The 72,089-nt window shown below is 33.0% G+C and overlaps 1 protein-coding gene across 1 annotated transcript; it reads left to right on the top strand.

Annotated features, from left to right (window-relative positions):
• The first annotated feature begins 16,959 nt into the window (after window positions 1-16,959).
• Window positions 16,960-62,775, top strand: LOC134700081 (ankyrin repeat domain-containing protein 6-like). The gene is made up of 10 exons (XM_063561452.1): window positions 16,960-17,122; window positions 35,494-35,539; window positions 43,466-43,552; window positions 47,391-47,489; window positions 48,001-48,093; window positions 50,564-50,662; window positions 57,422-57,523; window positions 58,097-58,195; window positions 59,601-59,702; window positions 62,764-62,775. The coding sequence occupies exons 2-10, from the start codon at window positions 35,510-35,512 to the stop codon at window positions 62,773-62,775; spliced, it is 723 nt and encodes a 240-aa protein (XP_063417522.1). The 5' UTR covers window positions 16,960-17,122; window positions 35,494-35,509.
• The last annotated feature ends 9,314 nt before the right edge of the window (window positions 62,776-72,089 follow it).

Below are 72,089 nucleotides of genomic sequence, written 5' to 3'. Positions count from 1 at the left end.
TGGATAAAATTACATTAAAACGGCAAATTCGAGGTAGGTGTTGTTTTATTTTCGATTTTATAGTAGTAATCGAACATTTGTGGTTTCATCAATTCAAAATGGCTGGTCTCTCCTTAGATACGCCTGGTCAACTGTGGATTTGACGGCAACTTTTAGCCAATGAAAAAAATGGTTACATCCAAATTGCATTAGAAGCTAAAAATTGACGTTGTTGAAACTTAGTTTTTGGCGATTTTCATTCTTAGAACTGTAGATGTTCAAGGGAACAATGGTCATGGATAAAGATATTCTTAACTTCGCAATGCCGTTGTCGAAAAACAACAAGTTGATAAATCCTTGACCTTAGTGTAGCCAAAAAATCATTACTCCATAGCAAATTCTCCCAACGTCTGATTTAGCCAATCAGCATTAGTGTAGTTTTGAAGATGACGTAATAGATGAGATTCCGATACAATCACCAACAATCGATTTGATACTGCATTAACCTACCCACGAATCAAATTGTACAATACTAACATTAACAGTACCAATTATCTGCACCAGATACGCATTTCGTCAATACATGTCACTTCAGTGATGCTCGTGGCAAAAATATTCGAAATCCAAAGCTTATATAAAAGATGAAGAGCTTGTGATATACATATACTGTAAATTATCTTTGTTGTCAGTATGATTGTGCAGTGCAACAATCGACAAGATTAACCAAACATGCATATTTAATTGTTTTAAGATATCAGTTAGTTAAAAAAGAGAATAATCACAAACGTAGCGAGGAAAATTAAAAAAAAAAGTCCCTTCTCAAATTGCAAAAAACAAATACAGGCATGATCGTATGTGGAAAATGGTCGATTAAACCTGGTTTAAAGCTCGCGAAACCTATCACTTGTATGTACTAATTCAGAAATCGCAGATCAAGTTTGTTCGTTCATAGTGTGTTGATTTAATTTTGTTTTTAGTTAAGCCTTCCAATTGATATTTATCGTGTGTTTTTCTATGTTATGATGTTATACTACTGTTTCAGAAAAAGGGAGAAGGTTTGATTGAACCTGTCCTAAGTCAGGAATATGATGTACAGTAGTTGTCGCTTGTACATGTAGTTTATACATGTTTCTCGTTTCTCGTTTTTTATATAGATTAGACCGTTGTTTTTTCCGGTTGAATGGTTTTACACTAGTAATTGTTGGGCTCTTTATAGCTTATTGTTCGGTGTGAGCCAAGACTCCGTGTTGAAGGCCGTACATTGACCTATAATGGTTATCTTTTATAAATTGTTATTTGAATGGAGAGTTGTCTCATTGGCACTCACATCACATCTTCCTATATCTACTTGTAGAAGTGCACATACAGCGATGTATGTAGAAAGCATAATTATAAAAGAATACATTAATATTAACAACTTGATAATTAGTTAACTGATAAAAACATATTTTAAAAAAGGCAAGGTAAGTCACCATAGCAACACCGACATTAATAGGTTATATATAAATATCAGTACTTCAATAGACACCAGGTTAAAAGACTTACATATAAGTATAGACTTAATGACACTTAATTGGTGTAAAACTTGTTAGATATGTGTAAACACTTGATGTCGTGTACTAATAAACTCTCTTCTGACCAATTTAATTTGACAATCTGGAAGATTGATCTACGTTCCAAAAAAAACCAACAACAGATCAAATATACTTCAAACTGTAGAATCTAACAAAACCGTACTTCGACCTATAAGGAGTGTTCCTTTACAAATAGTGACTTGGATAGATATATGTCTCATTGACACTCATACTTCATCTTCTTATATAAATTTAAACATTTGATAATAAAGAGATTTTTTAAAATGCACATATACTTCGAACATTTTCACTCTGTAAATTTGAGCATATGATGACAACAATGCCATGTACCTGTAACGACGTAATTTATTTAGATTGGTCATTGTTTTACAAAACTAAATTTAAATATAGATTTATTAAATACAACAAAACAACATTAAGTAATTTCAACATACATGAAATAAAGAAATGAATCAATACAAATATGACTAGATACACACACTTACACACAGTGCATAGTATCGTATACACAGGATACATCATACCGGAATTACCTCTTTATCGTATACAAACAATACATCATACTGGAATTACCTCTGTATCGTTTAAAATGATACATCATACTGGAATTACCTCTGTATCGTATATACATGATACATTATACTGGAATTACCTCTGTATCGTTTCAAATGATACAGCATACTGGAATTACCTCTGTATCGTATAAACATGATACATCATACTGGAAATACCTCTGTATCGTATACACATGATACATTGATACATCATACTGGAATCACCTCTGTATCGTTTACACATGATACATCATACTGAAATTACCTCTGTATCATATACAAATGATACATCATACTGGAATAACTTCTGTATCGTATACCTATGATATATCATACTGGAATTGCTTCTGTGTCGTATACAAATGATACATCATACTGGAATTACCTCCATATCGTATTCAAATGATACATCATACTGGAAATACCTCTGTATCGTATACACATGATACATTGATACATCATACTGGAATCACCTCTGTATCGTTTACACATGATACATCATACTGAAATTACCTCTGTAGCATATACAAATGATACATCATACTGGAATAACTTCTGTATCGTATACCTATGATATATCATACTGGAACAACCTCTGTATCGTATACAAATGATACATCATACTGGAATTACCTCCATATCGTATTCAAATGATACATCATACTGAAATTGCCTCTGTGTCGTATACAAATGATACATAATACGACATCTATATCGTTTTATGATACATCATACTGGAATTACCTCTGTATCGTATACAAATGATACGTCATAATGGAATTACCTCTGTATCGGATACAAATGATACATCATTCTGGAATTACCTCCATATCGTATTCAAATGATACATCATACTGGAATTGCCTCTGTATCGTATAAAAATGATACATCATACTGTAATTACCTCTGTATCGTATACAAACAATACATCATACTGGAAATACCTCTGTATCGGATACAAATGACACGTCATAATGGAATTACCTCTATATCGTATACAAATGATACATCATACTGGAATTGCTTCTGTGTCGTATACAAATGATACATAATACGACCTCTATATCGTTTTTATGATACATCATACTGGAATTACCTCTGTATCGTATACAAATGATACGTCAAAATGGAATTACCTCTGTATCGTATACAAATGATACATCAAACTGGAATTACCTCTGTATCGTATGCAAATGATACATCATACTGGAATTACCTCTGTATCGTATACCAATGATACATCATACTGGAATTACCTCTGTATCGTATAAAAATGATACATCATACTGGAATTACCTATATATCGTATACAAACAATACATCATACTGGAATTACCTCTGTATCGGATACAAATGATACGTCATAATGGAATTACCTCTGTATCGGATACAAATGATACGTCATAATGGAATTACCTCTGTATCGGATACAAATGATACGTCATAATAGAATTACCTCTGTATCGGATACAAATGATACGTCATAGTGGAATTACCTCTGTATCGTATACAAACAATACATCATACTGGAATTATCTCTGTATCGGATACAAATGATACATCATACTGGAATTATCTCTGTATCGTATACAAATGATACATCATACTGGAATTACCTCTGTATCTGATACAAATGATTCATCAAATTGGAATTACCTCTGTATCGTATACAAAGGATACATCATACTGGAAATACCTCTGTATCGTATACAAATGATACATCATACTGGAATTACCTCCATATCGTATACAAATGATACATCATCCTGGAATTACCTCCATATCGTATTCAAATGATACATCATACTGGAATGTCCTCTGTATCGTATAAAAATGATACATCATACTGGAATTACCTCTGTATCGTATAAAAATGATACATCATACTGGAATTACCTCTGTATCGGAAACAAATGATACATCATACTGGAATTACCTCTGTATCGTATACAAACAATACATCATACTGGAATTACCTCTGTATCGGATACAAATGATACGTCATAATGGAATTACCTCTGTATCGGATACAAATGATACGTCATAATGGAATTACCTCTGTATCGTATACAAACAATACATCATACTGGAATTATCTCTGTATCGTATACAAATGATACATCATACTGGAATTACCTCTGTATCGTATACAAATGTTACGTCATACTGGAATTACCTCTGTATCTGATACAAATGATACATCATACTGGAATTATCTCTGTATCGTATACAAATGATACATCATACTGGAATTACCTCTGTATCGTATACAAATGATACGTCATACTGGATTTATCTCTGTATCGTATACAAATGATATATCATACTGGAATTACAGCTGTATCGTATACAAATGATACATCATACTGGAATCACATCTGTATCGTATACAAATGATACGTCATACTGGATTGATCTCTGTATCGTATACAAATGATACATCATACTGGAATTACCTCTGTATCGTATACAAATGATACATCATAATGGAATTACATCTGTATCGTTTCAAATGATACACCATACTGGAATTACCTCTGTATCGTTTCAAATGATACATCATACTGGAATTACCTCTGTATCGTATACAAATGATACATCATACTGGAATTACATCTGTATCATATACAAATGATACATCATACTGGAATAACTCTGTATCGGTTGTGTAATGTAACTGTTTAACAATATAATGACATTTCTAACGACCAACTACAATCGGCAATGTGCTCAATTCAGTGTATTTTATTTATACAATGATATTAATTCATCGAAATCATTACATAGATGTACCAATAAAATTGAAATGACAACTCTGACTCTCCCTTTGATGGTGTGTATGTCAATACATATTATATTTAAACATTGTTGCTTTATAAATATAGTTATAAAATAACTGAAACTTTTACAATAACTATTTCCTTGTTTATCTTATATCCGCTCTAACATTTAATTAACTCTAATCTTATAAAAAATGTACAAACATCAAACCCTGTTTGAATGAGTTTTTCTTTCCGTACTTGTATATAGGTTTTAGATTATGAATGTTTGTATTTTTTGGGGGGCAAATTCATAAATTTAAACAAGCATGCAAAACTATGAAAACATATTAAATATTGTATAGTATAGAATTGTGTTATCATTAATCATTAGAATTCATCATCATGAACTAATTCCTCGAATCAAGCCTGGTAATTATGATAAGGATAATGATGATAAGGTGGGGGAGGAGTAGGGGAAAGAGGAGGAGGAGGATTGGGCGAAGGAGAAGGAGGAGGAGGAGGAGGATAAAAGGAGATGGAGGTAAAGGAGGAGGAAGAGGAGAATGTGGAGGAAAAGGAGAGGAGGGGAGGAGGAAGAGGAACAGGAGGAAAAGGCGGTGGAGGATGTTGAGGAGGAGGAAAAGGAGGAGAATGTGGAGGAAAATAATAGGAGGAGGAGGAGAAGCAGGAAAAGGACGAGGAGAAGGACAAAGAGGAGGAGGAAGAGGAGGAGAAGGAGAATGTGGAGGAAAAGGAGAGGAGGAGGGGAAGGATAACCTTAAAAATTAAATTGATTTTGAATATTCATCCTGATCATAGAAACAGATTTTTTCCCCTTTAACGAGCGAACTTTTGACCTTTCATCCAGCATTTTTTTAAGATTTAAAAAGGTTTAAGTTCGATAGACATACCGCTTCCAATAAATAATATAACAATGTCCATCTGTTTTAATAGTCGTACAATTCTGCACAATATCACTAAAGTCGTTTTAGAGTTGGTTTGTAGTTTGCTTTAGTTTCATAGATAAAAAGTCAAAAGCTGCATTTTACCCCTACATACTATTTTAGCCATGGCAGTCATCTTGTTTGAAAGGCGTGGTCATAGGTAACAATGCTTCCACTAGATACCCTAATGATGATTGTGGATAAGTTTGGTCGAATTTGTCATTGTAACGGTAGCTATTTATTAGAGTACAGTTATGTACTAGTACTAAACTATATTTACTACCTTCATTAAAACATTCATTCATTAATTAATTCATTCATTTATTGACGTACTGTTAGAAAAAGCATTATATATACGATAAACTCGAACAATTGCGAGTGACACACTTTAGCAGGCACGCTGCATGAGGGACAAATAACCTTTTTCCTACTGTCAGGTATTCACATTTACTTTTAGGCCTTATTATGCATGTGCTTCCATCCAATTCATACTTCAACTTAAAAGGAAACTTCAAGTTAACATTTAAAATAAATGTTTATTATAATTATGCACTTTCAGTGTGAAATAAATGATTTGCCACATTATATTTCGTTTCATATTCAACGCCCTATTAACAAAGACCAAGTGGCCATTTACCCTGTGACATCTGTTTCAGAGAAGAAGAGTACAAAATAAGTTAAAAACTCACATTAAAGGACACAAATTCTATACAGGGAAAATTGAAAATTGATAGCATTATAATTAGAATTCCACATATTTCATTATGTCTGCATTGCAACTTGGAATATGTTTAATGCAATTTGTTTCTGTATTCTACATAGGCTAGAGGTACACAAAATGTATAGGAGGAGGGTTGAGATATCACAAAAAAATGTTGAACTCTGTCACATGTTTGCGCCTGTCCCAAGTCAGGAGCCTCTGGCCTTTATCAAACGTGTACAGTTTTTTAATCTTTATTCATTTATATGTTTTGGATTTTATATACTTTGGATTTAAGTGTGACGTCCATTTTCACTGAACTAGTACGAAATTTTAGTAAGGGGCAAGCTGCAGCCAACCTCTGTTGTGAGATGTTCTCGCTTCGTTTACGATCCATTGGTTGTATTCGACTTATACATGTATATGAATTGTGGTCGGGTTGTTGTCTCTTTGAAATTTTCCCCATTTGTTTTCTTAATTTCATTGAAGCGTTTTTGTTTAGATAAAAAAAAAATTAAGTGGTAAGTTTAATTTTACCCTATAGGTTTCGTCGAGTTACTATTGAAATTTGGTTGCTGTTGTATGTGTGTACGCCATATATTCAATTTACCATATTTGAAATAACCAGTTGTTCAGGATAAAGATTACTAAACACAATATGTATGTTCTTGGAACTATGATCTTAATGTTTCAAATATGTCGGCATTTACATTCACATGCAGCTGTAATGACATGAATGACTTGCAAACCTTTTACAATTACAACTTTTAGACGAGAAGGGGTTGTGCAAGCTAGTACCGTATAGCAAATTATTTTAGCGGAATATTATTTCAGCTGAATGTACATTTTCGCCTAATTTCGCAGATAGATACCCTCGGGGACGAAACGTTCACCAGCAGTGGTATCGACCCAATGTTGTTAATATTTATCAAAGGTACCAGGATTATAATTAAGTTCGCCAGACGCGCGCTGATATCAAAATATCAAAAAAGCCAAACAAGTACAAAGTGCAAAAGCATTGATGATTTAAGATTTGTGAATTTCTGAAGGAATCTACATGAAGTTTTGCTATTTTATATTTTTATGTTTTAACCGAAAGAATTGGTACAGTGACCCTATCTTTTCTATAAAATAATGTACTAAAAGCTATCTTCTCCTACTTATTTTACAATTCTATTATTTAGTTTAGCATCTAATCATATTATCATATTTTGTCCTTGTTTAATCCATACAAAATGTATCATGTTGTCACAACCTATCATATTTGTTTTTATATTATACAAATATAGCCTTTGTATGAGATTGATACAATGATATATTGACCTTAAAGAAGTATATTGACTGAGGAAGAAGTCCGAGGTCGATATACTTCTTTGGGTCGATATACTTCTTAGGTCCTGTATTGACCTCATACAAAGACTGCATTTGTTATATTGTTAATTTCCGACCATATTTGTTTCAAAATCGTCATTTGATTTGGAATTTGAAAGATATCATATGTTCTCCTTGACAATAACAACATATTAGTTGTTACCTAATTTACGTTTTTTTTGCTTGATTGACATCTTATGACATAATACTGTACATTTTGTATTTGAAGATTTTTTCGTTAAAAAATCGATCACAGATATCCTTTGTTGCAAAACGTTTTAACAATATCCTGAAAATCATTACTTGACGTCACAAAGTATATCGGTTTTCAGTTATTCTAAAAATAACCGTGCAATATGCTTTTTGATATCCGCCGTGTTCTCTCTACCTTCGAAAATATAGTTTAACATGTGACTATGCCTTAAAAAATCAAAGTTTGGGAAATAATATACGAATTAATAATATAATACAAATATAGTCTTTGTATGAGGTCGATACAAACGGTATATTGACATAAAAAAAGTATATTGACTTAGTGCGAAGTTCGAGGTCGATATACTTCTTTTGGTCGATATATCCTGTATTGACCTCATACATAGGCTATATTTTAACTAATCTTTTACTAATATACTGTGTATTCATTTCAGGTATCAGTCATCCTTATTATTAAAGCTATAAACCTAGGAAGATGTTGACTCTCATTTATGATTGATACTACTCGCTAACAGCTTAACCACAGTGAATTTCCAATGCCAGTTCTACAGTGCCCTATAGACGGCTGTAATTTGAAATCCCCTTCTCATGACCTCAATGAAGCATTTGCTGCTGCTCTAACCACTGCTCTACAGATTCATGCCAAAACCGTCCACCCATCTTTGGCTCAACCGTCAACGCACAAGTTAAATATAGACCCACCTTCTATAGCCACAGGATGTGATCCAGATCAATGGTCTGCATTCACCAGGCAGTGTAAGATGTATAAAACAGGGATGGCGATCACAGACAATGTCTTGCCTACAGCCCTTTTCTACTGCTGTGACACTAATCTGCGTATAGATATTATGCGTGACCTTCAAGGTGATGTTGCTAGTATGCTAGAGACAGATATTTTAAAGGCTGGCTGTCAAAGAAGAAAGCACACTATTCCAACTCATAAAATTGAACAGGATGACTCAATCACCTTGTTCAAATATCAGAACCTTTTTGGCCAGTCTCAGAGGCCAAACATCACTGTGCCAGTATGAAGCAACGTGTAAAGAATTAGGTTGCAACCATTTATTTGACTATAGTGATGAGATAATAAAAGACAATTTAGTAAGAGGTATTGCAGACCCAGAAATTATGTCTGACCTGCTAGATGACTCCAAGACAGATAGAACATTAGAAGAGACTGTGTCATTTATTCCTCAGAAAGAGCAGGGTAAAGTCACAAGGAGTGCAGTAGGAAATTCAGCTAGTGCTTTGAGTGCCACATGTAATACTCAGACCGCAAGCAGCTGGAGCCAAAAGTTGGGCTTGTGGTGGTCCTGCTCATGGACAGAGGAATGATCGCAAGGCCAGGTCTAGATACTGTGAAGCTTGGACATTCACATGTTCTAAATGTACAGTCAAAGGTCATTACACCAAATCATGCAGCAAGTGCACTACCTGTGGCGTATGGGGCCACCGTGATGCATCTTCTAGAAACTGCACTCAAGGTAAGGGCCACAGGAACCCGCCCAATCAAGGGAAATCAACCAAAAATCAAGAACTAGAACAAGTTGGTTATATCTTTGAGCAGCTATGCACTACATCTGAACAGACAAACCAAGTATCACGTCTTGAACATCACATATTTGAAGGACACTGGGTGGCTAGACCCTCAAAACCAACAGAAAAGGATCTCCTTCCAGTAAAACTTGTGATGCGTGGAGCTATAAAGGAAGACCTGGGTGTAATTGGAGCACTCGCAGTAAGTGTTACGACAAATGACACTACTAGCAGTGCCATGTCAACACGTTTATTGTGTTATGTCTCTGATACCATGGAAAAAGCTTTCATTTGCAGAGAAGCACTCATATCTCTGGGAATTATTCACACTTACTTTCCTAATGTATCAACAGTCACATCTCCAAACATTGCTGCATCTATGGAAAACTCTGAAGATGAAACCTGCTCTTGTCCAAGACGTTGACCTTCACCACCACCTGTTCCCACATCTTTACCACCCGGTCTGAAGGCCACAGAGAAACATGTAGGGTCACTAAAAGAGTGGCTTCTTGATTACTGTGGTGCTACAACATTTAATGTATGTGAACATCAACCTCTACCACTTATGAATTGTGAGCCTCTTCAACTCCATGTTGATCCCAATGCCACACCGGTAGCCGTCCACAAACCAGCACTTGTTTCTATCCATTGGCAGGATAAAGTTTATGCTGATCTTGAGAGGGATGTTCGCATTGGTGTACTGAAACAAGTAAGTCAAAACACACCTACAACTTGGTGCTCAATAATGGTTGTAACCAGCAAGGCTGATGGCACTTCAAGGCGGACAGTAGACCTACAACCACAAAATCGACATTCTGTTCGGCAAACACATCATGTCCCAAGTCATTTTCATTTAGATGACCGTGTCACTCAAGGTATGAAAAAAAAAACAACAGTGACAGACGCTTGGAATGTGTACCACTGAGTGCCTATTCGTGAAGAAGATCGCCATTTCACAACATTCATCACACCATGGAGGCGCGACAGGTACAAGGTTGCTCCACAAGGATTTATGGCCAGCGATGACGCTTACAATCAACGATTTGATGCTATAATATCAAACTTCAAAGACAAGGTTAAATGTGTGGATGACACATGTATGTGGGCGAACTCCATTGAAGCTTTTGTTTGCCGCCATGTGAATGGCTCGACCTGTGTGCTCATAACGGCATTACATTAAACCCAAAGAAGTTTCAATTTGCTCAAGACACTGTCAATTTTGCAGGACTTACAATCACCCCAACAAACATACGACCAAGTACTAAGTTCCCAGATGCCATTAGCAACTTCCCAACACCAACTGACATAACTGGTGCAAGAGCTTGGTTTAGGCTAATAAACCAAGGAGCATATGCATTTGTCATGGCAAGACAAATGAAACCTTTTTGTGCTCTATTGAAACCATCCCCCACATTCTGCTGGACAAATGAATTAAATGAAGTATTTCACAAGTCAAAAGAGATCATTATCCAGGAGATGAAGGAAGGTGTTCGTCTTTTTGACCCTGCTCGTATAACATGCCTAGCTACCGACTGTTCTGTTGACGGAATTGGATTCTTTTTGATGCAGAAGTATTGTCAGTGCTCAAGTAAAACACCGACCTGCTGTAATGACGGTTGGAAACTATGTCTATTTGGCAGCAGATTCATACATCCAGCAGAAAGTAGATATGCTCCTATTGAAGGTGAGGCCTTGGCTGTTGTGTATGCACTTCACCAAACACGCTACTATGTTCTTGGTTGCAAAGACCTTCTTGTTGCAACTGACCACAAGCTACTACTACAGATTCTGAACGATCGATCACTAATAGACATCGACAACAGACGACTTCTCAACCTCAAAGAGAAAACTTTAGGGTACAGATTCAAAATTATTCATGTACCAGGCAGAAGGAACCTTGGGCCAGATGCAGTGTCACAGTATCCTGTTGGACCTCCAGATCGTCTGAACTTACCTGGTGAAGCACCTGAACTTGATTCCCTAGTTAACATGACTGCTCATTATCATGATACACTTACCAGTCTATGTCTGCATACAGAGGATAATGATACAGGTAATGACGCCTCCACGGTCGCTGCTGCCACTTGTGCCTTAAATACTGTTATCACAGTTGTTACTTGGAACATGGTTCGTGAGGCCACTGCATCAGACGAACAATTTTGGATTATGAATTACTATATACGTTGAACCACAAACGTCAAAATCAATCAATGGCGTAGTGGAATTAACAATTTTTGGATTATGAATACTATATACGTTGAACCAAAAACGTCAAAATCAATCAATGACGTAGTGGAATTAACAATTTTTGGATTATGAATTACTATATACGTTGAACCACAAACGTCAAAATCAATCAATGGCGTAGTGGAATTAACATTTTTTGGATTATGAATTACTATATACGTTGAACCACAAACGTCAAAATCAATCAATGGCGTAGTGGAATTAACAATTTTTGGATTATGAATTACTATATACGTTGAACCACAAACGTCAAAATCAATCAAGGGCGTAGTGGAATTAACAATTTTTGGATTATGAATTACTACATACGTTGAACCACAAACGTCAAAATCAATCAATGGCGTAGTGGAATTAACAATTTTTGGATTATGAATTACTATATACGTTGAACCACAAACGTCAAAATCAAGCAATGGCGTAGTGGAATTAACAATTTTTGGATTATGAATTACTATATACGTTGAACCACAAACGTCAAAATCAAGCAATGGCGTAGTGGAATTAACAAATTTTGGATTATGAATTACTATATACGTTGAACCACAAACGTCAAAATCAATCAGTGGGGTAGTGGAATTAACAATTTTTGGATTATGAATTACTATATACGTTGAACTACACATGTCAAAATCAATCAATGGCGTAGTGGAATTAACAATTTTTAGATTATGAATTATTATATACGTTGAACCACAAACGTCAAAATCAATCAATGGCGTAGTGGAATTAACAGTTTTTGGATTATGAATAACTATATACGTTGACCCACACACGTCAAAATCAATCAATGGCGTAGTGGAATCAACAATTTTTGGATTATGAATTACTATATACGTTGAACCACAAACGTCAAAATCAAGCAATGGCGTAGTGGAATTAACAATTTTTGGATTATGAATTACTCTATACGTTGAACCACAAACGTCAAAATAAATCAATGGCGTAGTGGAATTAACAAATTTTGGATTATGAATTACTATATACGTTGACCCACATACGTCAAAATCAATCAATGGCGTAGTGGAATCAACAATTTTTTGATTATGAATTACTATATACGTTGAACCACAAACGTCAAAATCAATCAATGGCGTAGTGGAATTAACAGTTTTTGGATTATGAATAACTATATACGTTGACCCACACACGTCAAAATCAATCAATGGCGTAGTGGAATCAACAATTTTTTGATTATGAATTACTATATACGTTGAACTACACATGTCAAAATCAATCAATGGCGTAGTAGAATTAACAATTTTTAGATTATGAATTATTATATACTTTGAACCACAAACGTCAAAATCAATCAATGGCGTAGTGGAATTAACAATTTTTGGATTATGAATAACTATATACGTTGACCCACATACGTCAAAATCAATCAATGGCGTAGTGGAATCAACAATTTTTTGATTATGAATTACTATATACGTTGAACCACAAACGTCAAAATCAATCAATGGCGTAGTGGAATTAACTATTTTTGGATTATGAATTACTATATACGTTGAACCACAAACGTCAAAATCAATCAATGACGTAGTGGAATTAACAATTTTTGGATTATGAATTACTATATACGTTGAACCACAAACGTCAAAATCAATCATTGGCGTAGTGGAATTAACAATTTTTGGATTATGAATTACTATATACGTTGAACCACAAACGTCAAAATCAATCGATGGCGTAGTGGAATTAACAATTTTTGGATTATGAATTACTATATACGTTGAACCACAAACGTCAAAATCAATCAATGGCGTAGTGGAATTAACAATTTTTGGATTCTCATAAATTCTATGTATAACTTTTGGACTAGTTTGAATCTCGGTCTATTTCTGTAATTTATTCTTACATACTTTTGATGTTTTAACCCTGTATGCGTACATTGCCTATGTAAATTTTAAAATTGTTTGTATGCACATTGAACGACAGATTTATGTTACGTTTATATTTTTTCTGACGTCAGACACTCAAATCAATCCATGTCTTCGTAGATAGTAGATGTTTTTGTGTCCTGTTAAATTGTTCCTTTAAAAGTTTTGGATTCTCATAAATTCTATGTATAACTTTTGGACTAGTTTGAATCTCGGTCTATTTCTGTAATTTATTCTTACATACTTTTGATTTTTTAACCCTGTATGCGTACATTGCCTATGTAAATTTTAAAAATGTTTGTATGCACATTGAACGACACATTTATGTGACGTATATATTTTTTCTGACGTCCGACACTCAAATCAATCCATGTGTTCGCATGCTGGTTGACAACATTACTGCTGTTGGATCTCTAGATGTTGACAAATTCCAGAGAGCTTTACTAATGTACAGAAATTCCATTGACCCAGAGACAAAAGCATCACCAGCATTGATTCTGTTTGGACGACCAATTCGTGATGCCATTCTCATACTGATAGGTAGATATTCTCCACATGAAACATGGACTGAGTTAATGTCTCATCGAGAGATGGCTCTTGCCAAACGTCATTCAAGGGAACATGAACGGTGGAAGGAACATGCATCACCTGCCAACACTACAGGTTTAGAGATTATGTATACATACAAAACCTGGTAGGCAACCATCCAAGGATATGGGAACGTACAGGAACAGTTGTTGAAGTACGCCAATACCACTAGTATGTTATACGTGTAGATGGCACAGGCCGAGTAACTATCCGCAACCGCCAACACCTTCGAAAGTTCACTCCTTTTCAAACCAACCAATCACAAGGTAATTTGTTGGCACCTACTGCAGTTCAACATCAAGAAGTGATCTTGAGCTCTCCATCTACAACCAAGACGACACAGCCACAAGTGCCCAAGATGCCAGTGTCTTTATCACCAACAAGAATCTTAAGTCAACCAGCTGAATTGAATGAGACACCAATTATAGTCCCCACTCAAAAACAGGCGACTCAGACTCCAACAATTCAACAGCCTTCACAAATCGATTTGGACCAGTCATTTCACCAGACCCCTGAACCAGATGTACCTTCAATGTCTAGAATACCACGTGCTCTATATCGTCTTCAGCCACATAATAAAGCTGGAGAAAAGGAACTATTGACACCACGAAGACCGAGCCGCCGCAACACAACAGAACATAACATTGATGAATCAGGAACTGATTAATGAAATATGCAAAGACATTGATAAGTGAATCTAGAGATTTTGCGTTTAAAATTGTGAAAGGACACCATACATTTAAAATTGTGAAAGGTCACCATATGTTTCAAATTGTGAAAGGACACCATACGTTTAAAATTGTGAAAGGACACCATACATTTAAAATTGTGAAAGGACACACTATGTTTAAAATTGTGAAAGGACACCATACGTGTAAAATTGTGAAAGGACACCATACGTTTAACGATAACTTTAATCTTGTTCGCTTCCGGATGACTTTAACAGAACATTCCTTAAGATCTATTTTCTAATAGACTTGACTTTAATTGTTAAAGGTTTTTTTTCATATACAAAAAAAACTTGTCTCCGGGGGAGGAGATAACTAATCATTTACTAATTTACTGTGTGTTCATTTCAGGTATCAGTCATTCGTATTATTAAAGCTTTAAACCTAGGAAGATGTTGACTCTCATTTATATTTGTTATATTATTAATTTCAGACCATTATGCATATTTGTATCAAAAACGTCATTTGATTTTGTTTGAATGTTATAGATATCAAATTGTCTCCTTTACAATAATAACATATTAGTAATTATTTAATTTACTTTTTTTGTTTGTTAGACATCTTATGTATTTGAAGATTTTTCGCCAAATAATCGATCAGAGATATCATTTGTTTTAAAACGTTTAACGATATCCTGAAATTCATAACATGACGTTTCAAAGTAAATCGGGACGGGGTTTTAGATATATTATTAAAAAATAACCGTGCAATATGCTCTATGCAATATGCTTTTTGCTATCAGCCGTTTTTACTCTAAAGTTGAATATATAGTCTAACATGTGTAATTCCTAAACGAATCAAACATGTAAAAATATACGAATTAATGACATATTTTTATATCATGTTACAATATATAATACTACATTTTGTGAAAGTATCATTTTTAATTTAGACTTCAATACCACCTTAAGGTATTAAGTAATTATAAAAAAACTATGTATCTGGTCTTTAACTGTATCAAACAAAAATTGTATATTAAGTTAAAACCATTTTTAAGCAATATTTTGTACAGGTTATAACATGTACAAGGTACTTTTGTACATGTTATAACTTGTATTTGAGCATTGTACACATTATAACATGTACAATATTTTTGTACATATTATAACCTGTACAAAATCGCAACATGTACACGACATATATATATTCAATCGAAATCGCGAAAATATTTATAGATGTTTTGACATCGTGCTATTACCGAAGAAGGATATCTGTTATCCGAAATATCTATTTAATAGTTATTTTATGGCGATGTTGTACCTTTTTATAATTGTTGTATATTATATTTTGTAGTGCACTGAATTATATGACATGATCCATCGCCCTATAAGTTTTCATATTGTATGTGACGTCATATTTTTTTGGCACACTAAATGGATCTATAAAAATTACAAAACACACAAATAAATACAATTAACAAAATATTTTCAAAACAACAGCATGCAAATTGTAAGGTTAACCAGGTGTTTCGGATAAGTAATTGGGCAGTTCTTTTAATGCCTTTGAATCAAGACAAAAGTAGAACTGAAGGTAACCCAGTGCTATGGATCAGAACATGCTATAGAACATGTAATATTCTTCTGTTGAAATATATGATAAAGCGTATAATACATGGCAAAATCCATATCACATGCCATATCACCCTCGACCAATATCATCCATCGTGCCTAAAGGCCCTTGGGCTGATATTGATGTCTCGGGATGATACGACATATGATACGAATTTTGCCATGTATTATTCTCTATATATTACAATGACATTTTTGCTGATACTTATATATGACAAAAATATTTTCCGGTTTGTTCTCATCACATTTATATCAAGTATCAATAGAAACATATGACCTGAAGTCGGATGTAGTTAATTACTTTGTGTTTGTATAACATGGACAGATGTGTCGTGTCAAACAATTGAGATACACATATTTTTGTTTCTAAATTATCTGATTACTTACATACATAGGACTTTAGTATCCAAAAACATGGCTAGTGGACTATTCTTGGTTTGACGTCATAGCTACGGTTAGTACTTTGCTTTAATTGTATGTATAGTATACATTTGTATATGACACAATTATACTATGAACCGTATAATATTTCCTTATATTACACACTTAAACATTTCATTTAAGGGTACCATGGTGTTATACACATACAATGTAGATCTAACCATTTATCTCCAGTATCACATCCAGCTGTAATGATTTGCAAACCGTTTACAGTTATATTTTTTTAGCCGAGTAGGGGTTGTACATGTTAGTACCGTGTAGAGAATTTTTGAGTGATATATACATTTTCGCTTTTGATAAATCATAATCGACAAAATATAAGTGTACGTGAAAAGGTATATTTGAGTTTTGCATCTGTTACAATAATAACCGCCAGCATATTGTGTATACCTTAACCAATGAAAATTGCGACATTTTACACCCTCGAAAATATTCCGCTATACGGTATATTGAAACACGCAAATTAAACGTGTCAACTTTAATATTTGTATTTGTATTTTCTTTATAATGTCAAAATGGTTTATATGCAATGTTGGTTTTGTGCATATATATAAATATACATATTACAATGATTTTAACTTGTACTTTTAAAGAATGAGAAAATATATTCCAGTTTGTTCTCATGACATTTATATCAAGTATCAATAGAAACATATGACCTCAAGACGGATGTAGTTAAGTGCTTTGTTTTGTGTATAACACTGATGGATGTGGTTTGTGTGTAATTTGAGATACACATATTTATTTCTAAATTAACTGATTACTTAAATACATTGTTCTTTAGTATCCAATGATGGACTATTCTTGCTTTAAAATCAAAGCTTAGGTTAGAAATTTGCTCAACTTAAATGAAGATTATATGTGACGATTCTACAATAAGCCGTGCAATATTTCCTTACATTGCACACTTAAAACACTTGAGGTACGGGGAAATAAAGGTTATACATTTGTATCTAATTCATTTTCATCATACACAATGTGATGTGTAAATCTGAATAATTAAGTGATCAATTCAGTTCCAATGATTATTTGTATACACTTTATATCATTTTTTTTTTTTTTATATATTTTACTTTAATGCTAGAATGGTACATGGTTGGACAACCCTAACACATGTTTATTTTTAAATGTCTGTAGTGTGTTTGGTTGCTTGCTGTTTATCATATTTGTTTGTTTGTAGCTTTTGCATATAAATCAAAATGTCATCACTGTTTCTCATCTGATTTGTTTACGTTGATGATGTTTCATGAAGCATGGCTGAACCCTTTATAGTGTGCTCATTGTGAAGTAGTAGTTTTGGTCATCGTTGAAGGGTGTGCAGTAACTTATTATATAGTTACTTACTCACTTGGTCTACATGGTCTGTGGTTGTTGGTTGTCTCATCGTTATTCATACCATATCTCCGTGTTTAAGTTAATTTACATTATATAAGTATACAGTCATGACAGTACAATATTAGCAAATGCGTGTTGTCTAATTGTTGATAGTTGTCAGACTTTTGTTAAAAATAAGCAGCCATGACGGTGATGTGAATACAATTGCCAATGCTGAAATGTTACGTCTGCTCTTCCTACATGTACATGATGTATAATTTAATTGTTATTGAACTGAGTTAAACTAAAGTAAAATCAGGAAATCCTTACAATTTGAGATGTTTATGGCACCAAAAAAGTCTCTTTAAAAATGTCTCAATAAGTTGCATGCCATAAGTTTCATTGCACATTGCTATTATACTTTCGATAATGATTTTTCTATACATCTAACATCTTTCATGATAACAGACAGCTTTAATAATGGGTATTCTAATATGAAGTGCTTCTTTCGCTTCGTACACACCACTGTGATAAAATGCTCTATATATCTATACTTAGCGCAGACTCCGTGGTGTACATAATAATGGCTGTTACAATATACTTCCCACGTGAATCCACGTATTGAAACCTATTTGCAAACCATTGCCGATCTGATTGTTTTAAAAATTGCAATTAAAAAAAAAACATTTTTCGGATGCGTAATAAAAAGAATTAATGCACAAGACGTCGGAGAAACCAACAAAATAAAAAAATAAAATAAAATTTCGCAAAAGTCTATAAATGTTTTTGGCGCATTTAATCATTTCAAAACATGACGTCATATAAATGAAAACGCTGAAGTTGAAGGTTTTCTGTTACGTGAACCATTGAAATGTTGTCTTACCATTGTATTAAAATTGATTATCAAAGTAGGTTTTGTTTGATTTTCTATTCTATTGTATTATTCGCATATTTACTGATTTCTGCAAGCCAATATTGCGGCTCCTCAGTTACAAAATGTCAACTTTGGATTTGGCAGTAGCTATAAAACCAGGTTCAATCCACCATTTTCTACATTAGAAAATGTCTGTACCAAGTCAGGAATATGACAGTTGTTATCCATTCGTTTGATGTGTTTGGTCTTTTAATTTTGCCTTTTGATTTTGGACTTTCCTTTTTGAATTTTCCTCGGAGTTCAGTATTTTTGTGTTTTTACTTTTTAAGGTGGCTCGTGGGTACAAAAATTTTAGCAAAAAAGTAACCCTTTATTTTTTCATTACAAATTTTATTTATTACACTTCTAGTTATTACTTTATGATATTGTACAAAAATCATTCAAAAAAATCAATTCGGTTTGGATCCAGATGACTTTTAAAATGTGTATATCATTGAAAAAGCTCCAAATTATCTCCCTTTGGAGCAACAATGCCATTTTTTGGCATCGAATTTGAAATTTCTTTTTTTAACTCATCGGTGACCTATATTTTTTATTATTGTTTTCAAATAAGCTGTACATAAACTAAAATTCATGGAAGCCATATATTATTTGAAATTTACACATGACCTGGGCCGTGATATTCGAATTTTATCCTGAGCGTTAGCGAGGGATAAAATAAATTATTTCTTAATTATCCATGAATTATTTCTTAATTATTCATGAATTATTTCTTAATTATTCATGAATTATTTCTAAATTATTCATGAATTATTTCTTAATTATCCATGAATTATTTCTTAATTATCCATGAATTATTTCTTAATTAGAACGTGAAGGTCAATACAGGAAACAAAATATAAAGATATGAAAGACGAAACAAATGCATGCATTTTTCCAGAATATAATGCAAACTTAGAGCATAAATATTGCGATTAGTTTGTGCAATTTGCATAAGTCATCCGGTTGTAGAAATTGGGATTTGCAAAGGTTTATCATTGGGGAATAGTGTACATTACCAAATACTATACAATAGTCCAGCTTTAAAATGAATATTCAAATAAAAGATGAAGATATACACTTTTAACCAACTTCTAATCACAGTCAAATATTTGTATCCAAAGCAAACACAAATGCAGCAACAATCTTATGGTGACCTGGCAGTCAGCGTTCTTAGGTTCACGTATTGCTTTTCTTTTCAATAAAAAGATACTTGTACATGTATTGTTTAATATGTTTGACTAGTATAAAATGCCAGATTCAGAATGAACAGTGATTCAGAAGATTATTAATAAATACATGTACATGTTTTGTTTTGTACATGTAAACTGTATATATATTTAGACTCTTATAAGTACAACAAGCAGTCATCATTTGACACTAACCAACGACAAGGCCAGGGCTATAGAGCCAATTAAGGTTGTTAAACTTCAATATGACATCATGCCAATAGTGACGGACTGCGACAAATACTCATAATGTCGTTTAAAGCCTCCTGGTGGTACATGACATGTAGCTAACTCTAAACAATAGCAGTGCCAGCATAGACATTCTCGTTAAATTCGAATTCTTGTTTTAAATGAATAATAATCCAAGATATTCATGAATTCAGATAGGATGCACTTAGTATTAATATTGACTGAAACTATGAATTTTCCTTAATCCAATTTACTATTCTAAATGAATTATAACTATCCAAGGTATTTCATGGAATTCAGATACATGTATGATGCACTATTAATATTTCCAGAAGATTATGAATTCTTTATTTCAAATGAATCATTATCAAATGTATTGCTATTCCATTGTATTCACTGTCATCAAATAGGGTAGTCTTTCTTACACATGTAACAAATTGCAAGTTTACTGTTTCTTTAACGCACAATTCTCTTCTTTTCCAATCCAATCTGAACATCCCATCAGCTGACATCATGAAAAAATGTTGTTCACAAGCCCTTAGTATGCCATTTCCAAACGGGAAAGCAAATATTTAGTAACACCAAGTTATGACTTAATCCACTGTTTCACAATTTGCAGCTATGATAGTTCCTTAGTAACATCCTATATCATGTATCTATACTTCCTTTAGTCTATGCTGGCTTCATAATCTGTTACAATTCTACAAAAAAAAATAAACATTAAGAATAAATTTACTGAAACTAGTTTAATATCAAGAATATTCTATATGACAACATATTTTATATTAATTTGATTTCAGTTATTTACCCATGTTAATGTTGATTAATCAATACTTAGATAAATTGTAAAATCGAGATTTTATACAAATATTCAAAATACATGAACCAGAATACAACTTTGTCCTGTTGTTTCATTTTTTCATGATTTTCAATCACAACTTTTAATTATGAAATTATCAATAATTTGAAGAGAACATTTAAAATTTGTGAACATCATTATAACATCATCTTCAATACCCTTGATAGTTTAATATACATCCCTCAAGGCAAAAAAACTGTTGTGTCTAAATCTGTTTATTACATATTAAATGTATGATATATGAAGTACTGAGTATTACCTTTTCAGTGTTAACGTTCTGATTATTACCTATTCTTAACCAATATCACATTAACACATGCAGTTCATTGCAGTTATGGTCATGAATTCATGTTCAGTAAATATATTATTATAATTGTTTATTTTAAAGCATTTTTTTTTTAACTGAAATTAATTATGAGACATACCTTGGAGTTATCTAAGTCAATTTTGTGACATGTCTACATATATATTCTTTGTATTGATTTTCTCCACATGCTGAATGTTAAACATAAAATGATATCTGATTATATAAATAAAATATCTATCATTTGGGAAAGGAAAAAAAAACTGAAGTCAGATGTGAATGAGCATGATGAAAGGAGATGTGGGATATATATCAATGAACCAGCAACCCAACAATAGAATAACCAAAACACAATTTAAAACAATTTAAAACATGTAGAAAATATTCCTGATGAATAGAAGTCCTTTAATGGTGGAATAAAATTTAAAAAACACACTTACATGTTAAAACTAAACAATGCTTGATAACATTTATGAACATGTAACATATGTGTTGATGTGGATGGCCATTCATGCCAATTCCACAACATGATTTAAAGGAGATGTTGGGTATTTACCAAGAGACATCATCCGAAAAACCAAAACTAGTAAAAAGGCAGTAAATGAATTCTGACTAACCATGCTAAAAGGCACACTTTATAAAAAAATATATGAGTTCACATGAAAATATATAGTTTTATAGGCCATTTCAAATGGATTGATAATATATGAGACATCTCAGTGTGTGCCATGTGCAGACTCCTCCCTCTACTTTATAAGTATAACATGATGAATTATTTATAGATCTTTAATTTAGTCATGGTTATACATTATTTTGAGAAAAGATGCAACCTCCACAACACTTATTAAATATGAATTGATGAGTGACATGCAACAATTAACTAATTCTGTTTAAATAACTGATCTAAAATGGCAACTGTTATGACTCTGTGCATTGTTTCAAGAACATTAATTTAAAAATATTGTTTTATATTGATGATTTATATTGATTTGAACCATCTCATAATTATAAATATTCGCTTTCATTGCTTAATCTTATAAAATATATTCATGTTTTGTTGTCCAGGACTTAATTTTTTGAAAAATATTTAAAAAATGCATTCTTGATTAATAAATCAATAAATCTTTTATAACATTTTTTATATGAGTATTTGTCCAAATAACTATGAAGTTTCTTGAAAGGCTATGTTTTCCTATGACGCCGTCGATGTAAGGCGTCAATGAAAAAAATATAAAAGCCTTTCAAGACATCATATTTATTTGGTCTATATAAATATTTGCTTTGTAGTAAAATCATAGTTCAAATAGTTATGACACTTGCAATGCTATTTTTTTTACTGGGACGCCTTCCTACGACAAAGGACAGATTAAAATGCAGAGGCAGGCGTCACAGAATTATTTCTTTTTAAATAGCCTTGCAAAACGTCATAATTATTTGGACTAGTAAAGATCCCCCCCCTGAAAAGTCATGAAAGTATAACTTCAATTTTATAATATAATATATAATTAATATAAAGCAATTATTTTACACCCCCTACAAGGGTGTGCGGCACATCTTAACCACTACCTGACATGTTAGGGATTACATTAAGACAATGAGCAGGTGTGTATTCATCCAATTTTAAAAAGGGGGGACGGGGGCTCCCAACCCAGCATATACAATAAGGGGATGTCAGTATACATATAGGAAGGGGGTCCAATCTCAGCAAATTTGTTTTGCAAGCCCAAATTCTAACTTTGCACTATGCACGAGTGAGGTGATATAGAAAGTCGATTTATACATCTGTAGGCACAAATAATGTAACATTTGTGAACATTTTACTTCTGATTGACATGATTTAAAATAGTTTTCATTTCTACTCACTGATTGCAATTTTTAGCTAAGCTTATATTTTACTGTATGGATTGAAGACACTAGTTTTTTTAGTTTTTATTAGTATGATTGTTTTTTTTAGTTAGGATTTTTAATAGAGTAGAAATCGGTTTTTATTAATTGCACTTATAATTTTTGCAAGTTTATTTTTATCGTTAATTTTCAATATAATTATGTTGAAATAAAACTACATTGTCGTCTGCTTAGATTAGTTAAAGATAACAGTATTTTCCAAAGAATGTATTACTGTGAAGAAAGTTAATGGTTAATCTTAACGGTATTCCTAAATTTTATGACACCTTCAGTAGGTCAGTCCAGTCATTTAGAGTTCAAGTAAAAATCGTTTGCACGTGCAGCTGTGGCTATTTAATTAAATACTTTGTTTTGATCATCTCTGGGAATCAGGTTAAGTTAGTGTGAAATTTTATGTCTACTGGTCAGACGTAAATAGTTATCAAAAGTACCAGGATTATAATTTTATACGCCAGACGCGCGTTTCGTCTACATAAGACTCATCAGTGACGCTCAGATCAAAATAGTTAAAAAGCCAAACAAATACAAAGTTGAAGAGCATTGAGGACCCAAAATTCCAAAAAGTTGTGCCAGATAAACAACAGGTAAACAGATCGTCTAAATCATGTGATAAGTTAACATCGAAAACAATGTTGTGAAATTGTATTACGAAAATGATTGTATATATTGTAACTATTGGATTATAACGTAGTTATTAGCAAACATTCGTTAGTTATATGATATGGATATAATAATGCTATTGGTATAACGTTATCGTCGAACTCCCAAATTCCAAATCGTCGAATTTTATGTGAAACAATTTATTCCACTGCACATTTCAAATCGTCTCCGCAACATTTTGGTAGCAGAGCGTGGTTCAAGGAACTTTAATCGTAATCGTATTGTGAGGAAATGAGTAATTGGGAACTGGAAATCGAGGTAGCGGACAGCGAGGGAGACAAATTGGACGAATCTGTAATTCCTAAACCGGACGAAAGTTTACAATTAGAAGATCTGAAGAAGGAAAAAGCGAAAGCGAAATCGGCATTCACAAAAACTAGACATTCATTATTGCAAATTCTTGAAGAAGATTTTCCGGATCGTGAGGAAATAAAAGTAATTCAAGAGAAACTGATAAATGCAGATGAACAAGCGATGGATATTATGGGGAATTTATACGACAAATACAAGCATAAAAATGACATTCAAAATGTGATGAAAACAACAAAAGAAATGGAAAAATTAGAAGACGAATTCACAGACGCAGAAAATGAGTGCCGTGATTATTTGATCGAGAGCAAGGTTGGGTAAAGCGTTGGTTCCAGTGTATCTAGAATTTCGAAACGAGACAATGTAAATTCCGAAAATAAAGTGGAAAATAAACTTGTAACTTCAGAAAAGGAAGTTAAACCAGAATTTGAACAAACTACGAAAGAAGAAAATAAAAACTCAGAATTAGGAAGCGACATGTGGAAACAATTAAAAAGAGTTTCAATACCGATATTTAAAGGAAATAAAAGAAACTATCAGAGCTGGAAAGCTGCATTTCTAGCATGTATCGACCAAGCACCAGCGACAAAGGAATATAAATTATTACAACTAAGACAATTTGTGGAAGGTGAAGCATTACAAGTTTTTGAAAATTTAGGACATTCAGCACTTGCGTATGATGCCGCAAAGAAGCGCTTAGAAAGAAAGTATGGAGGACAACGAAGACAAATAACCCTGTATATAGAAGAAATTAAAAACTTTAAACCTATGAAGGTATCGCTAAAGACATAGAACATTTTGCAGATTTACTGGATATAGCAGTTGTGAACTTGAAAGAAGCAGGTCGTTTCGAGGAGCTAAAGAACGGTTCTTTGTACAACAAATTGCAGCGAAATATGACAGAATCTATGTTGTCGAGGTATCATCGTTGGATATTCGATAGCGGAAAAACAGAGTCAGTCGAATGTCTACGTGAGTGGATTTTACAGGAAGCAGAGTTTCAAACAATAGCCTCAGAAACAATACATGGATTAAGTGCAAACACTAGTAGCAATACACAGCGGAATTATAAAGGAAATCGTAGGGATGGATTAAGAACTTTTTTGGAGAATTGCAAAATGAAAGCTATACCGGAAATAGGATGTGCAAGTGTTGTAACGGTAATCATGGAGTCTGGAAGTGTGATGAATTTCGGAAAGTAACCGTTAACAAGAGATGGGATACCGCGAAACGTTTACAGTTGTGTTATCGTTGCTTAGGACATGATCACATAGGCAGACAGTGTCCGAGAAGTAGAGCATGTAACTTGGATGGATGCAAAGAAGTACACAACAGACCTTTACATAGAGATACACAATCGTTCAGTGAGCCAAAAGTTCCAGTGAGAACCGAATCGAAAGCAAAACAGAACTATGTTGCTGAAAAGTAGGAAAATACAGACGTTGTCACTGAGGGAAAGAGTCGGGATCGCACAATGATTGGCCGAGACAGAAAATCAAACTTCTACGGGTGCGGGAATTCTCGCTACATTGAAGACCCATTGGTTTCCTTCGGCTGTTGTCTGCTCTATGGTCGGGTGGTTGTCGCTTTGACATATTCACCAATTCCTTTCTCAATTTTATTCGTTGCGCTTAGAACAGTTCCTGTCATATTGAAAAATGGAAACCATACCGTTAGTGTTAATGCATTACTGGATGACGCAAGTACGAGAACGTATATCAACGTTGATGATGCCGCCGAATTCGGACTTCAAGGACAAGGTCAGAAAGTGACAGTTAATGTGTTAAATGACAATGTTGAAACATTTGAAACTATGCCAGTCGAGGTAAGACTTCAAAGTCACAATGGTCAGACAGACGCCAAAGTAGTCGCATTCACTACTAACCGTGTAACCGGAAGTTTACAGCCAGTTGACTGGAGACAACACGCTTTGAAATGGGACCATCTAGCAGGGAATAAATTTCCGAATCTAGAAAAGAGACCTACCGTTGATATGTTGATCGGACTGGACTATCCGGATCTACATTATTCTTCTAGAAATATACGTGGTAAGCCTGGAGAGCCAATTGTTAGACACTGTTAGGTTGGACGTGCAACGGAGATCCGAATAGCGGACAGGATCAGACATTATTTAACCGAAATTCTTTTGCTCGTGGACAAGAGAATCGAAATAATTTAGATAACATTGCTAGGAAATTTTTGGAAATCGAAAATGTCAAAACACCAAGCGAAAACGTATTTCTAAGCAGTGATCAGCAAAAAGCGTTGTCAAAGGTAGAGCAATCTTTGGAATTTAAGGATGGACACTACGAAGTTAAAGTACCGTGGAAAGACGACACACCTTCATTACCGAACAATTATAATATGGCATTAAGTAGATTAGCAAATACAGAAAAAAGATAAAAAAAAAAGACCCGAGTATTGCTAAAGTTTATACACAAACAATAGAGAAATATATTGAGAAAGGATATGTTCGCAAAGTGTCGACAAAGGAGACTGTTGCAGGAAAATGGTATTTGCCGCATTTTCCAAGACTTTCCGGACAAGGAAACAACTAAAACGAGGACTGTATTTGATGCGTCCGCAAAATTGCAGGGGATTTCGCTAAATGACACTATTCATCAAGGTCCAAAGTTACAGCAAGATTTATTCGATGTACTATTACGCTTCAGAAAGTACCCCGTTGCACTTGTTTGTGACATTGCTGAAATGTATTTGAGAATTAAAATTGCACCAGACGACAGGCCGTATCACAGATTTTTATGGCGCGCAATGAACACTGAACAAGTACCAGAGGAATATGAATTCAAAAGTGTTGTTTTTGGAGTAAATTCGTCTCCATTTTAAGCTCAGTTTGTTTCTAGAAAACTTGCCGAAATGACAAAATATTCATATCCACGAGCCGCCGAAACAGTTCTAAAATCTACATACATGGACGATAGTATGGACTCCGTAATCAACGATGAACAAGGCATCGAACTTTATAATCAGCTATCTCAGTTATGGGCAAAGGCAGGGATGTATGCACGGAAATGGCTATCGAATTCAAAGGCAGTTTTACAAAGCATTCCAGAAGAAGATCGCGCGTCACAAGTCGATCTCGATGAGGGATATTTACCAGCAGTGAAAACTCTAGGAGCTATATGGCAGGCAGACAATGACATATTCACGTTTAAAGCTAACCCACCGGCAGAGGATTTTAAATTTACTAAACGAAACATTCTAAGCAAAGTTGCTAAGTAATTCGATCCGTTAGGATTTATTGCGCCGTACACAATAACAGGAAAACTACTACTACAAGAAATGTGGACAGCAGGGTTAGACTGGGACGACTAGTTAGACGAAGAACTGGTTGAAAAATCTAGAGAGTGGTTCCGAGAACTTGACGAACTATGTTGTATTGAAATACTGAGATGTTTGCAATTAAACGAAGACATTGTTTCGACGAGTTTACACACATTTAGTGACGCTTCTCAGGAGGCTTATGGCTCAGTAACATATGCTAGAAACGAGCATACGAGTGGAATGATATCTACTAGAATAATAGCAGCGAAATCGAGAGTTGCTCCTTTAACATCAGTCAGCATTCCAAGACTTGAGTTAATGGCCGCAGTTTTAGGATTAAGATTAGCACTTTCGGTTAAAAACGCATTAGAAGTGGAAGAGGATAATATGACATTCTGCTCAGACAGTATGAACGTTTTGCATTGGATTAGAGGCAGAAGTAGAGAATGTATGCCATTTGTAGCGAATCGAATTGGAGAAAGTCATACGTCATCGCATCCTTAACAATGGCGACATGTGCCAACAAAAGTTAATCCGGCAGATTTAGTATCTAGAGGACGAACCGTTAAACAGTTACAGTCGGACGTAATTTGGTGGAATGGACGGGAATTCCTACAAGATTAGGAACCGCAATGGCCGGACACTTATATCCAGATAGAAAACATACGTGATACCGAACTTATGTGTCAACAGAAAACAAGCGATAACTTAACTAATTGTACTACACTGAAAAGTATTCTAACTACATGTAGTGATTCAGATTGGCGTCTAGATCCCGTACGTTATTCGAGTTTTGTAAGACTAGTTCGTGTTCAAGCGTATGTGCACAGATTTATTGACAATTGCAGACTAGAGCAAAAAAAAAAGTCGTCAAGGAAGTTTATCTACCGTCGAGTATGCAGATGCCGAATCGGAAGCAATAAAAAATGCACAAAGAGAGGCATTTTCAGACGAATACAACTTATGAAAAGTAAAGTTTACCGAAAACAAGCAAATTATTAGGATTACAACCGCGAATTGAGAAAAAATGGATTAATAAGATGCGATGGACGTTTAGAGTTCGCCGATTTTCTATCATTCGATGCAAGATATCCGATTATATTACCACAAAAGAATTGGGTCACGAAGCTTATTGTGAAACGCTATCACGAACTTGGAAAACATGTTAGTGGGACAAATCAAACATGTTCAGCATTATCGTCACTATTTTGGATTATTTCAGGGAGAGAAGAAATAAGAGAATATGAACATTAGTGTTTTACGTGTCGTAAGAAGAAAGCTAAAGTTGCCGAGCAAGTGATGGCTCCATTACCGGAAATTCATTTCAAAACACCTGCACATGCTTTCGCTCGTACAGCAGATGATTTTGGTGGACCGTTCATAACAGTTCAGGGCAGAGGAAAACGACGTCAGAAAAGATACTTATGTCTATTTACATGTTTAGCGTCACGCGCAGTGCATTTGGAAGTAGCATTTGGATTAGATACGGAATCATTTCTAAAAGCATTTTTTCGGATGATGAACAGGCGAGGTCTTCCGAAAGAGATAATTTCAGACAATGGAACTAATTTTGTAGGAGCAAATAGAGAACTGAAAGAACTAGTTGCGCTTTAAGACAAGGATAACATACATAATTCAATTAGTAACCAAGGAATTAAGTGGCATTTCAACCCACCGTTAGCTCCGCATTTTGGTGGTATTCACGAGACAATGATAAAATCGGCAAAAAGGGCTATTTATGCAATATTAGGAAATGCAGACATTAATGATGAGGAGCTTTTAACAGCATTTACCGAAGCTGAAGCACTGATAAATTCGAGACCGCTTACGTACCAGTCTGCTGATCCGAAAGATGATACACCTTTAACAACGAATCACTTCTTGCTCGGACAATTAGGTGGTCATTTCGCTCCAGAAACCGTTGATATTTTAACCCGAGAAAACGATGGAGAACAATTCAGGAATTAATTAGACATTTTTGGAAACGTTGGATTAGAGAATGATTTCCAGGACTTAACAAGCGCGACTAGTGGACTTAAACGAAAAGGGATATAAAAACCGATGATATTGTACTTGTGATGAATCCGAACGTTCAGAGAGGACATAGGCCGCTTGGCAGAATAATCGAAGTTTTCCCTGGCAAAGCTAGGCATGTTCGGGTTGCAAAAGTATCACTTGGACAAACTGTATTAATGAAACCAATTACAAAACTGTGTCCGTTAGACCTCGAAACCTCCGAAAATGACAGTGATAAATAATTGAAGTAATGTGGACATATATTTTCATTTCATTTTAGACAGTTAAATATTTTGAAATAGTTTTAGATTTGACAATTTTGAACTTAGATCAAAGACAGTTTTATATCGTTTAATTATTTGTTTTGTTTGATTGGCTTAGAGCAATCAAGAGGGGGAGAATGGATTGAAGACAATAGTTTTTTTAGTTTTTATTAGTATGATTGGTTTTTTTAGTTAGGATTTTTAATAGAGTAAAAATCGGTTTTTATTAATTGCACTTATAATTTTTGCAAGTTTATTTTTATCGTTAATTTTCTATATAATTATGTTGAAATAAAGCTACATTTTCGTCTGCTTAGATTAGTTAAAGATAACAGTGTTTTCCAAAGAATGTATTACTGTGTAGAAAGTTAATGGTTAATCTTAACGGTATTCCTAGATTTTATGACACCTTCAGTAGGTCAGTCTAGTCATTTAGAGTTCAAGTAAAAATCGTTTGCACGTGCAGCTGTGGCTATATAATTACATACTTTGTTTTGATCATCTCTGGGAATCAGGTTAAGTTAGTGTGAAATTTTATGTCTACTGGTCAGACGTAAACAGATCGTCTTAATCATGCGATAAATTAACATCGAAAACAATGTTGTGAAATTGTATTACGAAAATGATTGTATATATTGTAACTATTGGATTAAAACGTAGTTATTAGCAAACATTCGTTAGTTATATGATATGGATATAATAATGCTATTGGTATAACGTTATTGTCGAACCCCCAAATCCCAAATCGTCGAACTTTATATGAAACAATTTATTCCACTGCACATTTTAAATCGTCTCCGCAACACTGTAGATTTCCTTCTAATATGTCTACGATTTTGTGAAAATGCAATTTGTCGAACCGCTGCCGACATAAATGCAACAAAATGGGGAGGGTTCGGTAACGTAAAATCGTTCACGGGTGAATTATTATTTTCCGTTTTTAATAAAACTTAAAGGATCTGAACAATTATCAAAGGAAATAAAGGCAACAGTAGTATACCGCTGTTCAAAACTCATAAATCCATGGACAAAAAACTAAATGTCCGTAATGGATAGTAATTAAAATGAAACCAGATTTATTATGCTGAATACATGTAATATATGTAAATTAGTAATATTCTTTAAATTTACTTCATGTACACCGATGAAACATTTTAAAATTAAATGTTCAAACCTTTAAATAAAAAAATTAGTTGAATGAATTCATGATCATTAGCTATCTTCTGCAAACAGATTTAAACTTTATTCTTTAACGAAAGCTTCTGCTCTTAAATAGAGAGTGTCACACAATACAAAAGATGGAAAGTCAATCGAAACAAGACACTTGATTTCCGGCAAAAATGAACGGACAATGCCATGACAATAATTGAACGGAAAACGAAAATAAAAGACACATATACATTATACAACGATCGCAAAGTAGTTAAATAAAGAAACAACAACAAAAGATGATAATTAATTTAATAATGGGTATTTTCACAACTGTGTCATCAATACGTGACACTTTCAAATACATTTATACATTTATCTTGTCTAAAATATTAAATAAAAAGGTGAACGTGAGACATGTAATTTTTTTTTTACATTCGTTACAGTCACGCTAAAATTTGTGTATTAAAACAAGTAACGACTGTATTAGCATATTAAATGTTTGTTTAAAACATTTAACGACTCTGACAAACTTTCATAAGTTGTAATAAACATTAAATGACTCTGACAACCTTTAGACAGTTGTAACAAACATTTAACGACTGTTCCAACTCTAAAAACGTCTAAATGACTGTTTGTAACATTTTTTGACTTTCACAACTCGTAAAAAAGTTGGGACAGACATAAATGAACTGTTGCAACGAAATATTACATATTTGACAATCATCACCAGTCTTTGACAGACTTAAACAGTCGTACCACGACTGTTTCTGGTATGGACAGTTGCTTTTTTTCGTCCAGTAGTGCTCGTTACTTCTTTTACCACTTTACGCGTATCTTAACCACTCTTTAATAGCTGACCTTCTGCAAAAGGAAGAGTTTTTTCGACAGTCATTACGTAAAATTGAGATTGGAAATGGGGAATGTGTCAAAGAGACAACAACCAGACCAAATAAAAAACAACAGCAGAAGGTCACCAACAGGTCTTCAATGCACCCAGAGGCGTCCTTCAGCTGGACCCTAAACAAATATATACTAGTTCAGTGATAATGAACGCCATACTAATTTCCAAATTGTACACAAGAAACTAAAATTAAAATAATACAAGACTAACAAAGGCCAGAGGCTTCTGACTTGGGACAGGTGCAAACATGCGGCGGGGTTAAACATGTTTGTGAGATATCAACCCTCCCCCTATACCTCTAACCAATGTAGAAAAGTAAACGCATAACAATACGCACATTAAAATTCAGTTCAAGAGTAAATTTTCAGTATACAGGTGTCTGCTTTACAGTTCTGATCTGAAGCTGAAGTAAGCAGTGAGTGTCCTTTATTTCAGTGTAGAATCAGTGATTTTCGGTACTCCGAGTTGAATACAATTATCAAAGGTTTTGAAAATATTAGATCAAAAACAAAATTCATAATTTAAAATGGAAGGTTTCCGTTATTAAAAAAAGTGATGTTTTAATATTGAATTGGTCCAACAAAGATGAAATATAAGAAGTTGTCATATACATAGTCAATATTTTTTCTCGGAATTAATTCTCATTGATTGATGTTTCATGTATGATCATCACACACAAATAACAAGTTTTCCCAAAAAAAAAAGAAATGAAATAGATGACAATTCTACAATCTATTTTACGATGTCTATCTTACATTCGCTCCAACATATTTTTGTTTTATTTAAACAAATCGTCTGTCATCGTTGTTTTTTTCTTATTTTTTTATTTTCAATATTTGTATCTGTGTTGTTTTATAAAACCTTTATTTTGTGTCAACTAACTTAACATTTTATTTCATCATACATATATGGTTGAAACACACTTTACGAAACTTCTGTGTAACTAACAAGGTACTTAACGATTTAAATTGACAAAGTGGGATTCCAATTAACTGTAACATGAGTAACGTTACATTGCATGTTTTACCCATGGGTGGATGTTACCTTTTTTGCTTGCTAGTTAGACAAGCATAGAAAACATGGCCTGTGTGATATTTTATTTATGTTTTGATATTGAAAATTGCATTACTATTGGAAAAATAAATATGCCTAATACATTGAAGCCTGACCAATCTCGAAAACTGCATTGTTGGAAGTTGATCTTTTAACATTGATATTGTCTGGTTGTTTTTCGCCAGGAAATATCAATCATATTGATGAGTTTTAATGTCATCTAAATGGTAATAAATCCGACCAAGAGGGTAGGTCATGATATGCATAATAGGTTTTAATATTCTTGTCTTGTTATACATTTAAAAAAGCCAAGGGGGAAAGATACCAAATTCATAAATCGAAAATAAAATGACAATGCAATGGCTAATAAGAAAAAAGACAAACAGACACATTATAATAAACAAGACAATTTAATGAAAAGAAAATTAAAGAATAAGCAACACGAGTTCCATCAAAAATTTCGAATGGCTCCAGGTGCTGCAGAAGTGTAAGCAGATCGGAAATATCGTATAAATTGCGAGATATATACTCCGTATGTATGCGCTGCTGGATTGTTGCTACATATATTAATTGAAAAGTTCAAAATTATTTTGAAAGCTGAAATCATCCCTTTTGTCGTACAGTTTTGTTTTTGATCGAACCTCAATGTCAATTTCTAGATGTAAGTCAAGATATGAGGCAGACTTAACATTATCTGTTGTAAACTTTATCTATAAGTAAAATGTTCTGCCTCACGGACAGCAAGTTATATAAAACGTTCTGAAAATGTACAAAATCGGGTTTGTTTAAGTGCACGTAACATTCATTTTTAAATAACTCAAACGAGAAAATACATGTGTTTCGATGCTGACAAAAGAAGGACGAATTTTCATGTTTTCGAATCAGCAACAAATCTTATCTTGTACAAAATACGAATAACATAAAAACTGTAAAGAAAACCATTGTAATGAACATAGATTATGATGCCTGTAAATGTGAGAAGAAAAAAATAACTGTGTCCAGTGAAAGATGTGTCATACATGTACATTCTATTACATTTGCATTAGTAGACTAAACATATGAACTGGACAAAAGGAAAAACAATTGCCACAAAAGACCAGAAACATTTTTTTTTTATTCTTTAAACTGATGAAGAAAGTCATTATATCCCAACATCATATTTTTGGTTTCTGACAACGTCAGTTTCGTTGAAATCTCGTTCTTGAGTTATTTCCAAGCAAATGATAGAAGTGGAAAGTATTTATGAGTTTTTGAAAAAAAGATCGAGGATGGAATACGGAAAATCTCTAAATAAATGGCCAAAAGTATTATCTATAATAGCACACACTGATGTGCTGGTCTAACACTTGAAGTAATCTAAACGAGATCATCTAACGACATATGCGCTTTGACTTAACCCCTGCATATCCATCTTCGTTAATGACGTTTTATATTTCGTTACACAGTTTCCTTAGATAATCTAATAAACTGTGACATTATAACATCTAAATAAATTGCAATGAAGTTTAAAGAATTGATATATATCGGGACATATCATTCAAACATTACTGATTACCTATATAAACAAGTATTTTATTTGTATCTGCTTAGGTGAGTGTTATTCAAGGGAATATCAATTCTACTTGACTGGTTTAGTTTCATAAAAAATTGACATGTTGAAAAAATATGATTTTTTTTGTAAAAACTTGAATAACTTGGTGGGATATATATAGCAGTTTGACTAACACTAATTTGGATCGATAATTATTTTCTACATGTAATAACATACAGTGCACTCGATATTGATAAACATTAACCTGTCTTCACTTGTTTTCACCTAATAAGAAATAAAAACCAAAAAGCAAAGGGAGTACTAGAGGAGGACATCATTTAAAAAAAAATAACTTGCCATTAGTTGATACTATAACCATTGTATTGTCCGAACTGATATATCCGATACATATTTATCCTCATTCAAATAAATTATTATGAGTGAAATCGAGGAAAGTAAAATGGTAACTGTAAGTAAACCTCAAGTATATCTTTTTTTCAGAAATCTTACAATCAGCATGGAAACAAACAGTAGACAGCTTGAGGAGGTAAAATTTGAATATATATATATACTGTGGATTCATTAATATTCGTTGGATACCAATTTTCATGGATTTCGTGGGAACAGGGGAACCACGAATTTAAATGTTCTACGAAATACAAATTTACCAAAGGCACGCATGCAAACTTTTCCAACACAACGAATTTAAATATCCTCGAATATGTGAGTTTTTCGCAATCCACGAAAATTGGTACCCACGAAAATAAATGAATCCACAGTATGTGTTTTTTAACGATTTTCTTTATTATGTATGTTAACAGGAACAAATCTATTTAAAGATAAGAACACACAATGTTTCAAGAAATGCTCCTTATTGTAAAATATAAAAACAATATTTGAATTAATTCGAAGGACAAGGTTGTAATATAATTCTAGGAATCGCACTATTAATGACTGTTTGACAACTAACAGAGGCAAAATAGTGCTGTATAAAGATAGGGTTATGCATTTGGGCTATCTTACCAATGTAAACTTTAACATATTTGCTTATCAACTTCTTATCAATTCTACATGAGGCATTGAAGACTGCGGCCTCTTAGTTGTGTATACATTCCTGAAACAAGATACGTGTATCTTTGTTTGCCATTCTTTTTAATGCAGCAAAGCAATATCAACTCTTTAAATTTGTCTTTTAGTTTGAAATGCGTAATAAAGGTTAGAAAAGTCAAATGTTTTAATACTATTACAACATGAACAAGATGAAAGAGAGCTAGATTTTAGGTACTCTAAAAGATCTTTGGATGTTTTAAGTATGCACCTCTGATTCACGACACCTCTAGAATAGGCAGTTTCAAAATAACTTTAAAGTCCGTCTTCGATTGATGATCAAATAGATGTTAATAATTTAGAAAGAGGTTTCGTTGAGCACTTCGAAGACCCAGCAATATACCGTTCTTTGTGAGGAAATAAATGCAGTGTGGGTATCCAATACAGTGATGAAAGATCCAGTCCATCATCTTTGGTTATAATTCCAAACGAAAATATAACAAACTTATGATTATCTAGGATTTCCTCTTTGAACAGTGTCGTAGGGTATACATTGGGTTTCCAAGTGAATCGTCAATACCTAATTCGTTTATCAAGCAGTTAATGTAAAGAGTTTTACACACCGACACGATGTTGTTTGGGGCTTTGTATGCGGGGACAACAACATATTTCTCATGAAAGTAGGATAAGTGGTTTGCAACAGTAGGGTCTTTAAAGATTGACGTAGCATGGGCATTGAAAGACCCATTCAGATTTTTAATTCTGATTTGTATCAACGACCTCACTGCCTTAATTCACCCGAAAAGAGTATATACGTCTTTATTTCACGTCTAGCCTATTGCCTTGTATAATCTTAGACTGAATCCATCAAAATTTAAAAGTTGTATTTCCTATTGATGGATTTCGGCTCACGCTATGTTGGACCTTTCGATAACACGTTTCGAACGGAAGTGTTATTAACAATGTTGAGGTCACCGGTAATAACGTAGCCACCCGGATGATATGTGAATTGGGAGCTTGGAACAAAACACATGAGTAAATTTAAATTCGGTTTTGTGTAATTAAAAAAAAAATTAACAACAAAAAATAACCAAAAACAACAAAGAAACATTATGCAGTTGCCTTATTACTATGTCAAACCATTTGACCCTAAAAAAAAAGGCTCGTCTATCATTGTGATACGCAGGAAACGAGATTTGTTTTGTATTAAGTGATAGACCCGTATTTACCATTTGCGCATTTTTTAAGTTTATATGGTATGAATGTATTCAGCTATATTTAGCAGGATGAGTTTGATGTTAACGTTGAATACATGTGAACAGTATACTGGCTCCAAGCTACTAAATATGTTATCCTACTCTTCAATTCAGCGTGTATAGCGGGAAGCATGTAACACGTTTTAAGCTTTTTTATTCCCTTAAGTACAGCACAAAATATATACATAATAAATCTTTAGCTACCATACTATTTCGCCTTCTGCAAGGTGTTTAGTTTTTACTATTACTCCTAAATGTTGGACGCTAAGGAATCCAAATAGTTCTGAATAATTTCTCTGATATGCTTAGCTTATATTTGAGATTTTTGTTCAAAAAATATTTTAATGCTGGTTGAACTTTCGATGCAAAAGAAAACAACAACATATCAGGATTCTGTTATATCATGTGATGTCCAATTTAAAAATAATTTGATATATTTCGTGCTTCATTTTATTCCTTACAACAAATGGTGATAATCAAAGTCGTGTCTCTTGTTGTAAAATACATCATCCGCTTTTGAGAAATATTTAGTTTGTTATCCAATTTACCACTTACAAATAAACAAATCATAGATATCAGGACTAAATTTTTGTATAAACACCAGACGCGCGTTTCGTCTACAAAAGACTCATCAGTGAAGCTCGAATCCCCAAAAAATATAAAAGGAAAATAAAGTACGAAGTTGAAGAGCATTGATGACTAAAATGCCTCAAAGTTTTGCTAAATCCAGCTAAGGTAATCTATGCCTAAAGAAGAAAAGACTTAGTAAAAAATTATAAATTTTGTTAACAGTTAATTTATAAATATTACCATATCATTGATAATTCATGTCAGCACAAAAAGTACTGACAACTGGGCTGGTGATACCCTCGGGAAATAAATCTCCAATTTCTGTATTTTATACATCAACTTATAAGAACCATTAAGTTCATTTTGGTTTTGTTTTGTTTTGTTACGCTTTGAGTTCGTTTTGCAATTAACATGTACCCCTCTTTAAGCCTATTTTTCTTTTTTGATAACATAATAAAAAATTAAAAAATCAAAAATCAAAATGCGAAATAAACAAAATACCGGGGCTGCTTAGTACAGAAATTTGAAAAAAATAATGCAAATAGTGATACACGAATAGGATTTGGCACATACGTTCCTTTGGTCGTACTTTATCATGTTAGAGGGAAGGCCAACATGTTTTTGATTTTGTTTCACGGCGGCCATCTTGAATTAAATATTGACATCATTTTGCTCATTACCATCACCTTTGAAAAAATGTACGACAAAACCAACAGCTGAATTTCAAGAACATAATATCAAATTTCAAAATGAGTTTCTTTCATTACACCATTGTCTAAAATCGTCAAATTCTATTGATTCATCGTGATTTTCGTTATTTAAAACTTTCATAAGCAGACATTAGCAAATCAAACAATAAACATGCGTTTACCTGATGGACTAGTCTAGGTTTTGGAGTATCAGAACTTGACAAGAACGATTATCTGGTCCCAGATTATGCAACATCTGCTTCGGAAAAAGCATCTATACAACCACTATCCCGCAATATATCACACACAACCTTAAAACATGCCATATCAATATGTATACCACCGAACAACGAATTTGTTTTCGCCGTATTCATTTGGCCATTCCTATTGAATTTGCTTTGCCAACAGAAATAGCGGCTGGTCTGCTGTTATTATTGGAATATGACCAGGTTTAAAAAACGACACAATATACCTAACCTTATCCATCGAATATTTTATGGTAGCAACTGATTTGCTTGTTGTTAACAAAATGACATTAAGCAGGTAAGACTCCCTTCAACAGTCTTCGTAAAAAATGGAATGATGACCATGATATTTTTTCGGCCGTAATATGTTCACTCTTTAACATAATTTAAGAACTCATACTCGTTTTTGCAAACTCATGAATAGAAAGTCGTGGTTACGTATATTAGTAACATCGTCAGGCAGAATGAGTGGTCCTGGTTATGTTTTAAGTCCTGCACGTTTCATATTCATACAAGCAGCTATGACATGTTTTGCCCAACACAGTAAATCCTTCATTTGACGATTTCATAAGGTCTGTTGTGACTTTCTGACATAAATAACACAAACAAAATGTGCAATCCATTTCCGAACCATCTGCTGAGGAATCTGAAAAGTGAATTATTTTCGCCATTTAAAAACTAAATAACTATTATATAAATTAACACAAGTAATCAGCAATGCAATAATAGAACAATAACGCAAATATAATCTGAGTCATTAATAAATGAAACAGTAGTTATCCGTGGGTTACAAACTAAAACGCCATTGAAACAGGACGATGCACCCAGCCAGTTACCTCTTTAAATGAAAGAATTTGTCAGTTTTGTGATGGAAATACGCTTGATACTGAACAATATGTTTTAATGAACTGTAATTTTAATTCGGACTTGAGAGAGGAACTTTTAAATTCACCCTTTTTATCAAACTTTGTTTCTATAATCTGGAGTGTGGAATCAAAATTTAATCATATTATGATTTGTGATGAAATTCAATTATAAGTAGCTAAAACATTGCATTTGACGTTTAAGAGGAGAAAGATAAATTTATAACTTTTAAAAAACTTAAATTTCTTTTTATTATTTATTAGCATATTATTTAAGATTTTTAAATCAATTATCTTTTTTTTTCTTTTTAATTTTGAAAAATGTTTTTAACTGTGTATATATATAGGAAGATGTGGTGTGAGTGCCAATGAGACAACTCTCCATCCAAATAACAATTTAAAAATTAAACAATTATAGGTTAAAGTACGGCCTTCAACACGGAGCCTTGGCTCACACCGAACAACAAGCTATAAAGGGCCCCAAAATTACTAGTGTTAAACCATTCAAACGGGAAAACCAACGGTCTAATCTATATAAACAAAACGAGAAACGAGAAACACGTATATATTACATTAACAAACGACAACTACTGTACATTAGATTCCTGACTTAGGACAGGTGCAAACATTTGCAGCGGGATTAAACGTTTTAATGGATCCAAACCTTCTCCCTTTTTCTGAAACAATAGCATAACATCACTACATAGAAAAACATACGATAAAATATCAATTGGCAGACTTAACTCAATCAAAAAACGTATGATTACACAATGAACAAATAAATTTGATCTGCGATATCTGAATACAAATGCATGACCAAAAGGCTAACAAACAAATTCAAACACACTGAGAAATATTTAACCAATCAACGTTCACTTTAGAAAAAAACCGGTTTTTTATAATCTTGAAGTTTATACAAATGTTGTAAGAATAAGTGAAAAATTGAAGATATTACAAATAATCAAAGCTGGTATACAGACAAGATCCATATAAATAAAAAATGACAAAAAAGCATTATAAACAGTATCAACAGGTACGAAAATACGATTTGAGAGTACTCGCAGTTACTGACAGCTAGTTAAAAGCCAAAACCAATTAATAGTAAAAAATCATGCATCAGAGACAGACTAAAATCGACTAAAACACATCACAGGGATTTAGTATTTTAACGTCATTAATAGTCAAAGAAGACATGACTTGTGCAATGCCAAAAATAAATGTATCGACAGGTAGTAGTATAGTGAAGAGCGACTTCTATAGAAATAAAGTTAACGTGGCTGTGTCCCCTATACATCTCGCCTCAAAAGATAATGAAATTTAGTTATGTTTTAATTTGCTAATGACAAAATCAATATTAGTGCCAATGTGAACTATATTCAGAGATCTAATTACAATATTGGTACGATAACCCTAACTTATAAGTTTGTTTAAAGGTTCGATGAGTTTACAAGGATCACATAGTGATTTCCTCGCTTTAAGTACTATATTACCATAAAATTTAGGATGTGAAATACAATTTTTAATAAGCTTTCTACAGGTATAGCCAAATTTACTAATCAAATCTTTGTATCTATGAAAGAATTTAGTAAAAGTTTTAAGTAATTTATGGTATCGAAATCCCTGACACAACAATTTACCAGTGATACATGGATTACGTTCGTTAAAATCTATGACATCAGAACACACACGGGCAAACCGAACGAGTTGCGATATATAAACACCGTATGATGGAGCCAAAGGCACATCGCCGTCTAAAAAAGGAAAATAAACAATAGGAAATGAAAAATCGTCTCTTTTGTCGTAAATTTTAGTGTGAAGTTTCCCGTTTGAAATTGAAATGTCTAAATCTAGAAAAGGACAACTGCTGCTGTTTATGTTAGATTTAGTTAAAGTAAGTTCGTTTGGGTAAATTTCTGAAGTATATTTAGAGAACTCTGGATTATTCAACGAAAAAATATCATATATTTTTGAATGTATCAACCAAATGTAACAATGATGGGTCTTTACTGAGTTTGGTCATAAACTGAGATTCATAGCAATATAGAAATAAATCTGCTATTAAAGGGGCACAGTTGGTGCCCATAGGAATATCTACTACCTGGCGATACACTTTATCACCGAAACGTACATAAATGTTATCAAGCAGAAAGTTTAAAGCTTCAATCATATCCTCACATTTCCAGTATGTGTATCTAGCATACTTTCCTTTTTCGTTACAGAAAAAGGCCTTAAACGAGTTACAGCAAATAAAATTACAATTAGATTTTTCGAAAGACCATTTTATCAAATACAAAAACTTTTTCTTTATAAGATTGTGTGGAAGTGTAGTGTACAGAGTAGCAAAATCATAACTGTCAACAGAATTGTAAGGACCATTGAAAGCATGTATTTTATCTAAAACCTCTAAAGAATTTTTAACACTCTAACAATAATTAATACCATTATTTTCATTAGCTTTATTACAAAAGTTAATAACCAGTTCTTTGATAGAAGTAAGGGAGGTGGTTAGAAGTAATGATAGATTAGTAGTAGAACACTTACTCGAAGCGGAGATGAAACGGAATTTAAATGTTTTTTTGTGTAATTTCGGTAACCAGTACATGGTAGGGACTTTCAAATGTTCGGAATATGCTTTAAGCTGCATTATTTGCTGCCTTGTCTGCCAGTACGAACACAAACCGCTCTGCGAGTACCTTGAGTTTGTTTTTTATTCTAGAAATGGGTATATCATGGTTCCTATTATTAATTTCAGAATTGTTTTCTAAATGAGATATTCGAATATCAACAGTATTCATAATTTTATTCAAATAACTGTCTAAAGATTTTTTATCGGATTTTTCACGTTTGCACCAATTTTTACAATAGGCAGACAGAGCGTCTTTAATGACCTGACGACACTGTTTCCAATCTATTGTAGATGGAGGACGGTATTTCGGTCCTTTCTTTAGAAAAGTTATGACTTCACGGTCATCGACTATGTTGAGGTCTTCTGTGATAACATGACCATAGGGAACATATTTAAAACTAGATGTTTCGCAATCTCAAGTGTGTATGCATTTTATGAGCATGAGGGAAAAGTGTCTCCTATGTCTCTTGAGGCAAGAATCTAATATATTTTTATGCTGTTTTTATCTGATGTATAATATATTATGTATACTGTTAGATTGTGACACTGTTATAAACTAATTACTAATTACGTTTTTCATGGTTTTCTACGGTTTAAAATGGAATTTAGAATTAAATTATAAGACAAAAGTAAAATCACAAAAATACTGAACTTAGAGGAAAAATAATTCGGAAAGTCCATAATCACATGGCAAAATCAAATATCAAAACGCATCAAAAACGAATGGACAAAAACTGTCATAATCCTGACTTGGTACAGGCATTTTCAAATGTAAAAAATGACTGTAAAATTTTTCTGTCTATTCGAAATTACACACAAAAAACGTGGTGCACACTGTTAGATAACCCGCTACTAGCGTTTTTCAGGGTGCTCCAATTTTGTTATGTTATTTCTTCATAGACAGAACAAAAAATCCACAATTTTTTACTTTTGTTTTAGTTTTGAATTGATTAGTTTTGCAGAGACCATGGTTATTTCTATATCGGTAGTACACGCATTGTAGAATGTCAGCATCCTCTTACAGGATGTGTACTGATCGGATCCTTCATGTACAAGTTAGGAGAATAAGGATAGTTTCTGAAGCCCCGATGTAAAGTGTTGTGTCTTAATTTATTGATTTTGTTTATTTATCATATCAATTATTTTTACATTCGAACAGTTGTTTTATGTTATACAGGCTCTACTTACTGCTGCAAGTTGTGGTGACACGCAAACAATAAAGAGATTTTTAGAGGGAGGAGTAAATGTTAACTATCAAGACTATGTGAGTTACGCTAATAGTATACAAATACACGCTTCAATTGTTTGTTTGATTTTTGTAATTGATATTTTATGCAGTACTTCAAACCTCTTTCATATACAAATAAACAAACCTTTTTTTAGGTTATCACTGGCTATTCTCTATTCCTCAACCAGATAGCCATGAAAACTTATGACGTTCCCCTTCACATTACCACCACTCAGTATTATCGGCACTGCATAATTCTCAGACGTAATGCGACATGTCAGTGTTGCTATATTTTTTGCATTTATCTATAGCATTAAATATACGAATTTTGTTTTACATGCACACGTATATATATTGCGGTTTTTATCAAACGCAATCATAGGTTTGAACGTAGTTTTCTATTTTGACTCGTTTACATTTTTCGTTTGGGCTTGTATCATATTTTACCTCCGGTTTATATGATCCGTTCATCCTATATTGACTCTTAGAAGAGGGACGAAAGACACCAAAGGGACAGTCAAACTCGTAAATCTAAAACAAACTGACAACGCCATGGCTAAAAATGAAAAAGACAAACAGAAAAACAATAGTACACATGACACAACATAGAAAACTAAAGAATAAACAACACGCACCCCACCAAAAACTAGGGGTGATCTCAGGTGCTCCGGAAGGGTAAGCAGATCCTGCTCCACATGCGGCACCCGTCGTGTTGCTTATATGATTACAAATCCGGTAAATAGTCTAATTAGGTAGGTCAAATTCATGAAAGGGAAGGGGATTGTAGTTACGACGTAAGGAACATATCCGATATCATTTGTGAAACGGTTATTCCATAACGGTCAACCAACTCGTGATGGCGTCCGTAAAATTTACTGAGGGATGATTTCAACTTCACCATTTGGAACTCTTGGTTTAATAGCTTCCTTGTGAGCAGTAACCCTCTATGATAGGAAATACAAGCACGGGAATATCGTATCAATTGGGAGATATATACCCCGTATGCAGGTGCTGCTGGAATGTTGCTACTTAGAAATGGAAAGTTCACAATTGGAAAGCTGAAATCATCTCTTTTGTCGTAAAGTTTTGTCTTCAACCGACCCTCATTGTCAATTTCTAGATGTAAGTCAAGATATGAAGCCGACTTTACTGTATCTGTAGTATCCTTTATCTCCAATTCGATGGGATGGATGCGATCCACATAGTCACCAAATTTTGAATTGTTTAGTGAAAGAACGTCATCTATATAGCGGAAAGTAGAGTTAAAGGATATTGCTAACTTCTTATCTTTCTTCCTAAGAAGTTCCTGCATGAAGTCAGCCTCATAATAATAAAGAAACAAGTCAGCAAGTAGAGGGGCATAGTTTGTTCCCATTCGGATGCCGACAGTCTGTTGAAAAACACGTCCTCCGAACGTAACAAATATGTTGTCAATCAAGAAATCAAGCATCTTGATAATATCGGTTTCAGAGAATTTTTTGTTTGAATCAGAATGGTTCTTTACAAAGTATGATTTATCCCTCCCTAAGACAAGATACTTGTATCTACGTTGGCCATTCTTTTTTATGAAGCAAAGTAATACCAACTCTTTTAATTTGTCTTTTAGTTTGGAATGTGGAATACTTGTGTAAAGAGTAGAAAAGTCAAATGTTTTAATACTGTTACAAGATGAAAGAGAGTTAGATTGTATGAACTCTAAAAGATCTTTGGAATTTTTAAGTATCCACATCTGATTCACGCCACCTCTAGAATAGGCAGTTTCACAATAACTTTGAAGCCCGTCTTTGATTGCTGATTAAATGGATGTTAATAATTTAGAAAGGGGTTTCGTGGAGCACTTGGAAGACCCAGCAATATACCGTTGTTTGTAATGACACTTAGGTAGTTTAGGTATCCAATACAGTGATGGAAGATCCAGTTCTTCATCTTTGGTTGAAATACCAAAGGAACAAAGAACAGACCTATGATTATCCAGGATTTCCTCTTTGGTAAGTGTCGTGAGGGTATATGTTGGGTTTCCAAGTGAATTGTCTATACCTAATTCGTTTATCAAGCAATTAATGTAATGACTTTTACAGATAAAAACGATGTTATTTGGGGCTTTGTCTGCGGGGACACCAACATATTCATCATGGAGGTCAGATAGGTGTTTAGCAACATTTGGATTAAAATTCCGGAGTCTATCGAAAAATGAGGATACTTTTTTCTAAAAATGAGGGTACTTTGTATATGGCCTTCCAAATACTGTTTGATCCCTAACATCAATGAAGAGACATTTATTGTCGAAATCCGGATCTGGTGTACTAATAAAATATTGACAACATATGATTGTGGCCACAAGTTATTTTTTTGTATTAAATTTATATTAAGATCCATTTTGTTACATTTTGTGATCAATTTTATTTGGCAATGGCCAATGGCAGTCCGCAGGGTTAACGAACATCAATTGTTCGACTTGTTAGTCAAATGCGTTTTGTTTAAATATATATTTTCACTTGTTTGGTCTTTTGGAAAATGTTGTTTGTGCTGTTTTTAGACCTTTCTACAACGAAATTTGTTTTACATGCACACGTATAAAAATTGCGGTTTTTATCCAACACAATCAAAGGTTTGAACGTATTTTTCAGTTTAGACTCGTATATATATATATAGGCGTAAAAAATAAATTTTACATGTGCAGATGAATATATATATATAGTGTCTAAAAATAGCAACAGGCAACATTCAATATATCTAGATGTGGATCAGTTTGTAAAAAAACTGATGCAGTTACTAAATTAAATTATATAAGTGTCTACGAATGTAACTTTAACGCACTAATGAGTGTTATAAAATTAGTTGTTATATTTTATATATTATTCACGCAATATTCATATAAGCTTCATCGGGCGTGTGCATCTATCTAGGTAAAATCGGATGCATGACAAACAATATCTTTGTAGCTTGAGCTACACAAAATTAGTTTAAAAGTTTAACTTATTGATTGATGGTCTATATAAAACATATTTTTGCCGTTTATTGTAAATTACAATTTTAAATTTAAACAAATATAAAAAAGAAGATATGGTATGATTACCAATGAGACAACTATCCACAAAAGACCAAAATGACACAGACATTAACAACTATAGATCACCACACGGCCTTTAACAATGAGCAAAGCCGATACCGCATAGTCAGCTATAATAGTCCCCGATAAGACAATGTAAAAATAGTTGTTTTGGTTAAATAGAATGAAATTCATGAATTGTTCCTTTTGTTTTGGGTAAAAACTGTTTTTCATCCCTCTCATTAAGTCCATCAGGTTCAAGAGTATGAACTTATGCATCCAGAACCTTTCTCTTTGTTTTCTCCTTTCGGAGTCAAAATTTTGGTTTACCTCAATTATTTGAAAGGTGATATTATCAAAAGTATGTCCTGTTCTAAAGAGGTTTCTCGTAATTAGACATATATATACATATATCAAGTAATGCATGCCTTTTAAAGTCTTTTATGTAACACAGTGGGTTCGTGTATAGCCTTGTTATTCTGAAATAAAATAATTGGTTGCTACATTCTATTTCCAACTGATTATCGTTTAAATATATATCACATGGACTTGAAAGTAGAAAATTCAAAGAAAACGTTTGGGTACAGCCTTTCATTGTGTTTCAATTTGTATGATGATGATTTTTATTATACGGATTTTAATGTTTTAGACTTATTAACATCATATTTTACTGGAATGTAATGTACTACAATGTATTGATAATTTCTTATTCAAATTTGATTGACTTGAACTAGTGCGACAATGTGTTATTTTATTCAATTTGTTATCATTAGTTGCTTTCTTCATCATTCAATGCCATTTTTAAACGTATGTTTTTATATTCAGAATGGCGAAACTGCACTTCACAATGCTGCACGGATCAGAAACACAGACATCATCAAATTGCTAATTGATGCTGGTATTGATAGCATTGCCCAGAACAAGGTAATGTTGTTATTTGCGTGTCCCTGATAAAGGAACATTTTGTAGAATGCAAGACAATAAAAACAAAGTGTCCGCTTAATTCACTAATGTTATGACATAAAGTATCAATACAAAAGTGGGGCAACACATACTAAACATGCTAAAGGGTCATTCAAACTCATAGATCGAAAATCAATTGACAACGTCATGGCTTGAAAAAAAAGACAAACAGACAATTAGTAGAACACATCACAAAACATAGAAAACTAAAGACTAAGTAGCACGAACCCCACAAAAAGTGTAAGTGATCTCAGGGTTAAGGGTAAACAGATCTTGTTTCAGATGTGGCACCTATTGGTTGCTCATGTTATTATAAACCCGGTAAATAGTATAATATTATAATCTGATATCGGGTACCAGTTTGACTTTAAGTTTAGGGTGAGTTAATGCTGTTTTACTCCCATTAATGTAATAGATTGATTCCTGATTAATTTCATATTATGTTAATATTGGTATTTTGTTGTCTATCCAGTATGGTTACACTGCTCTGCACATTGCTGTAATGAACGGAAATACAGATATCGTCAAATTGCTGATCGATGCTGGTCCCAATATACAAAATCAGGTCAGTGGATTATACGTTAAACTTACAGTTATATTGAATTATGTACAATAACAAACATAAAGTTTACTGCATCAATATATATGCTGTGTGGTTGTTTTAAACAAATTATCTTTATTTTTCAAAACAAACACTGTAGAAAGTAAAAAATGAAGAAAAAAAAACATTGTTGATTGAAAACTGATCCTAAGGTTGAGGAGACAATATATCTAGAGAACACTAGGTTATATTGTAACAATTCTAGTGATGAAGCTTACAATCAATGACATTTCAAATGTGTTGAGCTTCTAGTGCAATTCTTTATTTATAATCATTTTAAAACCTGACTGCACAGTATTGTTTAAAAAATTGAATCATTTTGAAAGACATGATTGGGTTTTTTTCGGATTTGCTCAGCGTTTTAAAATTCAGTGATTTTTTCACATATTTTGAATTTCCATTTCTAAGTAGCAATATTACAGCAGCACCTACATACGGGGTATACATCTCCCAATTGACACGATATTCCCGTGCTTGCATTTCCTATCATGAATTTCTTGATAGAGGGTTTCTGCTCACAAGGAAGCTATTAAATCAAGAGTTACAAATGATGAAGTTGAAATCATCCCTTCGTACATTTTATGGACACCATCACGAGTTGGTTGACCGTTATGGAATAACGTTTCACAAATGATATCGGATATGTTCCTTACGTCTTACTACAATCCCCTGCCCTTTCATGGATATGACCTACCGAATCAGACTATTTACCGGATTTTTTATCATATAATCAACACGATGGGTGCCAAATATGAAGCAGGATCTTCTTACCCTTCCGGAACACCTGATATCTCCCCTAGTTTTTGGTGAGGTTCGTGTTGTTTTTCTTTAGTTTTATATGTTGTGTCATGTGTACTGTTGTTTGTCCGTTTGTATTTTTCAATTTAGCCATGGCGTTGTCAGTTTATTTTAGATTTATGAGTTTTACTGTCCCTTTGGTATGATTCGTCTATCTTGAAGTAGAGTTTGTTTTCAATTATGTTCATGATTCGATACGAGATCTTTCACGGAGCAATCGCTAAGCTTGACCATTGTTAGATATTCTTTCACAATCTATTATCTCGTTCAACTGAATGACACTTGTGTGATATACTAACTGCGAACACCTGTTTTGTTTCGCATAACTCCCAAGTACAACTTTGGTTTTCTTTACAGAAGACCCGTATATTGATAAAACCATATCCTTAGCATGTACTAGTAGAGTTCCCAAATTATGTTTTTATGGAATAAAACATACATGTACAGTACGTTAACAAAACACAATATCTATGAATATTATCTATCTCCCTATATGAGGCGTGGTTTGTGAACAGTTTTACTAGTGCAGGTTGCATTGTAATTGCGTTAAACTGACATGAAACAGGTTAATAATTGATCGATTTAAACACCACCTTTCAATAAAGATTGGTATCCGGGTTGATATTTCTATAAGTTTTATAAATTTCATAAATACATACAACAAAAACATAAAACATAACCAATATTCAACTTACTTGTACTGAAAATTTAAATCTAATACAAATTATATGAGAGCACACTGATAAAAGTACTCGAAACTTCTGAAATTGCACTGTTTTTGTAATTTAACATAACATTTGATATGGTTTACATAAAATAACAGAAAACACGATTGCATCGAGTGAGCAACAAAACTACATATTGGCGTTGGTTATGTTTTGTTAGTCAACGTTGACCGAACATCTTTTCGTTACTAATTAATATGTCGGACTTAACATTTTAAATATAAATACTGTTGCTTTGTCATCAATGTGTTTGTATTCACATAGATAAGGTATTCATGTATCTGTAATATGTGAGTTTGTTTTGTTAACAGAGACAAAAGATACATAAACAACACGTCAGTTATGTATTTTTGTTTGGTGTTTTTTCTCCAATCTGATGATTGAAGCCTTTTTGAATTTATTAGTATGTTCATATACTGTGCTGTTAAACAACTGTCCCACGTTAAGGGAGGTTGAGAGCATATAAATACGTTTAATCCCGCCAAGTGTTTTATGGTTTTCATTGTTGAAGGCCTTACGATTTCTTTTAATGGTTACTTCCACTTCATTTAAACGAAGGTGGATAGGGGTCTCGATGTCAATCAGACCAAATATCCTTGTATACTCTTCTGTGAAATAACAATATCAATGTCACCATTGGGTCCTCATCACAGCAAGACAAACTCCCGCAGCTGTAGTCGGGCTTTAGCTGATCCCTTAACAATAATCAATCTATGCATATTCATTAAGCTCAAATGCATCCATGCACCATGCAATATGAACTAATGACAAATTCGTATAAAACTCTGATATCGGGTACCAATTCTACTTTACGCTAAGTGCCAGTCTATGCTGTTTTACTTCCATTAGTCCAATAGGTTGCTTCCTGTTTTATGTCCTATTATGTTAAAACTGTATTTTCTTTTATCCAGTATGGTAACACTGCACTTGTCGTTGCTGTAATTTACGGAAACACAGAAAGCGCTAAGTTGATGATTGATGGTGGCATTGATCTCAATATAAAGAATCAGGTCAGTAACTTACAATCATATTGAATTATCCGCTATACCAAAACATTCATTTACTGCATCACATGTGATTTCAAACTAGACCCAATATGCTTTCTAGTGTGTGTGTGGATACTCTTTACTAAAGTAAAGTTGCAAAATTAGTGAAAAGTGACAAATTAGAATCTTCCATAACAAACACTGAAGAATGCAGAACATTGGAAATTGAAACAAATTTTCCTATTGTTGTGGTCACAAAATATCGAGAAAAACACAAGGGCAAATTAAAACAGTTCTAGTGGTGAGGCTTACAATCAACGACAATTTAAATGTAATGAGATAATATAATATGACATAAACATAAAACATAAACAATATTTTACTGACATGTACTGAAAATTTAAACCAAATAAAAATCATATGAGAGCACACTGATATAAATACTCGAAACTACTGAAATTGCACTGTTTTTTGTAATCTAATACAAAATATGATATGTTTTACATAGAATAACAGAAAACACGATTGCATAGAGTGAGCAACAAAAATAAAGGTACACCTTTAAGTATCAATTTTATCGAAACTATTAAAAAAAATTCAAAGAATATATTTTATTTTAAAAATAGTCAGAGCATTGTAGCCATATGTCTACGACGTAGGTTGAATTATACTATTGTTTTGAAAACTTTAAAGACTAGGGACATTTAGAAATAGACAGACTGACAACTGTAAATGTTTCTTCATCAAACACAAAGATGTGCACATCTTTTATTAGATCAGTTTGAATCATTACCGGTCAATAAAGTCTAGAACAATAATAAAAGAAGTAGACATAACGAAATATTCCCTGTAACATTTACTAACAATAAGACAATACAAAATATGACAAGACATGCACTGTCTATATAACATGTTTGAAACGTTATGACTATTTATCAATAAACGTTTACAATTTCTATCATTTAATGATCTTTTTTATGACCAATGGTGTCTGGCATTTGTCTCTGTTTTTTCCATGTTGTCAACCCGGCAACTCATTGCTTAATATGTTCTGATGGTTCTGTGAATATTGAATATTTAATACATATCAATGATAGAACACGTTTGTATTTATTTTATTTTATTGAGGTTGTTTTGTATTCATACTGGTACAATTACCAAATTATGTCTTTTTGAAGAGATCCAGCACATAAAGAAAACACTAATACTATACATCTCCCCATAAACAGCGTGGTTTGTGAAACATATGTATGTACAACGTGCAAGTATAGTGTATCTCATTTTACTAATAACAATAAAGTGGGATGTCTTTGTTTCATGCATGTATGTACATAAGGTAAAACAATGCTCATAGCGCATTTAACATTTTGAAATACAATTAATAAAAGATATAAATCACTGCCCAGTTAATCAGCATGAAACAAGTATTTAAGTTAGTTGATAATTTGGGAAGAAATTAATTATATTTCCTTAATATGAGGGTAGTTATGTTTTTCCTGTTTGAATTGCTTTGAGAATCAGATAGAATATTATACAATCTTATCTCGGATACGTATAATCCGTGTTCAGATCTAGTAGGCCGATCTAATGAATGTCATACAAAACCATGAAGGAATATTTCAGAAAATGGTATGGGAAAGTCCCTTTTGATATCAACACTCGACTAAAATTAAATGGTATTTTGAAAACTTGTTACTAGGGCATGTTGCCTTATAATCAGGGTAAAAACTTGCATGAAACCGGCCATTATTGTATGCCTTTAAAAACCTTTCAATGAAGCTTTGTTTCTGGGTTTGTAATTCTTTTGGATTTATAAATGTCATGAAGGTTTGAATATTAACTTAAAATAAAACTTTAAAAAGACAAAATCTGAAAGATAATGCCACGAACGAAATGTAGGTTTGCAATGTTTCTCTTCCGCAACTGTATTTTCATATTTGTACCAAACAGCCAAATACATATATGAAAAAAATAATACATGAAATGCACAAAATTAAATATGACTATTGTTAAGCATGGACCAGACAGAGAAAGACACGAATAATAGCTAACAAAAGGTACCATGTATGACAGTTGCTATCTTATCGTTTGATGTGTTTGTGCTTTTGTTTTTTGAATTTTCCTCGGAGTTCAATAATTTTGTGAGTTTACTTTTTACTAGATACGCTTTTTAATTCCTGGCAGTTGAAACATCCTTAACTTGTTATTAATACATTCAGAGTTACTAATCCCCATTACTAATAATCACCAGGTTTGCTTAAGATTTGAATCCTTTGTATATCAGCATCACACGGATGCACACACGACAATTAACTAACAATATTATGTATTATTTCCAAAGGGATTCTGGTCTTTTTTTTATTGATGTGTGTCTGCTTTGTATCGCTCTAGTGAAATGGTCCCTTTTCAACGGATGTGAAACACTTCAATCTTATGTTGTGCTGCAACACAACCAGCGTTTCCCCTGGGTCAATTATTTGATTTTTTTCGCCACCTCTTTCGCCAACACAATACATGTTTCGCCACTTTTTTACATTTTTTTGCCAAGTAACCCAAATCTATGTTTCTTTTAAAATCCCCCCCCCCCTCAATATGATGAGTTTGCCTAATTGCTGTCTATGATTATTCTCTCAAACTTGTATTAGAGTCAACATTGTAATGACTCGACAAATACTAAACATTAAACTGAAAAAAAGGGCTTGATAATATTTTGAACAACTTTAAAAGAAGGGGACCACGTTCCTTTAAAATAAAGAAGATACATGTCCTGGAATATAGAAAAATCCTCGATACCTAAAAGATGTACAGTTCTATGGGAAAGTTTCTTTTAAAATAAAAACATGTGCCCTTTTGTACTAAGACGTGGTTTTTACAACAAAACATTTTTTTTTCTCACTTGAAAATGATCCCTGAAGGTGTAGTCATTACATTGAAGGGTTACTATCATTCGAGGGGTAGTTCCCAACCTGTTGTATAGATTCCCCCATAACACGACGGGTTAGACCATGGTAAACATGTAAAACTATGCTTGGAACACGTGTGTCACTGAATAGACTTTTAAGTACCCACTCAAATTAATTATCGATATCAACGTTAAATAATTAAGTTTTATATCGGAGACCTTTCTTGCTTTTGTACATTTTTCGTCATAACAACAGTTTTCTTTTCTGGACTATCATTTAAAGAAGGACAGGAGTCGTCAAAATTTTGCGTCGCCAATTGGTAAATAAATCCTTTATTTGACATATGACGGGCGCTATTTAACCATATCATTTTGTCATATAATACAATCAACACCTTTATTAATTAGTCCTTTGATGTCGATAGCTATGAAATCAGCTGATTATTGATTTTCTGTCAAAATCTTAACGAGTTTAAGGTGAATTCCGAGTATTGTCTGATCAGGTAAAGTCCGAAAACCCGAAAAAAGTAAATAAACAAGATGGTTGAAAATAAATCGTTATATATATTTCTTTCGCCAAATTCTTTCGCCAATGACGAATTTTGGTCGCCACGATTATTATTTTTTCGCAAATTGCGAAAATGACGACCGCCAGCGGAAACCCTGAACACAACTATACAAGGTTAAAGGTAGAATTAAGCGTTAACGAACATATTCACCGCGCTTAATTATGTATGTCCTACAGCAGGGTTCTGTATATCATTGTTTGTCGTTGGTTCATGTCTGTCATATTAGTTTTTCGTAACTTGTTTTGTTATGAAATAGGTTGTTAGTTGTCCCGGTCATTTATATCCGACAATACGTTATATGTTTATCACATTGTTGAAAGCCTATGGTTTCTTATCTTCTGTGGCTTCTGTACTATAATTTGTCTGTTTGTCTTTTTGATTTTAGCCATGGCGTTGTCATTGTATTTTCTATCTATGAGTTTGACTCTTCTTCTGGTATATTTCTTCCCTCTTTTATTATTACGTACATCCACTTCATTTGAATTTTGACGGATCGTCTGGTTTGTATCATAGATAACAGAGTAGAAAACTATTATTTTCTCGTTTTTAAATTCAAGAGTGGTAAAAACTTGTTAATATTTCTAAAGGAACTACCTACTTCACAACTTTATTTCAATAAACAAAATTAGAAGCATACATTTATATATAAGTGACCGTGACGAAGATAAAATATCTTATTAAAACTTATCATTTGTTCTAAAATTAGACTTTAAAATTCATATCACAATGAAACGGAAAAAACCAACAGACAGTGCGTTTGTACATGTGTTTGGATATGCATGTATTTTTTTAACTATTGTTTACTATAGTACAGAGTTTAGTGGTGCTTGTTAAAATGATATAAACATACATTGAAGACATTTGAGGCACTTAACAGTCTGGTTGATTGGTTCTGATATTTTCAATAGACTGGCATAGTTCGAATTATCCAGTAATCGAACAGACGGGGGTAACTTGCTCATCATTATTAAACTTCCTAAACAAATTAGTGAATGGACACTCAGCTCTGGATCAGCACCCATATGTATCTTTGATCAAAATACAGAACACATTATAATTTATGTACCGTATTGTAAGTTTGGTATCCCTATGGTACATATATAAGCTTTAATGGATACAATGTAAACTGTCTGTGCATAATCCAACAAGTTTCCGAAAAATATTCGTACTAAAAATTTGTCCAGTTCTTAATGGATAATGTATGCTAGGTCCCGCATTACACCAATAGGTATGATAAAGTGTCTTTCTATTTTGACATCACTTTTGGTCATGGATCCGTTTTTTTTCATTAATATAATAATGTATAGAAATTAATCAGTCTCTGTATCAGTCCATTGTGTTAATTGATCAACATTTTCGTCATCGTCTTCGTCTTTATTTTGCATGTTATGGTAGTCATCATTGAAAGTAGTTCATGTTATTCAAAATACTAAATACACATTGTTTTTGTTTATGCTTGGTATATTGGGCCTCCGCCCCTAGATGTGTCAGTTCTTCATGAACATGTTTCGGAACATTTTATTGTGAAAAAAAAGCAGACGACAGTTTACATATTTTGGCATTTATCAGAAATTTAATAGAAAATAAGCTGACAATATATTGTATTCCCTTGTTCTTAATTAGCGCCATATTGTACAGAACCGATCATATTTAAAATGAAAAATTATAAGAACAATTGATACGTGTGTCTAGATAACGAACCCCACATATGCTGTTATGTTACAGTAAATTAATATCCTTCGGTTTAATATGACTGTTACATATCATAAGTTGTTATATGCACTTGATAGTAGGTAAGAATATCGAGGCCATTGTGTATGTACACATGTACACATATGTCTACAACTATGCTGCATAAATATTTGAAGTAATATTCGGTATTTCTAAAATGATAAAATTTGAACGATTCAATTATGCCATCCATGGTACAGGTAAATCATGTAAAATATACCTGTTGTATTATTCACCTGGTGCTAAGTTTAAAACATATTTCTATTAGATTAGACATTAAAACATTGTTGTATCGTCATTCAATTGTTTTACCCGTTCTTTATTTCATTGATTGAACTATCATTTACCTTTAAGAAACCATTATGTTACCTTTCGCAGACCAATGTTTCTTTAAAATAACCGTCCTCTTTATTAAAAATATTTGACAGCTAAAGGTAGCACAACTGATTCTTACAGGTCAATGATAGGTAAATCACTGAAATAAAAAAAACAATATTAATTACCCCAATTGTTTTCAAAAAACAAAAAGACAACCAAAGAACAAAAGACAAATATTTTTTTTTATTGAAGTCACTTAACAATACAATAATTTGTCACTCATCAAAACGGTATCTTGAGTAAAAAAATATGCTTGAATGTACCAGACTAGACCTGTGAACAGGTCTGCTTGACCAGATCAAACCTTAGAACATGTCTGCATGACCTGACCGGACCAATCCAGACCTGTGGACAAGTTTGCTGTTATTTAACAGAGAATTCCTGTCAGTCTTGGGGACAGGTCTGCTTTTTAATCGATATTTGGATAATCTTCACCACGTTGATCCATACAATAAAAGCAGTCCTGTTTAAAAGTTAACTTTGCATTATATTAACTTTATCTTTGTTGTTTACAATTTTTCAACATCAGCAGCACGGTTAATTTTAAATAGAAAAAAATGTCAGTATAGAATCAATATTATGTTAAATTTTCAGTTGCCCCAAAACAGAACTGTCAACATTCATTCATTTATTATCTGCGTTGAAGACCCATTTGTGGCCGTCAGCTGTTATCTGCTCTTTCGTCCAGTTTGTGTCTCTTTGACATATTCCCCATTTCCATTGTAATTGTAATAACAAAAAGTACTCACCAGTTGAAATATACATTTAATTGATGCTACAATCATGACCATTGCAGATTAGTTTTATTCTACAATTAAAAAAAAGTAAAATTAGAAAATTGCATGGTTAACTATAACACATATTAAGTTATCTGAATTGGAATTGCATTTAAATAACAATATCAATGTCACCATTAGGTCCTCAACACAGCTAGCAAACTCCCGCAGCTGGAGTCGGGCTTTAGCTGATTACTAAACACTAATCAATCTGTGTATATTCATTAAGCTTAAATGCATCCATGCACAATGCAATATTAACTAATGACAAATAAATGATTGATTCGTATAAAACTCTGATATCGGGTACCAGTTTTACTTTACGCTAATTGCCAGTCTATGCTGTTTTACTTCCTTTACTTCAATAGGTTGCTTCCTGTTTTATTTCATATTATGTTAATATATAGTAATATTTTTTTATATCCAGTTTGATAGAAGAACTGCACTTCAAATTGCTGTAGATCACAGATACACAGAAATCGTCAAGTTGCTGATTGATGGTGGCATTGATCTCAATATAACGAGTAGGGTCAGTGGATTATAAGTTAAATTTTAAAGACAAGGGAGGAATGTGTCGACTGATAAATTTAGAAATAGACATACTGCCGATTGTAAATTTTGATTCAAGAAACGATAAAAAAAAGATGCGCAATTATTTTATAAATCAGTTTAAATCCTTATTGGTAAACAAAGTCTAGAACAAAACTAAAGGAGGAAATGTTTACATCCACTTCATTTAAATGTAGGTGGATAGGGGTCTCGATGTCAATCAAACCGAATCTCCTTTTATACTGTACTGTGAAATAACAATATAAATGTCATCATTGGGTCCTCAACATAGCGAGAAAAACTCCCGCAGCTGTAGTCGGGCTTTAGCTGATCCCTAAACCATTATCAATCTATGTATATCCATTGAGCATAAATGCAACTATGCACCATGCAATATTAACTAATGACGAATTCGTAAAAAAAACTCTGATGTCGGATACCAGTTTTACTTTACGCTAAGTGCCAGTCTATGCTGTTTTACTTTCTTGAGTCCAATAGGTTGCTTCCTGTTTTATTTCAGATTATGTTAAAATTGTATTTTTTTTCAATCCAGTATGATAACACTGCACTCCACATTGCTGTAGAACATGGATACACAGAAATTGTCAGATTGCTGATTGATGGTGGCATTGATCCCAATACCAAGAATGAGGTCAGTGGATTATAAGTTAAACTTACAATCATATTGAATTATAGTCAATACCAAAACATTTATTTACTGCATCGTATGGTATGTCAAACTAGACGCAATTAGCTTTTTATTGTGTGCGTGTGGATACTGTGGCAGGATCTGCTTATCCTTTCGGAGCACCTAAGATCACCCCTAGTTTGTGGTGGGGTTCGTATTGTTTATTCTTTGGTTTCCTATGTTGTGTCATGTGTACTATTGTTTTTCTGTTTGTCTTTTTCATTTTGTTAGCCATGGCGTTGTCAGTTTGTTTTAGATTTATGAGTTTGACTGTCATTTTGGTATTCTTCGTCCCTCTTTTAGTAAACTAAGATTGCAATATTAGTGAAAAGTAACAAATAAGAATCTTCCATAACAAACATTGTAGAATGCAGAACATTGGAAAAGATTGTTGACTTAAGTTTGTGGTCACACTTTATCGAGGAATATATATCTCTTAATTAATAGTTCCGGGTTTGTTATACCTATATGATATCCTTGAAATAATATTGATAAGGCTGCTACTCATACGGACACTTTTAAACCAAAAGATCTTAATTGAGAAGTTGAAATATAGTAAATTTTACAGACGCTATCGCCAGTTAATATCGGATAGATTCCTTAACTCCAATCACTTCCATTTCGCCACAAATGTGACCTACCAAATAAGACTATTTACCGCGTTTGCAATAAAATGAACAACACGACGGGTGATACATGGGAGCATGATCTGCTAACCCTGCGGAGCACCTGAGATCACCCCCAATGTTGGCTAAGGTTTGTTTTGCTTTGTTTTTAGTTTTTAAGTTGTGTCTTGTGTACTACTAATTGTCTGTTTGTCTTTTTATTCTATAGCCATGGGGTTGTCAGTTTATTTTCGATCTATGAATTTGACTGTCCCTCTGGTGTCTTTCGCCCCTCTTTCACAAAGAGATCAATGACTTCTCAAATGTGCTACTACAAAGTATTTGATTTTGTTCTTTATATAATCGCTGTTGACCAATATATCCATTATCAAATCAAATGCAATACATGTTTTTTTTCTGTCGCGAAAACAACTCGAACTAATGCAGCTGCAGGTAAAAAAAGATAGTTACCGGACTATTAAATAAACTTTATTTGTGTTCAAGTGTGATACCATGACTTCCTCTTACAGTTACCCTGTACAAAAACTTAGAATGAAATATTCAAATTAAAGCAACATAGATACGTGTTTATATAGGGACATTACTTGTCTTAACTTAATGGATATATACTAACAGTTATCATCAATGTGTTAAAATACCATAATAATTTAATATCACACATGGATAATATACTCGTTGCAAATGCATGATTTTAACTAAAGCATAGTTATTCACTTTGATATTTGATGTTTTCTACCTTCAAGGATGGACATACTGCGTTGCATATAGCTGCCAAACAAGATGACCAGGCGATAGCTTCTCTTTTGTTAGACAACGAATGTGATCCAAACATACGAAATAAGCACGTAAGTACAAGTACAAGTACATTTGTGTTTTCTTAAACATAAGTTTCTGTTATTAATAATTATATATACTAAGTAAAACAGGTAGTGTAATTCTGCTTGGATCAATCGATGTATTCATATATTGTGTTGACATAGTTTGTGATCCATATAAGCTGCAGATCTACCTAACAATAACAGAACGAATCTCATATATCGTTCTAACATTTAAGATTGTTACAAGTAGCACAATGTATTGGTTGAAATAATAAATTCAACATGATACGACGTTAAATCGGACCTCCTGCTGATAGAGTTATGAAATGCGTTGATGTTGTATGAAACTTATCAGTCACCGTTATGATAATGATTGTAATCAAACCATTATTCTTAAAGAAAAAAAAAAATTGTAAAATTGGAAGTATGTGTTGTATAAATAAGACTTTTAGAAACCTGTTACCAGAGATTTATTCTAGAAATATTGGTATGATTTAGATTGCAACAATCAATTTTGCATAGCCTTTCTGAACTGTATCAATATTGAAGTTTTCTTTTCAAGCAAATATGTCTCTTTTTTAAATTTTTTTCGTTTTTAAACAGTCAATACATTAGAGTAAAACACACAATTGAAGATTAATATGATGAAGGCGCTACCTTAGATGCCAGCTATAATTACTATGCCAAAAATTAAAAAAAATTATTCTATGTCCCTACATATTTTTTGTTCAAATCTGAAAAAGGCTGTTTTTTTCAAGTGGCACAATACTATAAATATGTATTTTAATTTCTTCAAATCAAGTCACACCTCAATTCAAATAGCAAAAAGTACCTACAAAATAAGCATGCAGATTGTATAACATTTGAAAGCTTTTGTGAAGTTGGAAACTGTTCAGATGGGTCATTTAGAAAAACTTATCTATTTTTCTAGCCAGTCCAATTCAATATCCTAAAAAAAGGGAGATAAATGATGATATTCCAACAAACCACCACAACAGGTCGAATAATTGTGGAGGGGTCTGTTGACATTCTTAGGACCCATTGTTATTGTAGACTCGTGTGGATTAAACTGCACCTTAGATTTGCTACCTCCAAAGACTTAAAGATGCCAGGCAATGCCCTCATTATAATCTATAGTTGATTTGTAAAATACAATTTCTAAAGCATATTGTATTTATTAACATATAAAATCACAAATGCTGATAACATAAATTTTTATAATTGATAGAAACAAATCAATAATATCATTGCAAATTTTGTATTACACATACAATTTATCTGTATTTCCTGCTAAGTTTATAACAAGATATATACACACAAACACAGACGCTTGTAACCAAATGCAAAGGTAGGGGGAGTCCCTGGTGGTTACCCCACTCCTCTTGTTGAAAACCTGTAAACGGTTGAGGTCCTCACCCCTCAACCATAAACATTCTTGTATGGGACAATAAAACAAATCAAATGAAATTTAGGGGGAGTCACACCCATCCCACTGTTTGCGGACTTGTAAACGGTTTTGATCTTTACCCCTAAACAATACATAGTATTAATTTATGGGATATTAAAACAAATCGAATGAAATGTAGGGGTAATCCACAGGGTAACACCCTACTCCCATATGTTTGAGAACTTAAAACGGTTGAGATCCCACTCCTAAACCATATATATGCTTGTATTGGAAAATAAAACAAACCAGATGAAATATACAAATGTATAGTCCCTCTGGGTTAATGCACCCCCTACTGTTTGAGAACTTGTTAACAGTTATGTTCACCCAACCCAAAACTAATGTATCATTGTATTGGACAAACAACAAACAGATGAAATATCTTGAGTGTCCCTCTGGGTTATAGTACCCCCACCAGTCTAAGAATTTGTAAACAGTTAAGTTCCCCAACCCGAAACGAATATAAATACAAAATTATTGTATTGCACAATAAAACAAACAAATATTATAAAAGGGGTAGTCCTTAAGGTTCACCACACCCCTTCATGTTTGGAAACTTGTAGACAGTCGAGATCCCCATCCCTAAACCTTACACATTATTGTATGGGATAATAAAACAAATCAAATGAAATATAAAAGTCCACAGGGGTCAGCCCAACCTCTCGTAATTGGAACCCCCTTTTTGCCGATCAATGAATTTGAATGGAGACATATAGTAGTTGGACCCCCTTTTAAATGACTGGATCTGCCCTGTATTGTCCATGCTATTCTGATCTTAGTTTTTATTCACAAATACATGTATATTGGCATGGCTGGTGCTGTTTCAAGTTGTCTTTTTTTTCGGTTCCGTGAGAAGTATTTGTTTAACATTTTCAGTCACTAAAGTGTTAGAATTCGTATTTAGACGTAACACATAAATAGTGACCAAAAAGGTACTGCTTTCACATGAGAGAAGCTAGAAAAAAATTCAAATTTATACATTTTCAATATGTTTGTAGGACTTATCATCATATGAAATTAAGGATATATATGTAGTTAGAGGTTTCTGCTAAATAGAAATATATGGATTCACCTGATACCTGTTTTCCAATTAGTCCATATTGAAGTCTAAAGGATCCAAAACTGAAATATGATTGATTTCAACTGACATAATACAATTGGTGTTTTTTATATGCTAAATATAAATCTGTGGTCGAATCAGGCTATGCGTGGCGAAACATTTTATTGTCTTTAGTGTTGTACTTTTTTTTTTGCTTTGGTCATAAAAATAAATTTGTAGTTCTGTTGTGAAGTTGCTAACACGAGAATACCCAAATTGCACCTAAATTGTCAGTTTTTTACCAACTTTTTTTATGTACTAAACAAAAGTTTATTCTGTGCTTATTTTGTAGACTTTCCTTGTTTGCAATATAGTTACACTAAATTAATTTTGAATCCAGGTTGAGTCCTTGAAAAATAGGTTCGAAATTGCATCCAAACAATCCATGATATTGTAATGGGGTCAGTACCGAAATTTCATACAGCATTACAGGTATGGCTAATTTCAAATCCTTAACACTATTAACAGACATTTTGTTCTATTTTTTCAAATATTTTGAAAAATTTGACATTATATAACCATAACTGTGTATTGTTAAATAGGTTGAAATGTGAACCTGATAGTGATATAGTGATAAAGTACTTGGTAAAAATCTTTTGATCTGACAGGTTTAAACTGATGCATGAAATATGGAGGCGACTAGTCTGCTGCAGTTTGAATTTTAGGATGTACCCCCACACACTTCCAAGTAACATTCCCTGTATATACCTATCAAATAATATTAACGGTACCAATTTTCTTGTACCAGATGCGCATTTCGACAATACATGTCTCTTCTGTGATGTTCGTAGCCAAAATATTTGAAATCCAAAGCTTATATAAAAGATGAAAGGATCAGAGCTTTGTAGGAGGGAGATACATACCTTAAATTATAATAATTTCTAATATTTTGTAAAAGAAAATTTTAATAGCACAAAAAATCCGTATTTTCGCTACTGGGTTGGTGATACCCTCGAGTCAAAGTCATGGTATTCTCATGGGTTATCATAATAACTCCATCTTCCCATAAAATCCAATTTTGGAAAATATGGGAGCATACATGTACAATATATACAGTAGTCAGTTCTATATGTACTACTCAGACTCAAGTCTCCTTTTATGATTACAAAATACAAAACAGTTTCCATCTCCTGGGACTGTATAAGGTGTGACTTAATCAATGAAAAGAGTTGTTGAGAGTTTGACGAAGGACGTTCAATTAGAAAATTGTTAAATTATTTGAATAATTTATTATGTTTTAAACTTTTGTTAGTTTTGAAATTAGTCTGTGGGCAACCAGACGGGACCCGCTTTTCTTGGGGAAAAGTTTACTATATAGGGAATCACTGAAGCACGACTAAAGCGCCCCGTCAAAGGGCCCTTCTTATGAAAAATGCTTGATTCGTCAGTCACTACATAAATAACAGTGATCACATTCAACAGTATAATTATAAGGTTTCCTTGATGTTGGGAATAATGTGACAGATGAACATAAGTAGGCATGGCCAACTAGTGCACGGGAGTAAACCCCGCATACCGCATGGCCATTATAAAAACAAAAATCCGAAATGTATTGCCTGCAGAGTTTTTTTCTGTGTTCCCATGGCAGGACGGAACTTTTACGCTAAATATGTTATCGTTTACTATAATTTTGTGACTTTTAAATGAAGTACCTGTGATTATTTACATAATTTGTTTTGACCAAACTGATAATGGAATGTTGAAGCAGACGAAACATGGCTTCAGATGTTGTTGTCCTAACTTCGGTAATTTCCCTGGTACAATAACATAAAATAAGCTACACAAGTAACTACAATTTCTGAATTCTTGTTTTATCAAACAAATAAAAATTCATGTCGTATTTAACATCGAAATTATTCCGATCTGTCCCGTTTTTTCTTACCTTGTTTGTATTGGATACCAAAGCTTCATAAAATTCCGTACAAACAACGGTATATTGCTGGCTCATCTTCATGTTCCACTAAAGAATTGTCTATTGGATTGACTAAAATTATGTCCGCAGTGAAAGAGGGTCTTCAGAAATACTGTGAAACTGTTTACTCGCGTAGTGGTATTAACCAGATGTGGATTCTTAAAAATTCTAAAGAACTTCTAGACAATTTCAAATCTCGGTCTTTTTCTGAAATAAGTTCCATCAAAACTTTTGATTTTTCAACCCTGTATACCACAATTTCCCATGTAAAATTGAAAAATCGCCTAAAAGAAATTATCCACAATGCATTTCAGAATAAAAATGGTAGCATACGCTATAAATGTATTACTTTGGGATTTCATAAAGCATATTTCGTTAATAGTGACAAACAAAAAGGTAAATCATGCTACACAGAAGATCCAGTAGTTAGTATGCTGGAGTTTCTTATCGACAACATATTTGTTGAGTTTGGAGGTAGACTTTTCCAACAAATTGTCGGCATTCCTATGGGAACAAACTGTGCGCCTCTTCTTGCCGACCTCTTCTTATTTTCAGATGAATCGGAGTTCCTCCAGACACTTGTCAAAAACAAGAGGATCAAAGAAGCCAGACTATTTAATTTCACTTTCAGATATAGTGATGTTGTTCTTTCCATAAAAAATCCGAACTTTTCTGATTGGGTTCCATTAATATATCCCCCAGAACTAGAGATTAAAGAAACAACAGACACGGCTTCCTCCGCCTCATTTTTAGACTTATGTCTCGAATTTGACTTACACAGTCATCTCAGTACCAGAATCTATGACAAACGAGACGATTTTAATTTTGAAATTATAAATTTCCCCCACCTTAGTAGCACTATACCAACTTCATCTGCATATGGGATATATATTTCCTAACTTATTCGATATTCAAGAGCTTGCAGCTCCTACTCAGACTTTGTAAAACGTCATCAGTGTCTGAGTAGAAAGTTGATGAACCAGGGGTATGTCAAAGAACGTCATCGTCCTTTTTTTTTAAAGTTCGTCGGAAGGTACCAAGACCTTGTTGATAAATATTCCGTATCAACTTCTCATATAATACACGATGGTCTTGATGTATAGATTCTGCGTACTGATGTTGTGTATCATCTTAACAACATATTTTATTTTTCTTTTATTTGTTTTTGTTCTATTATTAAGATTACTTTTACTGTTGAATGGTTTTATGTGATATCCGTTTGACGTGGCTCGGTACTTATACATCTCATCAATGTGTGTGTATTGACTTTCATTTTTTGGTGATTTGTTTTGTATATGTGACTCTTTGTATTTCTTTTGTGCTTATAACGTGACTCTGTACTTTAAAAGATCCCGTCAGTCTGATATTTGTCTATAATATGCCATTATGATATATTTCTATTATGAATTACTATATACGTTTAACCACAAACGTCTAAAAAGTAAAATCACAAAAATACTGAACTCAGAGGAAAATCAATTTGGAAAGTCCATAATCACATGGCAAAATCAAAAAACAAAACGCATCAAAAACGAATGGACAAGAACTGTCATATTCCTGACTTGGTACAGGTACTAAATCATTCAATGGCGTAGTGGAATTAACGCTTTTTGGATTCTCATAAATTCTCTGTATAACTTTTGAACTAGTTTGAATCTCGGTCTATTTCTGTAATTTATTCTTACATACTTTTGATTTTTAACCCTGTATGCGTACATTGCCTATGTAAATTTTAAAATTGTTTGTATGCACATTGAACGACAAATTTATGTGACGTATGTAATTTTTCTGACGTCAGACACTCATATCAATCCATGTGTTCGTAGATAGTAGATGTTTTTGTGTCCTGTTAAATTGTCCCTTTTAAAAGTTTTGGATTCTAATAAATTCTATGTATAACTTTTGGACTAGTTTGAATCTCGGTCTATTTCTGTAATTTATTCTTACATACTTTTGATTTTTTAACCCTGTATGCGTACATTGCCTATGTAAATTTAAAAATTGTTTGTATGCACATTGAACGATAAATTTATGTGACGTATATAATTTTTCTGACGTCAGACACTCAAATCAATCCATGTGTTCATAGATAGTAGATGTTTTTGTGTCCTGTTAAATTGTTCCTTTTAAAATTGTTATACGATGATGACTGTTGTACCCATATTTTGACTATTTTATTAATTGTGACTGTTTATTTAACGCATCATGTAAATGTAGCGGAATTTGATGAGATTGTTATTAAAGTGAGAAGGTTAGCGCTATAGAACCAGGTTTAATCCACCATTTTCTACATTTGAAAATGCCTGTACCAAGTCAGGAATATGACAGTTCTTGTCCATTCGTTTTTGATGCGTTTTGTTTTTTGATTTTGCCATGTGATTATGGACTTTCCAAATTGATTTTCCTCTGAGTTCAGTATTTTTTTTATTTTACTTTGTTGAAGATCGCATTGAAACGTTAAATTCGGCTGCCATTGGAAAAAAAAAACGTACGAGATTTTACGAGAATGACGAAACTTTTCAGATGGGTCGTGTAGAGGGAGTTATCGTTCTTTATTCCAAAACGATGCTTCTATCATAACTACCAGCTAAAGCTGACATATAACTTGTAATCCATATAAGCTACGGATCTACCTAACAATAGCAGAACAACTCTCAAATTTCGTTTCAATATTTAAGATATAACAGGTTGCACCTGAATTAGTTGCAGTAATTTATTAAACATGACACAATATTTTGTCAGACCTCCTGCTGATAGAGTTAAAATATGTGTTGACGGTGCATGAAAGTTATCAGTCACCATAATGATTGTAATATGACCATAGGATGAAATTTGAAAAAATAGGCAGGACAGGAGTTTTGAGTAAAAAAAAAGGCAGGATGAGACACTTGCAAAAAAAAGTCAGGACGACAATTTAGGTTAAAAAAAGTCAGGATCAACTGAAAAAAAGGCAGGACCGAACAGAGTGAAAAATAAAAAAGCAGGACAGAGATTACAGCTAAAAAAAAATGCAGGACAAAATTTTTCATCCTAGCCCCCCCCCCCCCCCCCCCCCCCCATAAAAATCAAATGGTAGCTCCCTTATGAAATTGTGTATTAAAATTTAAAAAAACAATGATACAATAGAGATTTGTCATACTAAGCACTTCGTGGCAAATATATAGAAATCTACATACTTGAAAAAAGAGATTTTTATCATAAAATTTTAAACATAGTTTACACACTTCTTAATGTGCTAGCGTTTATTGTAAACAAACAGTCATTACAATGTAACAACTATTCAAAAACAAAACTCGTATTAAGTCCGAGATTAGATCACTAAAGTCGAGCGCACCCTAGAAGGTGTACTTCACTACACATTTGAAAAAAGGATAGCATTTATAAATTTAGTTTAATGGTATTAGTAATCAATTCGACTCATGTGATGTGGATGATTCAATTATTAGCAAATATAAAGTAAGTGTATGAATATTATCAACGTTACCTTTATTTGTTTTAAATTTCAATTTCACGCCTGGGTAGTTCTAATGGTTTAAATATCAAGTTTCAAAACATATACAAGAATATAGATGGACACGGAAATCACGTGATTGTTATATGTGTGTAAATATAAGCTGCTGTTGTCGTCCGTGCAATGATATTATGTTTTCATTATTGTATAATAAGTACTGAAATAAAATAGAAACATCACTTTTAGCGCAATAAATATAGTTAAGTCCAGATTTTGACATACAAGAAGCAAGTTTGTAAACATAACTAATACATAAACAATTATTAAACATTTTTTATATATCAGAAATGAAAGAGATAAAAATATACATTGCCGTTTCCTTTTCTCCCAATCTCTTTTCCCTTTTCTCGATTACTAGTACTATTTTTTAAAGCACGTAAAGAATTACTTGAATTATAACCCATATCTACGTTTAGATACGTCAACGTATCAGATACGGATACGATACGTCTTTAAATGTATCACTTCTATTGATAGTAAGGACAACAATGGTAAAATTGGAAGTATGAATAAGACACCTTCACTAAAATTTATTAGAATAGTTTTACTTTCATAAAATTTAGACAAATGATTTATTTTGACCTTTTGACAAAAATATGAAAATTTCCAAAATTCAAACCAAGCATTTTCTCAGAAAAAATACACTGGTTATATAGCAGTTTGTTAAACACTTATATTGATCATTGAAAAGCTTAATATTTCCCTAAAACACAACGTAATTAAAGCGTTAAGCTGATGTTACCGAGTTATCTCCCTGCAGTGTTGGGTACTATCTTAAGATAGATTTGTTCTAAAATATTAGTATGATTTAGATCGCAATAGTTATTTCTCCGTAGTCTTTTAGAAGTGTATCAATATCGCTGTTTTCTTTTCGAACACAGATGTCTCTTTGTCTTTGAATCACATTTTTAATTGTGCGTTTTGGTTTTAAAACTTTCAAGACGTTAGAGTAAAACATACAATTGAAGATTTAATAGAATGAAACAAACAAACAAACAAAAACACCGACTATGACAAAATGTACTGTATATATTGAGGTGTATATGCCGACAATTGCAAAACAGGAGGGGAACAACAATGTCAAGATCATCGAATCTTCGCCCATGTTTTACTCAAGGTATCAGAAAAAAAATCATTTTCCGGATACTATCGAGGTGGTTAGATTGTTAATGACAAAACAAAGAAAACGAAAAAGGATTTAGGTCACCTCTAATACATAAACTCATCACAGATACCAGGACCAAATTTAGCATCTACGCCATTCCCGCGTTTCGTTTACAAAATACTCATCCGTTACGCTGGAATCCAAAAAAGTTAAAAAGGCCAAATAAAGTACGAAGTTGAAAAAACATTGAGGACAAAAATTCTTAAAAGTTTAGCCAAAAAAGCTAAGGTAATCTATGCCTGAGGAAGAAAACCCTTGTATTCCCAAAAAAATCAAAAATGTGTAAACAGTAAAAGAGTAGGTTCAATAACACCCCTTTTTGCCCCCAAAATGTAGCAGTTTTACAAAATTGTTAAAATGTATACTTTTAGTTATTTATTGGACAGTAGAATGCTTCTGCTACAAAAATATGGCAAAACGATGTACAGATATCGAGTACTAGCACCGTTAAGTCATGCTAAATTACCGAAATCTTCACAATTCTAGCATTTTAGTTACATGTTAGACGGTTTCCGTGTAAAACGAAAGTGGCTGCATTCGTGTTCAACCAAAATAATTAAATGTAATTTGTATTTGATGATAACACATTACGTATATAATGTTTGAGGATGAACACTGATGCGGCCAATTTCATTTTTGACAAAAAAACTTAAAAGTGACATTTTTCAGCATATTAGGTAATAATATTTTTTCTTTTCAGTATTCAGCTTGAATCGGAGCGTTTTTAATGACTTAATTAGTTAAAATCTTTCACATAAATTAATTGAATCAAATAAAATAGACACTTAAGTGATAAAAAAGTGGTCAACATCTTTCGTCAGATGAACCAGAAATTTGAGGCAAACATCGGTCCTTACCGGACCTACTCCGTTATAAATATAACCATATCAATGACAATGCATGTAACCACAAAATGTGCTGACTACTGGACTTGTGATATATTTCACCGTACAGCTATCAACGATAATCAAAATTCATTACAATAAAGTCAGCTACAGAGGTCACGGACTTGAAACCATGTCTTCAAACGGGTTTATGTGTGTAAAACTCAAACACAAAATCAAAACAATAAACATAAACAACGAAAAAAGTGAAATACCAAGAATACTTCTCCAGGGAAAATTAAAAATGAAAAATCCCTTTCATAATCCAAAAGCTAAATAGCCTCATACGACTGAAAAACCACTATTATTGTTTGCACTCGGTAAACGAGTATCAATATGCAGAGAGCAATTGATTGAACCAGCTTAGCCAATTACTTTTATTACAGTCGCATACAATTCCATTATATTGACCAAAAAATGTAAGCAAAGCAAATAGAATTAATAGTCTCTTTTGTCAACAATTAAGATACAGCAGTCAGCAATGCGTATTAGTCTTAATCACTACACAAAAAAAAACGTTTTCATCAAAGAAAAAAACAAATATCATAAAAATACCCTACATGAAAAGCAAAACACCAAAAATGAAAGATAAGACACACACCATGGCACAATACCACAAATGCGGAAAAACCATCGAATTATAGGCTCCTGACTTGGAAGAGGGACATATACAGTATGGTAGTTCTTATTAGCAGGCTCTTAACCATCTCTTCATCATGAGACAGTTGGTATGACGGGCTTAAACATATGTTCTAGCGTTTAAGTTTTACCCTAATCTAGAGCAGTGTTGTAACAGCAACAAATAAAATATAACACACAAAAATCAATTGAATTTAATTCAGTTGACTGACAAGAAGCACAAACAACAGCTTACAAAACGACAAAACAAACTAAATACCGATATAATAGTATTCGTCACTATTTCAAAACTAACAAACTAAATTCTTACCCAGTAAATATCTAAAAGATTTAGTGTAAAGAGGTCATAAATAAGCAACGCACAAATGAAAACATAGACTGGACCAAGTGTTCATATTTAAAAAAAAGACATGTTTAGTTATATGTTGTATCATACAACTAAAGCAATGTTTCTACTAATCTACAAAATTTCAACCTGAGATCTGTTTTTACTTATGTTAATAAAAGAGTTATTAGGTTATTAAAAAATCTTTTAAAGATTGAAATGTACATTTGTAGCGATGCATTTACCTTATAGTAACGACAACATAATTCGGTAACGCAATTATGTTGGTCATTGAAAAGACTCAATGCAAACGGGATATCAGTGATTATTTACCAATAGTGTAGCATATTAGTCTATTGCAATACAAAATTATAATATCTAAAAAAAATGTAGATTTAGCTTACAAAGTCCTTATTTTGTATCGAGTAACATTCATTTATAACGGAAAATTGTTTTAACAATGAATCAGCTACAATTAAAATTTGCTTGCTAGTCCATCTCTGTGATCACAGTTAGATAACTCTGGCTCCTTGCCCAAAAAAATCTATCACGAAAGGAAGATAATTAATTCGATTTGTGTTCATAGTCTTTTTCAAATATGATAAACAGTTCTTTATATTGGTATGTAATAATTCTAAACGTTTCAAATTTATGAAATTATATTCGTACATCAATGGTTTTGATACACCAATAACAAAAACTGCAATATATTGCAATGATTCATTTTGTAATTTTTCAAAATCATATCAGAAACCTAAACATTATTTTAAAAAATGAACCTATGTTTGTACATGTCCGAAGTCAGGAGTATGTGTTGTTTTCTTCTTGTAAACCTGAAATTTACACATATCAATCAGTTATTTCGTTTTTATGTTATCAGCGTTTAAATCAGTTACATCTATTTTATCAACATAAAACCATTTTGTATTTTACAGGGGAAAAAGCCAAACGAGATAGCCTATTCATTGCATATGAGACAGTTATTTAAGGTAATGTACGAATTGTAAACACATGTACTTCTGTTAATGAATGAATGCATATTCTTGAAATAAATTTGATTAGTATGTTCACTTATACAAAAAGGCAAAGCTTTTAACAAAGGACGCACACATATAGTATTTATTTTCTTTTGCAGGATTATGAATTACGCCTGCCTGGTAAGTACTTTGAACCTTTATTTTTTATTGACTGATTTGTCCCGAATAAGAAACAACTATTTATTAATAGTTTGTATGTATTTGCCAATGACTAGTGTATCAAAACTTTTAGGAATTGTAAGTCCTACATCATCATCAATTGTTTGTAGAATCGGGCGTCAAACACGAACTTTATACATAGTGCGCGTCTGGCGTAATTGTGTTGTAATAAAATCATTATATTTTCGATCACTTGGTCGATATCTATGAGAATGGAAGTCAGTTATCAGCACTAT

Source organism: Mytilus trossulus, unplaced genomic scaffold (genome assembly GCF_036588685.1).
Source record: "Mytilus trossulus isolate FHL-02 unplaced genomic scaffold, PNRI_Mtr1.1.1.hap1 h1tg000122l__unscaffolded, whole genome shotgun sequence".
Classification (NCBI taxonomy): Eukaryota; Metazoa; Mollusca; class Bivalvia; order Mytilida; family Mytilidae; genus Mytilus; species Mytilus trossulus.
The sequence above is the reverse complement of the archived record's forward strand: the minus strand, read 5'-3'. Positions and strand labels throughout refer to the sequence as shown.

Bases quoted from the DNA above. Each gene is read 5' to 3' on its own strand.
- LOC134700081 (XM_063561452.1), top strand. From the start codon at position 35,510: ATGGAAACAAACAGTAGACAGCTTGAGGAG. The intron at 43,553-47,390 runs GTGAGTTACGCT...TTTTATATTCAG, and splicing joins ATGTTAACTATCAAGACTAT to AATGGCGAAACTGCACTTCA. The intron at 50,663-57,421 runs GTCAGTAACTTA...TTTTATATCCAG, and splicing joins ATCTCAATATAAAGAATCAG to TTTGATAGAAGAACTGCACT.